General features: G+C 45.0%; 1 protein-coding gene across 1 annotated transcript; it reads left to right on the top strand.

Annotated features, from left to right (window-relative positions):
• The first annotated feature begins 13,840 nt into the window (after positions 1-13,840).
• On the top strand, positions 13,841-41,695 carry LOC120967894 (retrovirus-related Pol polyprotein from transposon TNT 1-94). Its single transcript, XM_073504273.1, has 4 exons — positions 13,841-14,054; positions 14,139-14,255; positions 21,370-22,874; positions 41,255-41,695. Exons 1-4 carry the CDS (start codon positions 13,850-13,852, stop codon positions 41,693-41,695), a joined length of 2,268 nt encoding a protein of 755 aa, XP_073360374.1. The 5' UTR covers positions 13,841-13,849.
• The last annotated feature ends 24,498 nt before the right edge of the window (positions 41,696-66,193 follow it).

The raw sequence follows: 66,193 nt of genomic DNA, 5'->3' as shown, positions 1-66,193 counted from the left end.
GAGCCAGCTACTTCAGCAGAGAATCTCTAGCGGAGTCGCTTAATGGCCAACCTGCAAAATTGATTTATGATTCGTCCTTGTTAGAGAAGTCATTATGGTATACGACTTGGAGTCCAAGTCAGTTTTGTACCCTATCACAAGTCGGTTTATATCCTCTTATATACTCTTGTATGCCGCACCAAATCATCAATAATCAACAGTTTTATTTAGCTTTCATGGTATCAGATACCGGTCCCAGGGTTTAGGGTATGGCTCCGCCAACGCCACCGCCGCCGCCGCCGCCCGGCTACTTCGAGCGCCGGGTCGCACTCATCGCCAAGGCTGCCAACGTCGCGGCCGCTTCTCTCTCGGCCCTTACCATAGCTCCACAAAACCACCCTGCACCCATCCTCACCGCACCAATATCTCTTGCTGACACAATCTCCGACGTCAGCCCCTACATCCCCATAGTTCTTGATCTCGCCGCCCACAACTACTACCATTGGAGACATCTCTTCGATCTCCACCTCGGCCGCTGCAACCTGCGCTCGCATGTCGCCGCCAACTGTCTTCCCCGCCCCGACGATCCGCAATGGTTGAAAGACGATCTCGCGATCGTCCAGTGGTTCTACACCCGCATCACCACCGAGATCTTCAACATGCTCGATCACGACGGCGCCACCGCTGCCAACATCTGGCACTCCCTCCGCCAGCTCTTCCAAAGCAACACCGACGCTCGGAAAAACGCTCTCCACACCGAGCTTCGCAATATGGTGCAAGGAGACGCCCCGGTGAACCTGTTCTGCCAGCGCGTTAAGACCATTGGTGATGAGCTCCGCGAACTCGGCGATACAGTTAGCGACTCACAGCTAATCAATATCGTCGTCGTCGGCCTCAGCGAAGACTTTGACAAGCAAGCCTCGTTCATACCGATGATACGGCCCCCTCCTACCTTCGCTGAAGTTCGTTCCTTGCTACAACTCGCGGCGGAAACACAAGCTCGCAAGGACTCTCGCCCCAAGGTCTTTCATGCTGCGGCTCGTCCTCCTCTGTCGTCTACACCAGCGCCGCCTTCCAGGCCGGCTCCTGCCGCCGGGTCGTCCGCATCGTCATCTGTTCAACCGCCCAGGCCGGCGTCCTAGTCCGAACTACCGCGGCAAAAACCCTATCTACAGGCCGCCGTCGACATCACCAGCACCGAGTCCTGCACCACCCACCAGTGCTCCATCTGCGGTTGCATGGCGGCCTCCTCATGATCCTTGGACGGGGCTTGTTCAAGCATGGCCCATGCCCTGGTCCGCTCCGTCCACCCTCGGTGCTCCGCCGGCATACTCAGGTGCCTGGCAACCCGGCCTTCGGCCGCCTACTGGTGCTCCCGGGGTTCTCAACCCCCGACAGCCGGCCAATGCCTATCACGCCGCCCCGACGTATGCTCCTTATGGTCATTACAGCACTGATGGCGGTGCCTCTACACACCTCAGCCGGCCCTGCTCCCGACGCCACCCCCACCACAGCCGGCCAATGCCTACTACACTCCCCAGCCGGCCCTACTGCCTTCACCATCGTATCCGCCGGCACTGCTTCCGACGCCACCCTCACCTGCGACGCCGAGCTGGGATCAAGCTGCCTTTCTCCAGGCCATGAATAACTTTATTGCACAAGGAAACTCAGGTACGGATTGGATCTTTGATTCAGGGGCCTCTAGTCATATGTCTGCATCTAGTAATTGGTTATCTTCTTGCACTAAATCTCCTTTCCCTTCCATTATCCTTGGAGATGGATCATCTATTCCTATGTATTGTGTTGGTCAGGCTCAACTTCCCTCTTCCACCAAACCTCTTTTACTTCGCGATGTTCTAGTTGCACCTGCCCTCATTAAAAATCTTATCTCTGTTCGCCAATTTACTTGCGACAATCTAGTTTTGGCTGAATTTGACCCTTTTGGTTTATCTGTGAAGGATTACCTGACCAAGGCCGAGATCGCTCGCTTCAATAGCTCCGGTGATCTTTATTCTCTTAATGGAGTTCCTGCCGCCACCCCTCCAACATCCATGCTGGCCTCCGTCGATCTCTGGCATCGTCGCTTGGGCCATCACAACCCCGCCGTCTTAGCTTCTATGCTTAGTGAATTTACCATACCATGTAATAGGGACTCTCATAATTCTGTGTTTTGCGAGTCTTGTCAATTAGGCAAACATGTGCGTCTTCCCTTTAGTTCCTCTAGTTCTTGTAGCACTTATCCCTTTGAATTAATACATTGTGATTTATGGACCTCTCCCATTGCAAGTGTTTCGGGTTTTAAATACTACCTTGTTATCCTAGATGATTTCACCCACTTTGTCTGGACTTTTCCTCTACGCAACAAATCCGAGGTCCATTCTCTTTTCCTTAATTTTCAACGCTATATGTCTGTTCACTTCTTCCTCCCAATTCGCTTTACCCAATGTGACAATGGTCGCGAGTTTGATCACATTAAAAATCATACTTTCTTCTTACAACATGGCATCCTACTTAGGTTCTCATGTCCCTACACCTCCCCTCAAAATGGTAAAGCAGAACGCTCTCTTCGCACCGTCAATGATATAGTTCGCACTCTCCTCATTCAATCATCTATGCCTCCCAAGTTTTGGGCTGAAGCCCTACACATGGCCACCTTCCTTCTAAATATTCGACCTTCTAAAACTAAACCCAACACTACTCCCTATTATTCCCTCTTTCTTTCCCACCCCGACTACTCCGCGGTTCGTGTTTTCGGCTGTCTCTGTTTTCCCAATGCCTACGCCACTTCTGCAAATAAATTGTCACCATGCTCTATCCCATGTGCTTTTCTCGGCTTCTCTGACGAGCACAAAGGCTATCGCTATCTCGACCTTCACACCGGACACGTTCATGTCTCTCGTCATGTCACGTTTGCTGAGCACATTTTTCCTTTCTCACAACGCACTACTACACCATCCAACACCCCTAGCTCCGCAAACACCCCCTCTCCCTGTCCTTTCCAACTATATACTCCCCTACCTGCCGAACACAACTTATCACCACCACCAATAACACCCACCATAGCCAATCCCAACCATACACTCACCCCACCCGAGACGTCCCCAACACCCCCGACCCCTGCTCCCTCCCCAACACCCCCGGCCCCTACTCCCACTCCACCACCCAGCCCTGCTCCCACTCCACCACCCAGCCCTACTCCTTCGTCCAACTCTTCCGCTGCGCCGGACTCACCAGTACCCACCTTACCCCCCCGTGCTATTCCTACAGTAGCCCCGATTAATGATCATCGCATGCGTACTAGGGCCAAATCAGGATTTCATCAACCCCAAGACCGCCTAAACCTTCATACCTCCGTATCTCTCACTTCTCTTCCAAAGAATTACAAAACTGCTCTACTTGATCCCAATTGGGCCGCTGCCATGCAAGAAGAATATAATGCTTTACTTCAAAACAACACTTGGCAACTTGTTCCTCGTCCTCCCAATACAAATATTGTTTCTGGCAAATGGATTTTTCGCCAAAAGTTCCACTCCGATGGGAGCCTCTCACGATATAAAGCCAGGTGGGTTTGTCGTGGCTTTTCTCAGCAACAAGGAATTGATTACGAAGAAACCTTCTCTCCTGTTGTTAAACCTAGCACCATTCGCACCGTTCTTAGTGTTGCTGTCTCCTCTTCATGGCCCATTCACCAACTTGATGTTAAAAATGCTTTCCTCCATGGTTCCCTTCAAGAAACTGTCTACTGCCAGCAACCTCTGGGTTTTGAAAATCCATCCTTTCCAACTCATGTATGTCTTCTTCAGAAATCTCTCTACGGTCTTAAACAGGCCCCACGAGCTTGGTTTCAACGCTTCTCCTCCTTCATTCAAACAATAGGCTTCACTCCATCTCTCTCCGACACCTCTCTTTTTGTGTATCATCAAACTTCTGACACTGCCTATTTACTTCTCTATGTAGATGATATCATTCTTACCGCCTCCTCTCAAAAGTTCTTAGATCATATTGTCTCTCTTCTTAGATCTGAATTTTCTATGACTGACCTAGGACTCCTTCATCATTTCTTAGGCATTGCTGTTGTTTGAGATTCCTCTAGCCTTTTTCTTTCCTAACGCCAGTATATTCTTGATCTTCTTAATCGTGCTGGTATGCTTGACTGTCAATCATCTCGCACTCCTGTCGATACTAGTTTTAAACTTTCGGCTACCGGTGAACCCTTTTCCGATCCTACTCTCTATCGTAGCCTAACAGGTGCTCTCCAATATCTCACCATTACTCGTCCTGAAATCTCTTTTGCTGTTCAACAAGCATGTCTCTATATGCATGATCCCCGGGTTCCTCACTATAATCATGTTAAACGCATTCTTCGGTATTTAAAAGGAACTCTCAATCATAGTCTCCACCTCAATAATTCTTCTCCAAACTCGCTTACCGCATACTCTGATGCAGACTGGGCTGGTTGTCCTGACACTCGAAGGTCCACTTCCGGTTTTTGTGTTTTTCTTGGTAACAATTTGATTTCTTGGTCTTCGAAAAGACAGGTTACAGTCTCACGTTCGTCGGCCGAGGCTGAGTATCGCGCTGTGGCACATGCCGTTGCAGATACAATCTGGATTCGGCAGTTACTCTCCGAGCTACACAGGCCTATTGAGCAGGCCACTATTGTCTACTGTGACAACATATCAGCAGTCTACATGACCAGCAATCCAGTTCAACACCGACGCACAAAGCATATTGAGATTGATATTCATTTTGTTCGTGAAAAGGTTGCTCTTGGTCAGGTTCGGGTGCTTCATGTTCCCTCTACGGCTTAGTTTGCTGATATTTTCACCAAGGCACTGCCTACTAAGCCGTTTCAAGATATCTGTTTCAGTCTCAACGTCGTCGAGCCTGCCGTTGATACTGCGGGGGGATGTTAGAGTAGTCATTATGGTATACGACTTCTAGTCCAAGTCAGTTTTGTACCCCTACCCCAAGTCGGTTTGTACCCTCTTATATACTCTTGTATGCCGCACCAAATCATCAATGAGCAACAGTTTTATTCAGCTTTCAGTCCTAAATCGATTTGTGGGTAGTTTTTTGCCGACGCAAAACAGATGCCGCAAATGGACTTACAAATTTAAAAACGGAGGATAAAACATGTTCCCGCTACGTAGATAGTCCGAACTTCGCCGGATTTAACACACACAAACAAACAAAACAAACTAAACAACGGAGTGCGGCGGCGTCTCACAGTGTCACACTGAGGTAGTACTTGCATGCCGAGTGGTAGATAGTGTAGGTGAGCTCGTACTCCACGTGCACAACCTCGAAGCGTGCGGTGGTGCCCTCTTTGCCGGCCTCCATCGCTCCCCTCGCGTTGAAGCGCATGACCTCCACCTCGCGGAGAGCCTTCATCGACGGCCACACCACCTTGTGGAGCTCGGCGAAGCGAAGCCACACGCGGTCCCTGCTACTGCGGGAGAGGGAGACGTGGTTGCGTGCTTGCGCCGAGCGCCACGCCTCAACGGCGGGACGACTGAAGCTGCCAGCCGCGTTTGCAGGGCGGCGACAGGCAGCGCCCCCTATGTCCACGGCCTTCTCCTGACATGGTTGCGCTCGATTCGGCCAGATGAGCTCACCGGAACTATGGTGGAGGGGAAGAGGAAAGCGGTGGAACGGAAGAGAAACACGCCGAATCTGATGCGGAACAGGAACTCTAAATCACCCCTACCCGTACATATAGCGACTGGAGGGGGCGGTTCGCGGGCCGCCTGTATAATTTCTATGAGGCGGTACAAATTTGTCGGACATGTTCTAACCTGAAGTAAGCCAGAAACGCTATCTGGCTGGCCCGGCGGCGGGATAGCGCACATGCTCTCACTCTCTCTTAAAAAAAGTTATTCCGTCACTCCATTCCCCTCACTCGGCTCTCCCCATTGTCACCGCACATCACATCATCCATCACCCGCTCCTCCCACAGCCTCACCCAGACGCCTCCTCCTGCTTCTCGCAGCAACAAGAGGGAATTGATACGTCCATTTTGCATCATGTTTTCCTACTGTTATGTGTATTGTTTTTATGTATAATAATGCCTTTTGGAGTAATTCTAATGCCTTTTCTCTCATAATATGCAAGGTACACACAAAGAGGGAGAATACCGTCAGCTAGAATTCTGGACCTGAAAATGCTACGTCATGCTACCTATTCTGCACAACTCCAAATGAGCTGAAACTTTGCGGAGATTTTTATGGAATATATAAGAAATATTGGAGCAAATAAGTACCAGAGGGGGACCACCAGGTGGGCACAACCCACCTGGGTGCGCTAGGGAGCCCAGGCGCGCCCTGGTGGGTTGTGCCCTCCTCGGCCCACCTCCGGTGCCCCTCTTCTAGTATATAAGTCATTTTGACCTAGAAAAAAAATAAGGGAAGGACTTTCGGGATGAAGCGCCGCCGTCTCGAGGTGGAACTTGAGCAGGAGCACTTTTGCCCTCCGGCGGAGCGATTCCGCCGGGGGAACTCCCCTCCCGGAGGGGGAAATCATCGTCATCATCATCACCAACAACCCTCCCATCTTGGGCAGGGCAATCTCCATCAACATCTTCAACAGCACCATCTCCTCTCAAACCCTAGTTCATCTCTTGTGTTCAATCTTTGTACCGGAACTATAGATTAGTGCTTGTGGCTGACTAGTAGTGTTGATTACATCTTGTAGTTGATTACTATATGCTTTATTTGGTGGAAGATTATATGTTCAGATCCATTATGCTATTTAATACCCCTCTGATCTTGAGCATGATTACCATTTGTGAGTAGTTACTTTTGTTCTTGAGGTCATGGGAGAAATCTTGTTTCCAGTAATCATGTGAACTTAATATGTGTTCGATATTTTGATGGTATGTATGTTGTGATTCCCTTAGTGGTGTCATGTGAACGTCGACTACATGACACTTCACCATATCTGGGCCTAAGGGAATGCATTCTGGAGTAGTTATTAGATGATGGACTGCGAGAGTAACAGAAGCTTAAACCCTACTTTATGCGTTATTCCGTAAGGGACTGATGTAGATCCAAAAGTTTAATGCTACGGTTAGAATTTATTCTTAATACTTTTCTCATAATTGCGGATGCTTGCGAGGGGGTTAATCATAAGTACAAGGTTTGTTCAAGTAAGAACAACACCTAAGCACCGGTCCACCCACATATCAAATTACCAAAGTAGCGAACACAAATCAAACCAACATGATGAAAGTGACTAGATGAAATTCCTGTGTACCCTCAAGAACGCTTTGCTTATCATAAGAGACTGTTTTGGCCTGTCCTTTGCCTCAAAAGGATTGGGCTACCTTGCTGCATTTTTGTTACCGTTACCGTTACTTGCTCGTTACAAATTATCTTGCTATCAAACTACTCGTTACTTATAATTTCAGTGCTTGCAGAGAATACCTTGCTGAAAATCACTTGTCATTTTCTTCTGCTCCTCGTTGGGTTCGACACTCTTACTTATCGAAAGGACTAAGATTGATCCCATATACTTGTGTGTCATCAAGGCTCTTTTCTGGCGCCGTTGCCGGGGAGTGAAGCGCTCTTGGTAAGTGGAAATTGATAAGGAAAAATTATTACTACATGCTGAAATTTATTGTCACTTGTTACTATGGAGAACAATCCTTTGAGGGGTTTGTTCGGGGTATCTTCACCTCGACCGGAAACACAATTAGTTACCCCTTGTCGGTTCTATATCTGGCGTATCTCATAGTAGGGGTCCTAAGCTAGACGTCTTGGAGCGATGGTAACATGGACACGGGATTTTACCCAGCTTCGGGCTCTCTCGAAGAGATAATACCCTACATGCTGCTTTTGATTGTATTCATATGGGGTGTAGTACAGAGTACATATGTCTATCACGAGGTTGTAGCAATGAATATGAGATTGTCTATTGACTAGTCCGACCTCGGTTTATATAACACACCGGAGGCCTAGGGTTTTTGGAGAGTCCTTGGCTTGAGCGCCAAGTCTTGTGGAGTCTTCCTTGTATGCGGCATGGGCTGCCTAAAGTGGCCCTTATTAAACTGCCATGGGGGTCCTCGGCCCAACCCACAGGTCGGGAGACGACGTGATGAGTACCCCCTAGTACAGGACACCGCCAATAGCCCCCTGAACCGGTCTTCAAGTTGGGGACACTCCTCGATTCTTCCGAACTGTTCTTCATCTTCGGTCGTTGGTCGTGAAAACTGGTTCAGCAAATCTTCTCATCTTCGATCTTGAGGATCGCCGAAGTGAATCCGAAGTGTTTACACGTCGGGTATCCGAGGAGCCCCTTTAAGTTTTCGGCCTTTATCAATGCCTTATTATTTTTTATGCCACACCTCAGGTTTGAAGTTGTTTCCGTGCGGCAGTGTCCTCTTGCGTCCGAGCTCCAATGCCGGACTGCATCTGAGGTATCCTCTTGCAGCCGAACTCAATGTCGGACTGCATCCGAGCTCCAAAGCCGGACTATATCCAAGCTCCAATGCCGGACTGTATCCGAGGTGTCAAAGATCACATTGGTTCAAAAAATTCGAAGGAGTCCTGCCGAGCTTAATGCCAGAAATGCCCTCTATGGAGCCAACCATTTGTATCCGAGCTTTATGCCGGACAGCATCCGAGGTGGTGTACCACCTTGGTCTTGGGCTGATTGTTTGCGGATTTTATTTTATTTGCTGACGAGATATATAGCCAGTAGCCATCAAGGTGCGTGTCGGCCTAAAATCCGAGATGCACATTAGAGGAGATAGTGATCGACGGACGGGCCCTTGAGAGAGGGTTTTGAGAAGTCGCCGTAATATATTAGCTTGATGCTGGATAAGTCCCAGTTGGCACTTATTGTTGTCTGAAGACGCTTTTGCCCATAGTTCGGTCAAGCCGAACACTGAGCACTTTGAATTTTCTACACTGAATAGGCAATGCAGTAGCCCCCGAGAGACTGGTCGGGTGGCAACACCAGATCAGGGGATCGATGTGCCCCTTTAATATTAGTAAATGATAAGCCCGAAACCCAGTAGCCCCCGAGCCTTAATGCGGGCATGGGTGGCCAAATTAAGGATCGATATCCAGAGTAAAATCACAAATTAGGTGTAATGATTGTAGGTATCCAAGTACTGTACATCATTAATGCTCGGATTCGTATTGTACAAAACTTTGTTGACCGACCATCGGCTTCAATCTCCTCGGCCAGTAGCTGGGGAGTGTTTGACCCACTTTGTAAAGCCTTTATATTGGCAAAAGATTTACAGAAAACAAGGCAATCTGGCCATACGGTTTTATAAACAAAGGTACACGGAGAGATAGGTTATAAAACATCTTCTGGGAAAATAGTTCCATTATAGGTTTCTTTTCCCAGGCTGTCATGTTGGTCATGATCATGAAACCTCAACCCCGATCGGTGTGGGAGGAAAATATTGAGGATTTAGTTGGGGGAAGTTCCCAAACTCTGTGGTCCACAAAAGGAACCGAAATTTTCACATCCATCGTTGCCGACCAATTATATCCTTTAAGATGGCTAGCTTTCGACTTCACCCAGTCTGAGGTACTAACCTGGATGACCCGGTAGTAACAATCACAAAGGTGCTCCATTTACCATCTAACCGAACAATCGGGAACATAGGGGTAAGCACAGGAGCCAGGCAACCCAGCTTGGCCAAAATCTTAAGTCAAATTGATGAATATTTATGGCTTTATAACGATAATTACCGAAGGCAACGCTTGTATAATAAATACAAACGCTGATGATATATGTTTATTTTGACTCCGTTGCGACCGTTTATCATTTGAAAGTTGCCCATCATCGGCCTCAACCCCTTTGTAGATGCTACGCAGGGTGTTTCCGCAGTAACAAGACAACCCTTAGCCGACGTCTCGGTGCCCGGAGGCGGTTGTGTTAGCGGAAACAAGGAAATCAGTTATGCGGGCTTTATAATTTTCACTTAGTCATAGGAGCTTAAAATTGGGAGGCCAATTACTAGCCCCCGGTTAGTGTTCGGTGACAGTCGAGGTCAAGCCGTAAACACTTCGGCCAATGTTATGAACGGGCTGTCACTTAACACGGGATGACCTTTATCGATCTTATAGTTTAATAAAGTCATCGGTTCGCTGACCAGTTTACGCCTATTGTGATAGTCAGTTTTCGGCTTTATCCGCTGAGGCGCTTAACCATGCTAGCTGGAAGCACAATCGTAGTGGTTCTCCCTTTGCGCACCTAGCCGAACAAAGCAGGACGTAGGAGGCAAGCACAGGAGCCGGTCAACCCAACTATTGACCGAAGACACAATTCGAAACCGATGCATATGTAGCAATATCCGAGAATGTTTTTGCTGAATCTCTAAAGGTGTCCGACGTTGCACTGCGAGACTTATGCTGGAAACACACAAATAGTTTAAAAGTGCCATAGGCTTGGAAAACCAAAAAACTTCATTAAAAACTTGACGTCCGAACTAGATCAAGTGTTCGGTGCCAATCCGAAAATTGGTCTTAGAAAAAATGCTTCTGTCGTGCTTTAACATGACACATCCTATCTCAAGACTTCAAGCGGGTCAGCCTACGGCTTCAACCTCCTATCCCGAAGGCGGGGTACTTCTCGTTAGGCCAGTTTAGCAAACTAAACTCTAGCAGCTTTGAGAAAGAAATTAGGCTCCTCGACTATTGACCACACACTCGTGTTGAAAAAAGGAGTGATAAAAAAGACTTTGCAACGACTAAGAAAAAGAACACTTACTATAAAACAGCTCACATAAATTTAAGAGCCCCCAGTTAACCTGGGCAAAGAAAGACAGTTTCTAATGGACCTCGTTTTTAACAAACATATTTTAACATAAATATAATGCTTGGTCGAACCGAACAAGAATTAGAGAAAAAACTGAGCATGAAAGCGACTTAGCTGGTTAATGTGCTCGGTGTCGATGTGCGGCCAGAGCTTACGGCGGGACGAAGTCCCAGCCCCCAAGCCGGCCGTGACGTACCCGAGCGAAGAGCTCGGCTTGACGAAGTGATAGCACGACAGTGCCGAAGTGCCGAGGCGAAGCCCCCGGTCCAGCCGAGGAGACAGGGTAGTTCGGCAGTGTGACAATGAAGCCCCCACGTTAGTCGACGTGTCGAAACAGGTCGGCATGGTGAACGTCAGTTTGATGACGCGATGATGGCGACACAGGGTATCACAACATGGTGACGGTGGAATTTGGTTGATGGAGGCGAGAGGACGACTCCGTACGCCGAGGTTACTGCGTGACGCAACAAAAATTAATTATCTGCACACATAAAAAGTGCAAGGCAGAAGTAATAATAATAAAGTAAATAATTCGTTGCATAATTAATAATTTAAGCAAAGCGAATAATAATAGAAATATGGCTCATGCGCGGAACATCCGCCGAGGTAGAGCTCTTTCGGTGATACCGAAGTCCTCGAGGCAACCGAATATGTCGGTATGGCAATTCGACCAACAAGGTGATCACGCGAGACAATTTATGCCGATTGGGACGACGACGTCGGCTTGCCGAATTGACCGCGTGACGCAGTCGAAGTAGTTTACTTCATGACGTGACGGCGTTGTGGCGCGGCAATGTCCACACAAGTGCCGACCTAGATGAGGGTGAGAGGCTGACCCGACCGACGCCACGTACAAGTGTCGACAAAATATTTCTACAAAAATAATGCAGTGCGAAACAACTAAAAATATTCTGCGTGCAATAATTTTCGGAGCTAACCGAATAGTTAGGAAAAAATAGCCGAAGTGACCCGTACTGTACTGGAAACAAGAATCAAATGATCTTTGCATGATGATTTACTAGTACGTGAAGTAGTAGCACTAGTAGTTTGACTAGTAAGCTTGCACGTGCAACCCACGTCTACACCGTCATCAGACAATTATTAAAATAATAAGATTATATATGCAATGGGTGTCTAGACTAATGCAAATATAAACATATTAGAAGCTCCTTAATGGTTGACACAAAGTTAAAATCAATATCTCATGTTTTTTGAATATCATTAGAAAACAATATCATTAGAAAACAAACATTTAGCAATCTTGTTCGGCTTTGTTGGAAATCATAAATCATAAGGTGCTAATAAATGGAGCAAAGAATCAATCTTGCAATAACATGCATCATGTATCTTCTCCGGCTTCTCCAATTGCACGTGTCCAATTATACACATTAATAATTCAAAGTGTTTCAATATCTAGAAGTAGGATGGCTCATTTTGGCAAAAAACAGGCGCCTAATTAGAAATCATCCATCACTGAGTTATTTATCCGATTAATTGCGCATTTGTGCAATTTTGGGCTTGTTGGCACATAAGCATTACTCAAAGTCTTGATGTAGGGAACTCAGATAAGATGAAAATTAGGAGCTAAGCGGCAACATAGTAAAAGATATTTAATGATTCACAGGTGCCTAATGGTTGTACGTTGATGTTCTTAGATTAATTTTCTATGTTGACCATGAATAGGATCACTATATAGTGCTTGAGTTACCATATATTTTGTGAACTCCACAATATACGACCACATGTGTACGGTCGTGTAAGACAATAAATACTCACAACAAAAAGTGCCTAACATGCCAAGCACTATCTTTATCGAACGCATATTATGATTTTCTTCATACCAACAGGGAAAGAAATTAGGTAAGAAAAGCAAATTAAGTTTAAGTAGCATAAGTTTTTAGCAATTTCTTTGACCTGTGTAATAGCTTGGTTGCTATTTCATGCCATGCACATGCACATCATGTATATTTGTATGCGTCATGAATCAGTCGTCGCACAAAAATAAACAATGTTGTCATTCTTTCTTCAGAGGCGCAATAACAACAAATCCTTCAAATAAAAAAATGTAGATTTATTCACTATACTACCAACCTGGTTCTAACTTTGCACCAAACAACATGGACTAAGGTTATGTAAAAAGACACCACAAGCTGCAAGATCAAAGTCTGAAATCTATAGGGAAAACTTGGGGTTCAAAGCACAAGTTTCTATGATTATTTGACCTATAAAAAGATAATTTGCAACATTTAGACTCTAGATATAAGCTTCAACTTCTGACTTAAGAGCACTTAATAAGAAACTAAAAAGCCTAAGAGGCCGAACAATTGGCTGTGTGCATCGTAATGATGCAAAAGGACAAATATTTTATTCACGTAACATGAGGGTTCTGACATAATAAAAGAAGCATAATCATGCAGCTTAAACGTTTTCTTCGAATGATGTTGGTGTTGTGAAACATGAACAAATTCATCTATTTACTCTATGCACGTCAGAACCGCATTAGTCTAGCAGGGCGAAAATAAATAATCTGCATTTTCCATACAAAACTGTAGTTCCCTGTGTTCAAAAGGTTAAGAGTTCGAACAACTCATTGTATTAATGTGCAGAAAAAAGGGAATGGTGTCTGCAGATTTAGTAGACAACATTACCGTTCTTTGTATGCCAATGTGCCACACTGACGGGAAGGAGCGAGGGATGGACGGCCCCAGGCACCAGGAGGCGTACACAACATGCTTTCCGGCGTGATCCTGTCCTGGTAGCTGCGGAGCCATGCATCTGAAGAGAGGTTGGACAACGTTAGCTAGCTTGGCCACATCCGCTGGGCTCCTGAAAGCAGCGGCTTCGCATGGATCTGCTTGAAGGGAGAGGCATGGGCAGTTAGAGGTACGTCCTTGGATCCATCAGAAAGAGATTCACCAAGAGACGACACCCAGATGTCGCCAGCAGCAACGCACCTCTGTTGCCTCCGTCACCGCCCACCTCGCCCTCAAATTGCATTCTAAACATGGGCAGCGGTAAACAAAAACATAAGAAATCGAGGGATGGAAAGCTGTTTAGGGAGACATGAGAAGGTGGGAGGACGTACCACGAGTCCATGTCAGTTGACACGTTCGAGAGCATGGGGAGGGGTTGGGATGGGATCCGGGAGGAGGAGTCTCCACATGCCCTCGGCTACCGCCTGGTCCGCCGCGCCAACGAGCGGCGCCGAGGAGGAGTAGGAGGACGACGTGGGCACCGAGGCGAGCCGCTCCGCCCCGTCACCGCCCCCGCCCCAGCTGGAGAAATCCATGGCCGCGGCGGTCGAGATCGAAGACGACTCCTCTGCGTTGTTTCGGTGTCTTATAGCCGGCAGTTTCTTTACATTTTTGCGTGCGTGATTGCAGGACCTCCGAGGCGGCTCCGGGTGCTGGATGGATTGCGTGATTGTAGGGGATGCGGATCTGGTAGTTACCATATTTCTTCGCTGGTGGAGGTGGAGTATAGTCAGTCATTGAAAATTGGTAAGTGTACACCATAGAGCTATTAAATCAATGATGGCTGTTAGATTAAGATCTGTGGGACTAATCATACGGTGTTGACAAGGTAGTCAGAGTCGGGATTCGGAGTTAGATCGATTTTCCTCAGACAGAATCGAGTCGTAAGATTGAGTCGTGGAATCGAGGATTCTACTAGGAGTCGTAAGATTGAGTCGTGGAATCGAGGATTCTACTAGATTTACTCAAATAAGATATTTTGTATGCACGCAAGAAATTTATATGGGTTATATAGAGTTTCGACACTAAATGTGGAGCAAAGAATGTACACATCAATGCTAGTTGTATTCCACTTCTTTTTATGGCTAACCTACCATCTAGCTCGCATGTATGGAGCATATATGAGAGGAAAATATATAGAACATTTAAACCTTCAATGCACGAAATTTACTTAGGTTCTTTTTAGAGTGCGTGAATAGTCGATCACTTGTCTATCTGACCTGCAGTGCTAAACCTTGAAGGGTCTTGCTCTCCTTCTTCGACCAATTATGAAGCATCCTCCTTTTCACGTCAATTCCATTTGTCGACAAGTCTGATCCTCAATTTCGATCTAGGTTTTCTGAGACCTAGATCAAATGTGTCGGTGGCTGAGCGTTTGGGCTTGGGAGGGGAATAAAGGTCCATGAGATAGATGAAAAGGGGTTTGGATGATGGCATACTATTCTGCTACAACTAGACAAACGGGTTAGATAAATTAGTAGAATCGGACATAGTCCATAGCATAGTCGGGATTGTACAGTTTTGTACGGGATTCTATGATTAGGATCGCGACTCAACATGGATTCTACCTGACCCGGATTCATAGTGGGATTTGGATCGACATGCTTCCGTAGGGTCGTGAAATCGTAGGATTCTAGCAGTCGAGTCGGGATTCTGACTACCTTGGGTGTTGATCGGTTCATGCGGTGTCGTGGGCTTAATTGTTGGGTGCACGTAAGAAAGTTCTTGTTTGATTATTTAATAGTAGTGTAGATTACTAGAATCCGCCGGGTAGATATAGGTGCCGTGCTACACAAAGTACTCGATCAGGTTAGTACTGATTCTCCAGAAAAAGTAATAGAGGATTAGCTGCCGACTAGTGTTGAATAAAAAAGAATATAAAGAGGGAAAGAGACAAATCTTCCCTGATGTCCGCCGCCACCGAGCTGAGTTCCGATCCGATGTAGTGTCGATGCAGATCAACATTCTTCGGATGATAATGTTCGCACGGTCCGATGACAATGTGATGATGCCGGTCCAAACCCACATGGCGTCAGCTCAAGGCGCGTGGAACGACGACGTTCAATGTGACGCAGTGACGAACTCTCGCGGACGACATCAGTGTGGCCCCGCATTACCCGACCTGCGTACAGATGAAAACTGGCCAGACCAGAGGTAGTTGTAGCAATCCCAAGAAAAACATATGGAGTTATTCACAGATTTGCTTTTGTTAGACGGACGCAGGCCGAGCTAGCAATAGTAGTAGCATGTGAGAAGTGCATGACAGAGAGAGATGATTAGCAAAAAGCATATACTGTCAATCCCAAGAAAAACATGTGGAGTTATTCACAGATTTGCTTTTGTTAGACGGACGCAGGCCGAGTTAGCAATAGTAGTAGCATGTGAGAAGTGCATGAGAGAGAGATGATTAGCAAAAAGCATATACTGTCTTAATTAAATAATAAAGAAAAAAGAGAAGGATTGGGCTCCCTTGTGTGCCTCCAGCGATCAGAATTTGCCCGCATGTGCTGCCAAGCATCAGTCACCGCTAGCTCCTTCGGCTGGGACGACGATGTCAACTTGCCGAGGTAACGATGATAGGCTGGCCAGACCGACGCCACGTACGAGCGCCGGTCGAGCATCTCTGTGAAAATAATGCAGTCCAAGCCAACAAAAAATATTCGGCGTAATAATTTTATGTGCTAAACGAATAATCTAGAAAGATAAAACATGTTTCAAGGTGACGGCCGTAGCAGACCGAGGTAAGAAGAACTGATCTGTATTGGACTAATTTTGATCTTTACAGGAGAGGTCACCAAAAACGTGCAGTAGTAGTACTAGCTGAATTATACTAGTATTGTCCAACTAGATTTGGAAGATCGTGCTGCAAGACTAAATCAATTGCAACAGTAGTTACTAGCACTTTTGATCTACGTACTTCTCACCAAAAGGTAGCAAAAGACCAACGAACGACTAGAAGATGAATTGAAAAACAAAAGGAAGTGAATCTCCCTGATGATGCCAGCAACCGACGGGATTGATACAGCTTCTGCTAGTAAAGCGAGGGCTAAGGCGCACAATCCATTGATTAAACCCGGAGAACCGTCATGTACTCTGATTAAATAATAGTACTAGTTAAAGAGATTCACTTTCCTAACGGCTCACGTGAAGAGGAGGACATAACTCAAACAGACATTTTCCCTTGATCCATGTGCGGCCAGAAGAATTAACGCATGCATGGTTGGCCTTGGTCTGATTTCTTGATGTAGCAGAGGCGTAGGGCGGCCCTATATCATCAGCCAGAGGCACGCGCACCTCGTGATACCTCAGATACCCTATTGTGTTCGGATCATGCGAAAAAAATCGCTGCCGCCGGACACAACGGCAGCCGCAAAAACTCCTTCATCTCCATCTAGCACTTGCGGACAAATAGCCGAGGCAACAACAATTTGCAGAAAAAAGATAATTCACAAGAAACAGATATAACTAAAAAAATATTACCTGATCATCCATCGATCCGCGGTGATCACCCAACAGGCTCTCAATGAAATCACCAATGTCGGTTCTATATCCGGCGTATCTCGTGATAGGGGTCCTAAGCTAGGCGTCTTGGAGTAATGGTAACATGGACACGGAATTTTACCCAGCTTCGGGCTCTCTCAAAGAGATAATACCCTACATGCTGCTTTTGATTGTATTCATATGGGGTGTAGTACAGAGTACATATGTCTACCACGAGGTTGTAGTAATGAATATGAGATTGTCTATTGACTAGCCTGGCCTCGGTTCATATAACACACCAGAGGCCTAGGGTTTTAGGAGAGTCGTTGGCTTGAACGCCAAGTCTTGTGAAGTCTTCCTTATATGCGGCATGGGCTGCCTAAAGTGGCCCCTTATCGAACTGCCATGGGGGTCCTCGGCCCGACCCACAGGTCGGGAGAGGACATGATGAGTACCCCCTAGTCCAGGACACCGTCACCCCTCAACCTACTGCACCTATTTAAAATATTGGTTATGAAATTCCTTCGGGTATGATAGAACAACTGCTAGCTAATCCTTATGCAGGAGACGGAACCGAACATCACTACAAAAAAAATACACTTCCGTGATAATACGTGTTTGTCACAGTAGGTCACGTTTTCTGTCCTGCATGTACATCCATGGCGATTTTACGATAGAATCAAGACAGTCATACTTGTGCTGTCGTAGAAGTGTTCCATGACATTACCAAAAATATCATCATGGAAGTGTCCACTTCCATGACGATAAATCGCGCGTCATACAAGTGCTTTCGTCAAGGGTGACCGGCACGTGGCATCCACCGTAACGGGTCGCCCTTAAGCTATCGGGTTTCGGTTTGGATCCGATAACCCGTTAATGGCCCCGACCAATGGGGATTTTCCACGTGTAAAATTATCATTGGCTATAGCAACCACATGTCAGCACCCGAAAAGGACAGATGTCAACCGCCCAATGGACAGGAGGAGCCTATGATACGTCGACACGTGGCAAGGCCCAACAGCGGCCCATTTAGGTTAAAAAGGTTGGCCCAGTCAAAATTAGCGAGCTGGCCCATTAACGGCCTGCTTGCAGACGACCCATTTGCAGTTAAGGCCTGTACGACTATTGTCAAATCGGCCCGTCAACGTCCCGTTCTAAACTTGTCATCATCGCAGCCCATGGTCACTTCTGGCCCATTAACAGTCCGCTAAGTATTTGGGCCGAATTACCGCCTAGTGTGTTTCCGGCCTGTTAAAGGTCCTGCTTCATTTGGGCCCATTTTTTGGCCATTGAAACTTTTGGCCCATAAACGATCGTGAAGGATTTGGGTCATATTAGGCCATGTCTGACATTCGGCCCGTTAGAGGCCCACTGTAGATTTGGGCCACTTCCAGCCTGTTGTGATTTTCGGCCTGTTAACGTCGGACGAAATTCATGGGCCATATGTGGCCCAATGTCACATCGGGCCTATTAACGGCCCATATAAAATTGATACTAATCAAGCCCGACCAAACTTCCATCTTGTTAAAGGCACATGTAGTAGGTCGGCGCATTTATGGCCCGTCTGAATTTCGGCTTGTGAACGATCCGCATTGTAAATGGGCCCTCATGAGTTGAGATACATTTCGGCCTGCTAATGACCAGTGGGTTATTTGGCATAGTCAGGGCCCAATCTCACTTTCGGCCTATTAAAGGCCCATGTTATTTATGGGCTCGAGATATTTACACATGTTAACGGCCTATTGTTACTGAGGGCCCAAATTATGTTTAGGCCTGTTAAAGGCCCACTAGGGGCACAGGCCTACCAAAAATATGAAAGCTTATGCTGATTTAGGCCCAGATATTTTTAGTGGGCTACATGCAGATTACGGCCCATAATTGTTTTTAGCCCAATTGGAATGGGCTTAACGAATGTTGGCACATTGGGCTCCTATGAAGCTTTCAGCTGAATACATTACTAAGATAAACCTACACTATACAAAAATTGCGTCATAATTTCTACAGCCTTTGGCAGCACGATAAATGTTGTATCACAACAAAATAAATTCCAGCCATACAACAAAAGGCCTGTTGGCATAAAGTTTACAGTCCTTGCAGATAAAAGCACCATCAGATGTATAGAAGCACAGATCATTTGACCTGAGTGCTAATGTTTCAGGCTGTAGAATCTGATGGAGCAGCATGATCATCCCTGAAAGCACAAGTGCTCCCTGGGTGATTTTGGTAATTAATGTCAACATATCTCTTGTTGAACTAATGCTTCTATCTAGTATGTTTCACATGAGTTCAACAATGGAGTGACATGGACTAGAGGATGTGGAACCCCTTCAAGATGCTGAGGACAAAGGATTGGCTCAAGCTCAAAGCTCAGGACTCTACACTTCTATTTTAGTGGTCCAAGATCACATTGAGTCCATAGGAAAGCCAATACTATTAAGAGGGGATGAGGTGTTGCTTAATGGGTTGCTTGCTCAAAGTGCTTAGTGATATGCTCCAAAGCCCTCAACCACTTTCTCATATCCATATATGTCCCAAACCTAAAAGTCAAACTCGGACCCACCGATTCTTTCTATCCGGCGCCACCAAGTTCAGTTGACATAGCCATTGTCAGAAACCCTAATCAATTCGGTCTCACCGATGGGGTCTCGGTCTCACCGAGATGGGCTTGCAAACTCTCTGTTGCCCGTTGCAACAATTTTGGTCCCACCGAGATATGCAATCGGCCCCACCGAGTTTGCTTGGCCAACACTCTGTTTCGCTTATTACCCAAATCGGTCCCACCGAGTTTGAGTAATCGGTCAAACCGAGATTTGGATTTACCCTAACCCTAGCACATTGGTCCCACCGAGTTGATGCAGTCGGTCCCACCGAAATGCCTAACGGTCACATTATGAACTAAATCGGTCTGACCGAGTTCTCTGAATCGGTCCCACCGAGTTTGGTGATTTGTGTGTAACGGTTAGATTTTGTGTGGAGGCTATATATACCCCTCCACCCACTCTTCATTCGTGGAGAGAGCCATCAGAATATGCCTACACTTCCAACACATATTTTCTGAGAGAGAACCACCTACACTTGTGTTGAGGTCAAGATATTCCATTCCAACCACATGAATCTTGATCTCTAGCCTTCCCCAAGTTGCTTTCCAGTCAAATCTTCTTTCCACCAAATCCAATCCTATGAGAGAGAGTGGGGGAGACTATCATTTGAAGCACAAGAGCAAGGAGTTCATCATCAACACACCATTTGTTACTTCTTGGAGAGTGGTGTCTCCTAGATTGGCTAGGTGTCGCTTGGGAGCCTCCGTCAAGATTGTGGAGTTGAACCAAGGAGTTTGTAAGGGCAAGGAGATCGCCTACTTCATGAAGATCTACCCTAGTGAGGCAAGTCCTTCGTGGGCGACGGCCATGGTGGGATAGACAAGGTTGCTTCTTCGTGGACCCTTCGTGGGTGAAGCCCTCCGTGGACTCGCGCAACCGTTACCCTTCGTGGGTTGAAGTCTCCATGAATGTGGATGTACGATAGCGCCACCTATCGGAACCACGGATAAAAAATCTCCGTGTCTCCAAATTGCGTTTGCACACTCCAATCCCTTCTCTTTACATTGTTGCAACTTGCATGCTTTACTTTCCGCTGCTCATATACTCTTTGTATGCTTTCATGCTTGATTGATATGTATTGTGAATGTTTAAACTTGTGCTAAAAATCCACATCAACTTAAGAAAATTAAAAACCGCAACTTTTCTTGATTAGAGTCTATTCACCCCCCCTCTAGACACCTCTTCTCGATCCTTTCAATTGGTATCAGAGCTTTGGTCTCCATTGTCTTGGTTTAAACACCTTTGGAGGAAGATGGATGTGTCTACTTTGGGGAGTCTTAGACATAGAGTGCCTATTCTCGATGGAGAGTTTTTCTATGAGTGGAAAAATGAAATGCTTGAGATTTTCAATGAATATCATTTGAACAAGTACATTACTAGCCCTTGTGCACCTCATATTGATCCTTTGCATCGTACACCCGAAGAGGATCTTGACATGATTCGCAATCTTAGAACCATCAATCTTATCATTAGAGGATTGACCAAAAATTTGATTGTTAATTTACCTACTCTTGATTGTGCCTATACTATCTGGAGATTTCTTGAGGGACGATTTCCAGATTATTCCTTGAAAAATTTGGACGAAATCCTTCATAAATCTATCGCCTTGAGTAAGATGAATTCTAGTGATCCTAGCTTTGGTGATTTTCTCTTTGAGCTTACCAATCTCATGCGTGCCAAAGGAGATGTTGGAATCATTAGCAATATCATTTCCGAAGCTATTAGAATTCATAAAGATAACCATAAGAATGATCATTTATCTAATGAATTACCCTCTCTAGGAGTTGATCAATCACAAGATGATGTTGAACATGGATACTATGATGAGGATGATGATGATAGTGACTATGATCTTGATGATGCAATGAGACACTTTGGTCTTATGGCAAATCTTCGTGGCTACATGGCTGGAGGAAAGGAATGGGTCCTTGATAGTGGATGTACTGATCATATGACTGGAGATAAAGATATGTTCCGTGAGCTTGCTGAAAACGACGGCCCTCGAAAGTATGTCACCTTTGGTGATAACTCAAAGGGTAAGGTAGTTGGCCTCGGTAAGGTGGCCATCTCACATGATAGCTCCATACAAAATGTCATGCTCGTTGAATCTCTTGGGTACAATTTACTTTCAGTATCTAGACTTGCTGATTTCGGTTTCAATGTCCTATTTACTGAGGTAGATTGCCAAGTGTTTCGTAGAGACAATCGTAAAATGGTCTTTACCGGTATACGTAGAGGTGATCTTTACATTGTTGACTTCACTAAAAAGGCTCAACCTAGAACTTGCTTAATTGCTAAATCTTCTAAAGGCTGGTTGTGGCATAGAAGACTAGGTCATGTGGGCATGCGAAATCTTGATAAGCTTATTAAAGGTGATCATATCCTTGGAGTAAAAGATGTCATATTTGACAAGGATAGACTTTGTAGTGCTTGTCAGGCAGGGAAACAGGTTGGAGGAAGTCATCGCGCGAAGAACATCATGACCACGAGAAGACCACTCGAGCTACTTCACATGGATCTCTTTGGTCCAAATGCCTACAAGAGTCTCGGTGGTAACTCATTTGGTCTAGTCATAGTTGATGATTTTTCAAGATTTACGTGGGTGTTCTTTCTTGATGACAAATTGCAGGTCCAAAAGATCTTCAAAAACTTCGCTAGGAAGGCCCAAAATCAATTTGACGTGAAGATCAAAAAGGTTCGGAGCGACAATGGAACGGAGTTCAAGAACGCAAATGTGGATACCTTTCTTGATGAAGAGGGGATTTCACACGAGTTCTCGGCTACGTACACACCTCAACAAAATGGAGTTGTTGAGAGAAAGAACCGGACTCTTATTGAGATGGCAAGAACGATGCTTGATGAGTACAAGACTCCAAAACACTTTTGGGCGGAAGCGGTTGTGACAGCTTGTCATGCAACAAATCGATTGTATCTTCACAAGCTACTCGGCAAGACGACATACGAGCTCCTCACCGGTAACAAACCCCAAGTTGGATACTTTCGAGTATTTGGCTCAGAGTGCTACATTCTTGATAAGCATCGTCATTCTAAATTTGCTCCTAAATCTCATGAAGGTTTCCTACTTGGTTATGGCTCAAACTCTCACACTTATCGTGTCTACAACAATTTCACCCGAAAGGTTGAAGAGACGGTAGATGTGAAGTTTGATGAATCTAACGGCTCGCAAGTAGAGTGTAACACCCCGGATGTAACTTTCCATATTTTTAACTCCAACTCTTGCCATTTTCGGCTATGTGTTATGATATTCCCTTCGTGGTCGGGTTTTGTATTTCGTTTTGCATTTTGTTCATGTCATGCATTTCTTATCATGTCATCATGTGCATCTCATTTGCATACGTGTTCGCCTCATGCATCCGAGCATTTTCCCCGTTGTCCGTTTTGCAATCCGGCACTCCCACATGCACCGGCGCACCCCTTTTGTTTCTTTTCGTGAGCGGGTGTTGAACGTTCTCGGAATGGACCGAGTCTTGTCAAGTGGTCTTGGTACACCACCGGTAGACCACCTGTCAAGTTTCGTTCCATTTGGAGGTCGTTTGATACTCCAACGGTTAACCGGGTAACGCAAAGTCCTTTTGTGTGTTGCAGCAAACCCCCCTCCAAACAGCCCAAAACCCATCTAAGTCACCTCCATGCTCTAGGTCGTTCGATCACGATCGTCTGGACGAAAACCGCACTCCATTTGGAGCCTCCTAGCTCCCTCTACCTATAAATACACCCCCCTCCGAAATCCGGGCGAAACCCTAGCAAAATCGCCTCTGCGCCGCCGGACACGTCCGCTGCCGGCCGGACGCATCCCCGCCGCCGCGCCCGGCCAACCAGGGGCTGCCACGTGGCACCCCGGCCTCCACCGCGCCGCCGGCCCGAAGAGCCCGCGTCGGGCCCTTCCGGCCCGTCTTTCCCGCGCCGCCGCCCAGGCGCCAGCCCCGCGCCCCGCCGCTGTCCTCCTCCGGCGCCGCCGCGTCGCCGCCTCCTCTTCCCCGCCGGTCGCCGCCTCCTCTCCCTCGCCGACCGCGGCCGGCCGCGCCGCCGCACGCCGCCCCGCCGGCGTCCCCGTCCTCCACTCCGGCGAGCTCGGCCGCGCCCCGATCCAGATCCACCGCTGGCGGTTGACTCTTCCCCCCCCCTCGATTTTCTCCAAGTCTGGAAATATTTGCATAATATGCCTCTGTTCATCGCATCATAACTCTCTGCATATAGCTCCGTTTCGCGCGTGTAATATATCGAAATGTTCGTCTCTAGATGCTCTTCATTTTGTTCCATTATGACATGTTCATTTGAGTCCATCTTGATGCCCAAATCTCTGGTGCAAGAGTGCTATATGCTGTTAACAGCTGTTACTTATCAGAACATGAGGTTTTGTTATTTTTGTTGCATTTAATGTGTGCATCTTATGGGCATGATCTCTACAAGTGTTTTGTTGTATGCCATACCATCTTTATAGATGTGTATGCCATGTATTTTTGTGATCTATGTGGTGACTAGCACAAGCATGCAAACTAGGCTTCGTGATGTTTCTGTTTTCAGAGACTTAGTAATTTCTTAGTAATTTTACCAAGTCTGTGACTGCTGTTATTTTGTTGCTATGTATCCATGTGTCTACAGAGAGTCCATGCTCCTTTTGGTGATATTCAGTAAGGATGTTTTGTAGATATAGTTGTGCTCTATCCATTCATGCCCTTTTTTGCAATTATGGAGTGCCATAGCATGTCTGAATCTTGCTCTACTTTTGCTACAAAATATTTCTGGCAGAATGTTAACATGATATTCAATTTTGCCAAGCTTGTTGTAGTTTTTCCATACATGATATGTATTTTCTATTGTCATGGATAGCTTCATAAATATGCCATCTTGCTATAGGTATGATTGTTTTGTCATGTATTGCTTTGTGGTGAGTGCGTCAAGCTCACAAATATGCCCTCATAATGTCTGTTTCTGTCATGCTCTGTTTTCTGCTAAGTCTGAAACCTGTTAACGAAACTTGCTATGTTTACATGGTTGCCATCATATCTTCTGGTCCTTTTTGGCTTATGGTCAGTAAGGGAGTTTTGTCATATGCATTTATTAGATTCATTCCATGCCTTGTTTTGCTATGTTAAGTTCCTGTAGCATGTTGATTTCTTGCTCTGAACTTTGCTACCTGATGCTGTTTCAGCCATGTCCAGTAATTTCACTAAGTCTGTGAACCTGTTATCTTTTGCATTTTTGCCATGCTTGTTTGAACCTGTTATGTTGTGATCTAGCCGTAGCTCAGTGTTCATCTTTTGTCAAGCATCTCCTTTAGATTACTTCCATATGATTTGTTGCTATGTTGGAGTGCTGTATCATAGTTACTTGATGCATTTTAAGTGCTATCATGCTGTTAATCGCAGAATCGTGTCATTCTTGTTTTGCTTGCCATTTGCAAACCGTACATCCGTTTCCGGTGATCTTTATATCGATTTCGACCGAAATCATCTTATATTTCCAGTGGCATGCTTGGCTTGCCAAGTTACTGCCTTGTTCATCATTTTTCTTCCGGAGCACGCATATGCATCGCATATCATATCTCGCATATCATACATGTTTTGCATCATGTTGCTTGTGCATTTCCCGTGGTTGATTGTGGTTCCGTTTGCTTGTGTTCTTGTTGTGGGTAGAGCCGGGAGACGAGTTCGTGAACGAGGATCCTGTTGAGTACGCTTACGAGGATCAAGCTTTCGACAACTTTGAGAACCTTGCAGGCAAGATGACCATACCCTCGAAATCACTTCTATCTTTGCTTTGCTAGTTGTTCGTTCTATTACCATGCTGCGCTACCTACCACTTGCTATATCATGCCTCCCATATTGCCATGTCAAGCCTCTAACCATCCTTTCCTAGCAAACCGTTGTTTGGCTAAGTTACCGCTTTTGCTCAGCCCTTCTTATAGCGTTGCTAGTTGCAGGTGAAGTTGAAGTTGGTTCCATGTTGGAACATGGATATTTTGGAGTATCACAATATCTCTTATTTAATTAATGCATCTATATATCTGGTAAAGGGTGGAAGGCTCGGCCTTATGCCTGGTGTTTTGTTCCACTCTTGCCGCCCTAGTTTCCGTCATACCGGTATTATGTTCCTTGAGTTTGCGTTCCTTACGCGGTTGCGTGATTTATGGGACCCCCTTGACAGTTCGCCTTGAATAAAACTCCTCCAGCAAGGCCCAACTTTGGTTTTACCATTTGCCGCCTAAGCCTTTTCCCTTGGGTTTTCGCGAGCCCGAGGGTCATCTTTATTTAAACCCCCGGACCAGTGCTCCTTCGAGTGCTGGCCCAAACTGGGCGATGTCCGGCGCCCCCTGGGCAACCAGAGTCTATGCCAACCCGACGTCTTGCCCATCCGGTGTGCCCTGAGAACGAGATATGTGCAGCTCCTATCAGGATTTGTCGGCACATTCGGGCGGCTTTGCTGGTCTTGTTTTACCATTGTCGAAATGTATTGTAAACCGGGATTCCGAGACTGATCGGGTCTTCTCGGGAGAAGGTTTATCCTTCGTTGACCGTGAGAGCTTATAATGGGCTAAGTTGGGACACCCCTGCAGGGTATTATCTTTCGAAAGCCGTGCCCACGGTTATGAGGCAGATGGGAATTTGTCAATGTCCGGTTGTAGAGAACTTGTCACTTGACTTAATTAAAATACATCAACCGTGTGTGTAGCCGTGATGGTCTCTTCTCGGCGGAGTCCGGGAAGTGAACACGGTTTGAGTTATGCATGAACGTAAGTAGTTTCAGGATCACTTCTTGATCATTTCTAGCTTCGCGACCGTTGCGTTGCTTCTCTTCTCGCTCTCATTTGCGTATGTTAGCCACCATATATGCTTACTGCCTGCTGCAGCTCCACCTCATTACACCATCCTTTCCTATAAGCTTAAATAGTCTTGATCTCGCGGGTGTGAGATTGCCGAGTCCTCGTGACTCACAGATTCTACCAAAACAGTTGCAGGTGCCGACGATGCCAGTGCAGATGACGCAACCGAGCTCAAGTGGGAGTTCGATGAGGAACGTGGTCGTTACTATGTTTCTTTTCCTGATGATCAGTAGTGGAGCCCAGTTGGGACGATCGGGGATCTAGCATTTGGGGTTATCTTATTTTCATTTGGATTTTGACCGTAGTCGGTCTATGTGTGGATTTTGGATGATGTATGGATTATATTTATGTATTGTGTGAAGTGGCGATTGTAAGCCAACTCTCGTTATCCCATTCTTGTTCATTACATGGGATTGTGTGAAGATGACCCTTCTTGCGACAAAACCACAATGCGGTTATGCCTCTAAGTCGTGCCTCGACACGTGGGAGATATAGGCGCATCGTGGGCGTTACATAGAGCAATTGCCAATTGATGTAGGAGACAAACACCCTTCAGAAGCAATCCAAGACTTGTCTATTGGCAAGATTCGTCCAACGTAGGTGAAGGAGAGTACCTCGTCCGTCCAAGTGGAAGCTTCTACCTCACGACAAGGTGAACCAAGAATTGATACGGAAGCATCCACAAGTGGGACACACCAAGACGAAGAAAACGAGGAAGTACACCAAGATGAACATCAACAACCTCCTTCTCCACCCCGACAAGAGAATGACAACGTCAACAATGAAGAAGGCCAAGAAGAAGAACAAGATGAAGAAGATGTTCCACCCCGAGCCAAGCCAAAGCTCCCACGAGTTCGAGCAAGAATCGCCAAAGATCATCCCGTCGAGCAAATCTACAATGATATCCAAACCGGGAGAATCACTCGCTCTAAAACTCGTTTGGCTAATTTTTGTGAACATTACTCATTCATCTCTAGCATTGAACCTATGAAGGTTGAAGAAGCATTGGAAGATCCGGATTGGATAGACGCTATGCATGAAGAGCTACACAACTTTGAGAGAAATCAAGTATGGACATTGGTCGAGAAGCCCGACAACAACCACAACATCATTGGTACCAAATGGGTGTTTCGCAACAAGCAAGATGAAGATGGTCAAGTCGTCCGCAACAAAGCACGCCTAGTCGCCCAAGGCTACACTCAAGTCGAAGGTATGGACTATGGTGAGACATATGCTCCCGTTGCTAGACTTGTCCATTCGCATCTTACTTCCTTATGCTAATCACCATGATATCACCTTGTACCAAATGGACATTAAAAGTGCTTTTCTAAATGGTGAAATTGAGGAGGAAGTTTATGTTAAGCAACCTCCCGGCTTTGTCAATCCTAAGAAACTGTCGGGGATATACCCCGCGGTATGACCCGGCCGGAAGCATGACCTGGCCGGACTTGGCGCTTCACCGTGACCCGCCGGAGGACTGGCAACTCACGGGTCTGGCGGCTCACTGACAGACGACTCACGGATGACCCCGACGGTGGGTCAGACAGAAGAGTAGGCCCAAGGCCCAGAAGGCCGGCTCATGTTATGGTGGGCCGGCTTAAGGAGAAAGGGATGACGAATATTTCCTTTACAAGAAGCAAGACCCGGACTTGTAATTAACTTGTAAGAGAAGATAGACTAGTCCTAGTCCTACTAGGACTCCACATGTAACCTGCCCCTCTAACTTATATAAGGAGGGGCAGGGCTCCACAAAGAGGGGGGAGGCAGCAAGAAATAATCCCTAGGGCCAAACACCGAGAGCCGGAGCCGGCGACTCTCCCGTAATCATAATGAGACCTAGCCTCAAACAGCACGTAGGGTTGTTACCGAATGATGTTTCCCGGGGCCCGAAGCTGTCTAAACCCTTGTCTTGTGCGTTGATCCGCCCTGCGTCTCTCATCCCAATCAACCCCTCTCAAGCTACTACATAGATGCGCTGGCCTCACGACTAAGTCCTCACGCTAAGGACATCTGCCGTGACAATTCCATGACAGTTGGCGCCCACCGTGGGGCTTGCGCACGGTGGTGATGAGTTCTTGAAGGGATGTTTTACTCAGGATCGAGAGGCTCACGATCGGCCGGATGAAGAAAGTCGGTCAGAAGAATCTACATCGACTCCGTGTTCAGTCATCGGAGATTAAATCAATCCCCATCTCAAAATCAAGGACAGTTGGCGCCCACCGTGGGGCTACGGGCGCGTGGATTCAGATGTCGATGGGTCCAATCTTCATCAGAAACAGCTGTCGTCACTGCATCAAACCAGTGTCTTGTGCGCTTGGGCAGCTTTATCCACATAGGCGCGGGATTCGACATCAACTTCAAAATCGAGATCAGAATTCTAGTGGTGGCGTACATCAGGAGCAAAAGAAAATTTTCTGGCGGCGACCGGGCGATCCTCAGGACCAAAGCCGGTTGCCATAGATCTCCAGATGCCTGTCAGTTTGCCACCACCATGACTCCCCGTGGTACAGATGACTGCATCAATAAAAAAAATAAAGGCCATGGCGGCGCAGTAAAGGGCATCAAGGAAACCGAGAGCAGCAGCAAGCCTGATGAAGGCCGCTCCTAGTGCTGCCACGCCCCCTACAGGAACAAGAGGCCGCAGTCTCCTGAGATCATTGGACATCGGCTGATATTCACCAAGAGTCCATGACCGAGGCGGACTCTGCAGCACCAGGCAATTTATTCAGTGCAGGAAAGATCGAGCCTGAAACAGTTTAAAATCCCGTTGTCCGAAGAAGACCACAAGAAGGACGGGTACTACATCGACAATAATCATCATGGCCAGTCTGCTGCACACATCGCCTGAACAAACATCACAAAAATACAAAACCAATGTTCAGCGGCGGTGATAGCAACGCAGTCCATATGCACCAAGTAGTACTACACTTGATGTGCATCAAGTCCATCAGCGCAGGCCCCAAGAAATCAGGAAAACAATTAGTGCCACTTATACTACGACAGAAGGCACAAGTCCCAAAGTGGCATGGCTTCACGTGGGTTCAAGAGCAATATAGATCGTCAGTACGCATCAGACTGTATAATTTCTACTGCGGTTTACAGCTTCCGATGAATTCTCAGATCCGTCACTTCCACGAGCTCCAAACTTGTCGCACAGATCTCTCGACAAAATTCATCGCACGGGCCCCTACTATGGATCCTCACGTGAACCTCGACGCACGGCGAGCCGACGACGCCTACGATCCGGCCTGCACCATCAAAACTGAGACCTATTCCTGACGTACATGCGCGCAGTTCGAGCGGACCAGTCTACATCAAAGACACTGGAGCCGGAAGCCGCATCAGCGTCTGTCCACACGGCAGCGCCCGATAGATATGCGCACAGCGCGTCGTCCCGCGGTTTGGCCTACTGCAACATGTCGGTTCGATTCGATTTTGAAGAAAAGTCTGCAACGGCGCACACGGCAACTCCTGTCGGTTCGATTTTCTCCTCTGCAACGGCCAACGGGATCGTCTAAAAAAACGCACGTGGCTGGTACAAGCGGCAACGGAGAACAGAAATCAGATTGGTTTGGATCTGATTCAGATTGAGAAAGAGAAGAAAAAAGTACAACAGCGACATCCACGCACGAGGATCTGTGTGATCCAACATGCAGGCAAGATGCTGCCTGCCGTGACCTTCCATCCATGACGTCACCAGATGACAAAAACTGCACACGGATCGACGCAAATTGCTCGTGTTAGTATTCATGCATGCAGGAGTTCCTCTGGTTTGACCGGTTTTAAGCATTGCTATCCATGTGAGGGCTATTGTCCCGGAGTACTAGTTGTTCCACAGCCGGCCCCGATGCTGGAAAGGATATGGATCTGGTTTTAAAAAAAAGGAAACAAACCACGACCCGGAAGTTTGAGCGTGAAACTCGTTTTTACTGGTTTCCATCGGGCCGGTGGCCCCTGAGCCGCAACCGCTCTCCACGTTCGAGTCCGGGTCTACCTCCACCTGCGAGCCAGCCTGCCGCGTCAAAACACCGGGTCATCTCTGTTGGTTCCCTCTGGGCTGCCCCCGTGACGAGCCGACCTGTGGACCAGCGAGCCTCGTGCCATTTTCTGCTGCGGCCCCGCGACATGTCACCGACTGTTTCAGCCGCTGCAATATGCCTCCACAAGCCGCCGCGACCTCTACTGAGTCGCCAGGCAGGCCTCTGCTCCTATTTCGGTCACAAAACATCAGGTGATATCCATCTAAACCTATTTTTTTAGCACATATTGTTTTTGTCAAAAAACAATCACTTTGGTATATACACTTTTATGTGCAGGACAATGATTCATCATAAAGATGGTGTAATGCCGTATCCATGGAGTGTGCGATAGCATCATCATGCAACGGCATCTGCGACCGCTTACTGTTCAACAGGTGGGCGCAAGCCGCCGCCCCTGCGGTCCAGTCTACATCAACGCGCCAGCCGACTCAACCATGCACGCCGCTTTACAATGCCATGGACGACTTGCCCGTCCGCTTTCGCGGCCGACTCACCCGTCCGCACCGGCTTACAATGCTGCGGCCGACTCACCCGTCCGCACCGGCTTACAATGCCGCGGCCGACTCTCCCGCCCGCACCGGTTTACAGTGCTGCGGTTGACTCACCTGTGATTAACTTCATGGCGGATTACTTCCGGCCTAGACACATCAGGTGTTATTTCTCCTATGCATTTTCTTAGTATACTTTAATTACTATGAGCACAACTACTCTGCTCTACGGTATTTTTGTATGCAGGAGAATTATCCGTTACAAAGTGGTGTTATGCCACGGAGGCACGTTCGGCGGTACCGCGCGGCTTCACGGACTGGTGTGTCAAGGTCCGGATTACATCAACGCGCCGGCCGACTCGCTCGTCCGCGTCGCATTTCAGCACCACAAACGACCCGCCCGCCCTCGCGACCGGTTCACGCGTCCGCATCAGCTTACAACGAGGAGGACACTTTGCTCGTCCGCACCGGCTTACAATGCCGCAGCCGATTCATCTGTCTGCTCCTGTGGCCGATTCACCCCCCGCGGTTGACTCGCCCGTCCGCACCGGCTTACAGTGCCGTGGCCAGCTCATCTGTTGCCCGGGCGAATCAGGTGATATTCATCCAAGTTTGTTCTTAACACATAGTATTTTTGTCAAAGAGCAGTTTATCTTTGCCTTGGTCTGCACTATTGTTGATGCAGGACATGTGTTCACTACGTCAAAACAAACATGGTTGACTCGCTCACGCCGGTTTACAGCGCCGCAGCCGGTTCATCTGTTTGAGCTGTCTCTGACGCCTCGAGTCGTCTTTTCCATCTGTCTATTACGGCCGGGTCTACATCGACACACCAGGACTGCACCTGTCTGCATGAGCGGATTATTGAATATGAGCAAGTCACTGCTTGGGAAGCCCGGTTTTTCTTCCAACAGCTTGGAGGAAAATTGTCATGTGTTATCAGCCGCCGTCGGCATTGGACGGCTCAATGGGCATGCGCACAAGTCGCCGCCACTACAGTTTGGTTAACTTCAAAACATCCAGTTGGAAGGAACCATTGGCCGAGTTGCTGACACGGCTCATACGGGATCATTTATAACCCGCCGCAGTCACCTCAACCCAACAGTCAACACCAATGATATACCCCTTATGCTATGGTCCATATGGAGAATCTCAAAGCCAACTCCTCGAGTCGTCTTGAGACTCGGGGGCTACAATGATATGACTCGGCATCATTGGTCGGTTTCAATGCATTCAAGAATTCCGGGTCGTTGGAGGGAATGATAACCCGGTTCCAGAGGCTACTACCATATTGATGAAAATTTAAAGGCCGCCAGAAAATTGCCGGTTCAAAATAAAGATTCCGGTTTAAAATCCGATTCAAGAGGTATCTCTCTCCCGCAAAGTTTTGAAGCCCTCAAATCCGGTTCAAACATCCGGCTCAAGGTAAATTTATATCTTACAAAGCTTTAAAGCTGTCAATATCCGGTTTACAAATTTCCGGTTCAAAAAGAAGTTATCTCTTGCAAAGCTTGAGTTCTCAGGAAAAATTAAAGGGACCAAAGAGAGTCGGTTACAAGGCACAACTCAAATATAGGTACCCTGCTTTAATGGCCATTGGGAGCTGATCGTATTCGAATTGAGTTTAATCCTTTTGGTGTGTGACCCTGATCGTATTCGAATCAGAGTCGTTAAATATTCTCATGATCACTAGGGGGCTTCCTGTTCAAACATAGGTCGTATTCGAACCAAAGAGAACATAGCTGTCGATACCCTTTTGATCGGCACACTGCCGAGCTCATTGGGGAGTTTCTTGGTCATATTTGAACCATAGCTCAACCCCCTTTGGGAACCGACATGGATCGTATTCGAATCAGCGTCGTTAAACAACTCTCAAGGTCATTTGGGGGCTTCCTGTTCAAACATAGGTCGTATTCGAACCAAAGAGAACATAACTGTCGGTACCCTCTTGATCGGCAACGCCAAAGCCACTGGGGGCTATATGATCGTATTCGAATCTTAGCTTAACCCCTTTGGGACAGTTTTCTGATCGTATTCGAATCAGAAGCCTCAAGATTTTTTGAAGTTTCTTTTTGCAAATAATTTTTGGGATTTTATTTGAAGCTCTTTTGAACACATCTAAAGTGTATATGAGTGGTTTCTATTTAAACCCGGCTTGATTTTCGATGATAAGTCACCGGCTTATGACAATCATCATCTATGTGGAATCATTGGCTTCTAAGGATTGGGTTATCACACTTACTGCACAGGTATCATAAGCCGGCGATACAGTTCAATATCACAGGTATGATATTGTTTATACATAATTATGTTTAAACTAGCCCTGGCTATGGACTTTAAGCCGCCGGTATGTTTTGAATTGCGCCATTGGAATCATATGCGTATCAAAGATTAGGTTATCACCCTTACTGCACAGGTCACATAAACCGGCAGTGAAAATTCAATATCCCAGATTGAAATTGGTGTCTCAAAAGGGTTATCAATTCTTGATTTTCTCAAAGGCTATAAGCCGCCGGGTTGTACAAATTCCGGCTTACAATGGAGGCGTATTAAATCGCCATCGGCCAAGAGCCGCCGAGTATATCAGCTGATGAGGTATTCAAAGTCGCTTTGGCGCAATGGCTATTATTTTATCAATGGATATGATTTATTCTACAATGGAAAGAATAGTCCCGAGTCGCTGCAGGCTTACGACCCGGCACTTGGGGGCTACATTATTCAAATTGATATTACATCAAATATGCAAGTCCCATGTCACTGCCAGCATGCACCATGGCACTTGGGGGCTAATGCAAAGTCATTTTTTGCTCAACTTATTGAAGACCCGACTCATCACATTGTAATGAGCCGGCCCTTGGAGGCTACCAATTGCTCTTGTCAAAAATTCAAGGTACACAAGCCTCGGTCCATTACATTGAAAGATCCACTACTCAGTTGGTAGAGTACAAAGTTCTTAACCTTATGGACGTGGGTTCAAGCCCCATGGTGGAGATTACGTCATATGATGTTATTATCAATGAATTATTTACAAAGTCCCTGCTCAGTATTGCATAATGACCCGGCCCTTGGGGGCTACACTGGTTGAAATTTTATGAGCATAAGGCAATTACAAGTCCCAGGTTGCTGCAAGCATGACAACCCGGCACTTGGGGGCTACAAGTGATATATATAAGGGGGAAAATCTTCAAAATTCTCAGTTTGGAGAAGATCAAGTTGACCTGGTGTTTGCAACAATCATGATCCGGTGTCACCAAATAATTATGACCCGGCGTCAGTAACAGTTATGACCCGGTGCTATCAATATTTACAAACCGGCAATTTTGGTTATGATAAACCGGCAATTTTTACCTCTTCAAGCCAGCTGAAAGTCAGATGAGTATTTCAAGACCAATATCTTTTAAAGCCGGTGCTTTGGAAACCGGTTCAAGTGGATTGTTTCTTACAATATTTCTCTACAAGAGACCAATGCCAACAAATTGACTCTGAAGCTGGCCTATTGACCCGGATTTCTCAAAAGAAGTATCTGGAGTTTTTGCATTCACAAAGTTTGAACATATCTACTAAAGGAGATTTGCTATGAGTTCATGGGCATGTATCAAGAAAGAAATGATAAGGATTTAAAGATGATCAGGTGCCGGCTTACAAGAATATTTAACCCGGAGCACAACCTGTCAAATTTGTTCTTGTGTTTATATTGCAGATTAGTTTAACATGGATAAATCCAAATTAAACTGGGGGCTAATGTCGGGGATATACCCCGCGGTATGACCCGGCCGGAAGCATGACCCGGCCGGACTTGGCGCTTCACCGTGACCCGCCGGAGGACTGGCAACTCACGGGTCTGGCGGCTCACTGTCAGACGACTCACGAGCCTGACGACTCACGGATGACCCCAACGGTGGGTCAGACAGAAGAGTAGGCCCAAGGCCCAGAAGGCCGGCTCATGTTATGGTGGGCCGGCTTAAGGAGAAAGGGATGACGAATATTTCCTTTACAAGAAGCAAGACCCGGACTTGTAATTAACTTGTAAGAGAAGATAGACTAATCCTGGTCCTACTAGGACTCCACATGTAACCCGCCCCTCTAACTTATATAAGGAGGGGCAGGGCTCCCCAAAGAGGGGGGAGGCAGCAAGAAATAATCCCTAGGGCCAAACACCGAGAGCCGGAGCCGGCGACTCTCCCGTAATCATAATGAGACCTAGCCTCAAACAGCACGTAGGGTTGTTACCAAATGATGTTTCCCGGGGCCCAAAGCTGTCTAAACCCTTGTCTTGTGCGTTGATCCGCCCTGCGTCTCTCATCCCAATCAACCCCTCTCAAGCTACTACATAGATGCGCTGGCCTCACGACTAAGTCCTCACGCTAAGGACATTTGCCGTGACAATTCCACGACAGAAACCTAATCATGTTCACAAACTTCACAAATCCCTTTATGGTCTTAAACAAGCTCCTAGAGCGTGGTATAAATGCTTGACCAAGTTCCTTATTGAAAAAGGCTTTGAAATTGGTAAAATTGATTTTGCTCTTTTTACTAAAAGGGTTAATGGAGAACTATTTGTGTGCCAAATTTATGTTGATGATATTATATTTGGTTCAACTAACCCTCATTTTAGTGAGAAGTTTGGAAAGCTAATGTCGGAGAAGTTTGAGATGTCTATGATGAGTGAACTCAAATTCTTTCTTCGTTTGCAAATCAAGCAAACTAAGGAAGGTACCTTTGTTTCTCAAACAAAGTACACCAAGGACTTATTCAAGAAGTTCAATATGCAAGAATGCAAAGGTATGTCTACACCCATGCCTACTAGTGGACATCTTGACTTGACTAAGGATGGTGAACCGGTTGATCAAAAGGTTTACCGCTCTATGATTAGTTCATTGTTATATCTATGTGCCTCCCGTCCTGACATTATGCTAAGTGTGTGCATGTGTGCACGATATCAAGCACCCCTAAAGAGTGTCATCTTAAGGCTGTGAAAAGGATAGTGAGATACTTAATATACACACCAAATTTTGGCATTTGGTATCCTAAGAGGTCTTCTTTCGATCTTGTTGATTACTCCGATTCGGACTATGCCGCGGACAAGGTTGATAGAAAGTCCACTTCGGGTACTTGTCAATTTATTGGTAGATCTCTTGTGTCTTGGTCCTCCAAGAAACAAAACTCGGTATCCTTATCCACCGCCGAAGCGGAATACATTGCCGCTGGATCATGTTGTGCCCAATTACTTTGGATGACCCAAACTCTTAAAGATTATGGGATATATGTGAAACATGTTCCATTGCTTTGTGACAATGAAAGTGCTATTAAGATTGCTCACAATCCCGTGCAACATTCTCGAACTAAGCATATTGAAGTTCGTCATCATTTCATTCGAGATCATGTTGCCAAAGGGGACATTGATCTTAAGCATGTTCGTACCGATAAGCAATTAGCGGATATATTTACCAAACCGCTTGATGAGAAAGTCTTTTGCCGTTTGAGAGGTGAATTGAACATCATTGATGCTTCAAACTTGGAGTAGGAACTCCATTTGGATACATGCAAGGCATGAACCTTTGACTAATCCTTGATACTTCTTTCATGATGCTATCTATATGTCTTGGATATTTTTGCACCCTTGCATGCTATCTAAACCTTGTAGGTCCTTGGATGAATCTAAATCCATGAGATTGCAACTCACTCACATCTTGAGCAATCTCTACATCATCAAGTCTCTACACAATGGTGGTTGAAGACAAGGAAACACAAAACTTTTCAAACATATCCTTTGACAAATTCTACATTAAGATTTATGATTGTCATTTTGGATACACAAGTGCTCTTCCTTGCAAAGCTAACCCATGTAGGAAGATGAAGTCAAATTCCAAGTGGTGCTCCCAACTCTTGATGAGCTACATCAACCTTGAGCATCCCACACAAGTTCAACTACATGATCAAGATCAACACCAGCACCCAAGGTACGTTATTCCATCTTAGAGAAGCTTTACTCCAAATCATGGGGCAAAGCAACTCAACAAGATGTGAATACATCAAGATGCTTAAACGAAAAATGGTAACCCCATTTTGAGCTTAAACGATGAGTATGACCAAAGATCAAGTGACCTCACTTGACTCTTATGTCAATATACTCTAACATAGGTGACTTTGTCACCGCCCAATTCTAGATGAAGTTCTCTTGTGTTTCCTCTTGCATTGGTCTCATGCATATGTGTTTCCCCTTTCAAAAAAACTTCATCTAGATCTTTTTATTTCTTCTTGTTCTGCATTTTATGCATCCAATTCATTGCAAATCTTTTAGCTAATTCCTTGAAAATCCTTGTGAGATCTTAAGTGCCTAGTGAGCTGAGGTGACAAGTGTTTTCTCTGTGATGGACTCGTTCACACCGGTTTGTTTCTTTCGGTCCAACCGAATTCTCTCGGTGCCACCGAAGCACACAACTCGGTGCTACCGATTTCACTACAGGAAAGACAGCTTGCCACTTGTTCCTGCATACTTTTTACTCCAGCTCCACTCAATGACTCTTGTCCTCTACCAGCATCACATTCGACTTGCTTTGTGACTCAAGGACCAAACCCTTTTGTAATAAAAATCCAGAAGAGCTTCTTGGAAATTGATGTCAAAGGGGGAGAGAGAGATCACATCAAAGCTTAAAGAGAGATCACATCAAAGGGGGAGAGAATACTCAGGGGGAGAGTGTAAGAAACCCCAGATGCCTGGTGTTCAAGAGGAGAGAAGTCATATGTCTTTAAGAGGGGAAAGACATGTTCATATTTGATTGTTTGCATTAGCTCTATTTCTTTTCTTTGCTCTGATTTTTCTGTTCCCTATCTTCTCCCAATATACCATGCAAGATTCAGGGGGAGCAAGACATCTAAGGGAAGGAAATCTCTGATTTTATTACACATCTTTACTTTTGGGGACATGTCTATATCAACAGAGTACTCAGTACTCATTCTCTACATGTCATCCCAGTCTTGGTACTCTTGTGATTTCTTTTGTTTGCTTTGGCTAGTAGATGTATTTGTGTTATCTAACCTTGTTTACCCAGGTTCATTTCTTCCTAAGCCAACTCAAGATCACAAGGTAAGTATATGCATCACAGTCATGTGCATGAGGATTTCTTGCTGATGTACATATTGTTTGCAAGAAGGACTCATGAGCATGAAGGCACATTTCTCATATTCACATCATTTGCTCTGATGCATATAACCAAGATACATGTAACACATTGCTTACTCTGTCATGCTTATGCATTCACATGATCCTATGTTCCATATTTACATGAGTGCATACATATAGGGGGAGCCTATGCATGTTACATGTCTTTCCAAAGCTTTACTTGTTGTCCTCTATATCTTTATCTAAAGCTTTGATGTATGTTGTCATCAATTACCAAAAAGGGGGAGATTGAAAGCACAAGTGCTCCCTGGGTGATTTTGGTAATTAATGTCAACATATCTCTTGTTGAACTAATGCTTCTATCTAGTATGTTTCAGATGAGTTCAACAATGGAGTGGCATGGACTAGATATGACGCCCTCGATTCAATCGTACACTAATCATACACGCAAATGTGTACGATCAAGATCGAGGACTCACGGGAAGATATCACAACACAACTCTAGACACAAATAAAATAATACAAGCTTTATATTACAAGCCATGGGCCTCGAGGGCTCGAATACACAAGAGTCAGCGGAAGTAATAATATCTGAGTACAGACATGAGTTAGACAAGTTTGCCTTAAGAAGGCTAGCACAAAAGTAGCAACGATCGAAAAGGCAAGGCCTCCTGCCTGGGAGCCTCCTAACTACTCCTGGTCGTCAGCGGTCTCCACGTAGTAGTAGGCATCGGCGGTGGCATCTGGCTCCTGGGCTCCGACATCTGGTTGCATCAACCGGAAAGAAGAAGAAAGGGGGGAAAGGGGGAGCAAAGCAACCGTGAGTACTCATCCAAAGTACTCGCAAGCAAGGATCTACACTACATATGCAACATTATCAAAGGAAGGTTGTATATGTGGACTGGGCTGCAGAAAAGCCAGAATAGAGGGGAGAACCTAGTCCTATCAAAGACTAGCATCTTCTGGAAACCACCATCTTGCAGCAACAGGAGGGAGTAGAGTAGCATGAAGTAAAGTAGTAGTAGTGTTATCAACCTCGGCCAGAGATCCTTTCTCGACTCCCTGCGAGAAAGCAATCCCAGAGCCATACTATCCAGTTATCATCACAATCCAATACTCATCACAAGTATCCAGTTCTAGTTGTATTGATCGGGATACAACTCCAAGTGTCAGTTACCGTAGGACAGGCTATCGATAGATGTTTTCTTCCCTGCAGGGGTGCACCAACTTACCCACCACGCTTGATTAACTCCCGCCGGACACACTTTCCTGGGTCATGCCCGGCCTCGGCCAAACAATACGCCGCAACCCGGCCTAGGTTTAATAGAGAGGTCAAGCACGCCGGACTAAACCTATGCCCCCAGGGGTCATGGGCCATCGCCCCGGGAACTCCTGCACGTTGCGTGGGCGGGCGGTGAGCAGACCTAGCTACCTCCTTAAAAAAAGCGGGAGCTTACCAGTCCAACCCGGCGCGCGCCGCTCAGTCGCATGACGTCTATTAAGCTTCGGCTGATGCATACGATGCAGAACGCCCATACTATGCCCACGTGATGGTTAGTGCTATCAGGCCAGAGGCCCCTCGGATCAAATATCCAAATCGTAGTGGATTAGGAACGCGCGGTAACAAGCAGAGACTCACGAAAGATGTGACCCCGTTGCCTCGTCTCGAGGACTTGCGGCAAGGGCTAGGAATGCTCGGCCACGCCTCGTAATTATCTCGTGGGCACCCTCCAGGTCAACCCGTCTCCACATCACTCGCAATTAAGCTCGCGCGGGTACCCCTCAGGGCCGACCCGTCTTTAGTAACATGGTTTAGTGTAAAGTCATAGTAACCATAGTAACCGTGTGTCTAAACATAAAGGGGAAAACCCGAGGAATCACCCCCGGTGAATTCCACTCGATGTAATCATCAAGGTGAACGTAAGAGGAACCACCCCCGAGGTTCACACTTGAGGGGTTGCACGACAGAGTCGTATCGGAAGTGGTTAAGGAGGAATCACCCTTGATGACCACGGCCGAATAGCTACACTACAGGGTTAACATCAGAAGTGTTGTAGAGGTCTCACCCTCGGCACTCGATAGTAACCCAGTAGTGTCGAGCAACTAAGGGGAAAGTGATGTGCGGTGCCGGGGCCTGGTCTTCGATCCCGTTGATCGGGTCTTCAATGATGAAGCAGGGGCAACAAGGACAAGGTGGGGGTCACTGATGGATCACTAACCAACCTATACTAAGCAGTTAAGGATAAGAAGGTAAGGTACAACGGCAGATACAAAAGCAGGCTATGCATCAGAATAGGAGCAAACAATAACAATAGCAAAATCTAATGCAAGCATGAGAGAATGGAATGGGCGATATCGGGATGATCAAAGGGGGGGCTTGCCTAGTTGCTCTGGCAAGGAGGGGTCGTCGGTGACGTAGTCGATCATAGGGTCATCAGCATCGTCACGGGGTCTACCGAAGAGAAGAGGGGGGAGAAACAGTAAATACATAGCAAGCAAGTGCATAACAGGACAACAGGCAGAGCTAGACGTGTTCTAACGCGGTGCTACACGATACCGGCGAAGGGGGAAGTCAACCGGGAATGTTTTCCCGGTTCTGGACCTGTGTTAGACAGATGACCGAAGGGGGAAAGTTCCATGTTCAGATAGTTAGAGGCATATGACAGGTAAACGGATCACGTGTTCGGATTCGTCTCGTCGTTCTGAGCAACTTTCATGTACAAAGTTTTTCGATCCGAGCTACGGTTTATTTTCTATGAATTTCTAAAGATTTAATGATTTTCTGAAATTTCTGGATTAATATTAATTTTGAAACATTAAACTCCTAAATTACTTTTCTCACCAAGGGCTACCCTAGCCAGAACGTATTACAGGTGGGGCTACGTACAGTCAGCAACAATGTCAGATGTTGACTGAGTCAATAGTGAAAAGTGAGATGGGCCCGCATGTCATTGTCAGCGGGTTAACCAAATCTTATCTGTTGGAATAGTGAAGTGGACCCACACGTCATTGACACAAAACTTAATTTAGACTAATACTAAGACTACAGGGACATGGCCCATGGGCCAGTGACTAGTTAGTGGCACATTTAGCACTAAAAGTAATTAGGCAGAGGGGGTTAGTGAAAAGGGAGATTAGCCACTAATTAAACGGGTCGGCCCCACCTGGCAGGGGCACACCCGTGCTCCAGCGGCTGGGCTCGCGGCGGCACAGAGGCGCGCGGCGGCCATGGCAGTAGGCCGTGCGGGCGGGAGGGCCGGCGGCCGGAGGGGGCGGCAGGGGCCAGAGGCGCGGGGCTGCGGCGGCCGGAGGCTGGCGGGGCAAGCTGCAGGCGGCGGAGGGGGTGGTCGGAACGCGTGGGCGCAACGAGCGGTACGGGCGGCGGGCGGTGCGAACGGGCGTAAAGCAGCGACGGCGAGCGCGTGCCCTGGCGGCGGCGGGGCACGGCAGTCCGGACGCGGCGAAGGCAGGCGAGGGGACAGGGCGGCGCCGGCAGCGGCGGGCGGCAGGGTCAGCGAGCGGAGACCGCGGTCGTGCTCCAGCAGCACGGCGGCAGTAGACGAGCGGGGCGGCACGGCGAGGCAAGCGGGGCGAGCTGTGCGGCGGCACTGACGAGCAGCAGCACCAGGGGCGCATGGTAGCGGGCGCGTGCGCAGTAGCAGCAGTCGAGGCCAAGGCCCACAGGCGGGCACGCGCGGAGGCGCGGTCGTACGCGGACCGAGGGGAGGTGCGGCGAGAACGGCGACTACGGCGACGATTCGTCGTGGAAATTAGAGGGATGGGGGGAACGGCGGCTCACAGCGCACTCGACGACGGCGTAGCAGGCTTGGGGTTGCGCTCGTGGTGGCGATTCGTCGACGACAAGGTAGAAGCGACGGCCGACGATGGGGATCGACGATTGCGATGGCGTGAGGGCGTCCCTACTCGCGCGACTTGCCGTAGACGAAGAGGGTGAAGGAGCACGTCTCCTAGACCTGCTGGATAGGCGAGGGGAGGCCGGTGTCCGCGCCAACGTCGACGGTGCAGCCATGGGAGCTCTCAGATGCGGCTCGATTTGGTGGAGAACGGCGCCAGAGGGGAAAAATGGAGGGAGCTAGGGTTCATGGCAGAGAGAGGGGCGTCGAGGGAGGGCTCTTATCCAACTCTTCAACCGCGGGATGGGCGGCAGCGCGACATCCGCGTGCTGGACGGCGCACGGGCGTCCACGGGAGCGAGGTGAGCAGGAGCTAGGAGGAGGCGTGAATGGGCTGGGCCAACTGTGTACTGGGGCCATTAGGGCCTGGTGCACAGTAGTTAGCTGGGCTCCTTTTGTTTTTGTTTTATTTTCTGCTATTCTTTAGTTCATCTCTGTTTTACATTATTTTGAGGTAGTATTAAATGAATTTATTTATAGGTGCAACTTTGCACGTAATTATTAGGTAGGATTCTGAAGCCACACACAAGGTCTCAATTTATTTGGAGAAGTTTCACCATTTATTTAAATTGTAAATGATAAATTAAATGCTACTGGTCCAAGTCCAAATAGGTTAATGGCATTTCAGATACTCAACTAAGGTTGGGTCTTATATGATAATTAGTTAGTGAATATTTTCAACCCAACAAACATTTTTGTTTTACTGCTCAAAGAAATAATTTATTCGACTTATTCTAAATTTGAAAAAGGCTTTGATTTTTGGACAAGTGGCAAGCTGCATAGTAATCACGATGACATAGCCACCATTAGGGGGAGATTACTGTAGCATGATTCTCGGGGTGTTACACTAGAGGATGTGGAAACCCCTTCAAGATGCTGAGGACAACGGATTGGCTCAAGCTCAAAGCTCAGGACTCTACATTTCTATTTTAGTGGTCCAAGATCACATTGAGTCCATAGGAAAGCCAATACTATTAAGAGGGGATGAGGTGTTGCTTAATGGCTTGCTTGCTCAAAGTGCTTAGTGATATGCTCCAAAGCCCTCAACCACTTTCTCATATCCATATATGTCCCAAACCTAAAAGTCAAACTCGGACCCACCGATTCTTTCTATCCGGCGCCACCGAGTTCAGTTGACATAGCCACTGCCAAAAACCCTAATCAATTCGGTCTCACCGATGGGATCTCGGTCTCACCGAGATGGGCTTGCAAACTCTCTGTTGCCCGTTCCAATAATTTCGGTCCCACTGAGATATGCAATCGGCCCCACCGAGTTTGCTTGGCCAACACTCTGTTTCGCTTATTACCCAAATCGGTCCCACCGAGTTTGAGTAATCGGTCAGACCGAGATTTGGATTTACCCTAACCCTAGCACATCGGTCCCACCGAGTTGATCCAGTCGGTCCCATCGAAATGCCTAATGGTCACATTATGAACTAAATCGGTCTGACCGAGTTCTCTGAATCGGTCCCACCGAGTTTGGTGATCTGTGTGTAACGGTTAGATTTTGTGTGGAGGCTATATATATCCCTCCACCCACTCTTCATTCGTGGAGAGAGCGATCAGAACATGCCTACACTTCCAACACATATTTTCTGAGAGAGACTCACCTACACTTGTGTTGAGGTGAAGATATTCCATTCCAACCACATGAATCTTGATCTCTAGCTTTCCCCAAGTTGCTTTCCACTCAAATCTTCTTTCCACCAAATCCAATCCTATGAGAGAGAGTTGAATGTTGGGGAGACTATCATTTGAAGCAAAAGAGCAAGGAGTTCATCATCAACACACCATTTGTTACTTCTTGGAGAGTGGTGTCTCCTAGATTGGCTAGGTGTCACTTGGGAGCCTCCGTCAAGATTGTGGAGTTGAACCAAGGAGTTTGTAAGGGCAAAGAGATTGCCTACTTCGTGAAGGTCTACCCTAGTGAGGCAAGTCCTTCGTGGGAGACGGCCATGGTGGGATAGACAAGGCTGCTTCTTCATGGACCCTTCGTGGGTGGAGCCCTCCGTGGACTCACGCAACCGTTACCCTTCGTGGGTTGAAGTCTCCATCAACGTGGGTGTATGATAGCACCACCTATCGGAACCACGGATAAAAAATCTCCGTGTCTCCAAATTGCGTTTGCACACTCCAATCCCTTCTCTTTACATTGTTGCAACTTGCATGCTTTACTTTCCGCTGCTCCTATACTCTTTGTATGCTTGAATGCTTGATTGATATGTATTGTGAATGTTTAAACTTGTGCTAAAACTCCACATCAACTTAAGAGAAATTAAAAACTGCAACTTTTCTTGATTAGAGTCTATTCACCCCCCCTCTAGACACCTCTTCTCGATCCTTTCAATCCCCTTTTTTCCGCCATTGCTCTTGAACAATGAAGCAAATGTCTGATAGTCTAGTTTCAAAACCATTCATATCTAGATGACATTTGGCAACCACTATTCTTGTTTCCGAAACGACGTCCATTAGGGATTGGACTTGTGTCTGGAGCACAGATATATCACTCTGTCTAGCCGGAAGATTTTGTTCAGTAGGCGATTTGGACGAGGTTACCTTGACAACCAACCCAGAATTACGCAGGAAGGTGCTTTTTGCACTGTTAGTGTAGAGATATTGACGCACTGCAGCAAGAGGTGACATTATGCATGTGGTAGCCTCGTCACCTTGAGGTGGTTGTGGCTGTTCAATCATTTGTTCCATAGCTTGCTGAAAGTTTGAACTTGTAGATTAGTGACCAGATAAGTTACTAGTGAGACAAAAACAAACAAAGTAGGCTTCACGTTTATACATAACCTATTTTGGTGAACTACTGTAATACATTAGCATGTATTGTAGTGCCAACTACATAATAAAATCACTTTCAGAACATAGCATGCCTACTGTATTGTCTATTTCCTCACATTCGTTGACATGTAAGGATAAAGAGACATGGTTTAAAGTAGGATGAACATAGTATGACATCATTCATATCATGGGCAAACATATATAAAACAAACAGGCTATTATATCATTGTGTGGGCACGTGAACATCACAACTAGATTACAGATCAAGACCAAAAGAATATCCTTCATCTCTTTTAAACCGTGTAAGGTGAAATGATACGTTAAGACAATTGTGTATAAAGTGAACAGAGTAACTGACATTGGTTGCAAACCAAGCAGTTAAATGAACACGTCACAGTAAAAATCAGTTCAAAGGCAGGAGGAGTAAGGACTTACAACAGCGGCTTGAACTAGTGTGTTCATGTCCTTCATCTTGTTGGTGTGGCAATCCTTAAAGATTTGCACTGCATTCGGTTCAGGTTCTTTTTGGTCCGCATGGGCTATCCTCTGTATTTGGTACAAGTCAATATAGATACAATAATATGGCACAGAAAAAAGAAGGAAGTAGCAGCTATTTACAAGAGCCTCGCATTGTGCAATATAGCTACGAGATCCTATTGTCTATTGGAATTTCACTTTATAACAGTTGGTCTTGTTCTTCATATAGTTAGCCTAGAAGAAGATACACTTGTAAGGCACATACGTAAATACAAGTTCAATATGTGATCTGATCAGATACATATACCCTACCTGATACTTCGGATCAGACCAGTGTTTAACAAGGGTTGTCCCGTCTTCATCTGTAATATATTCCACTAGAGATGTTTGGGCGTTTTCATTATTAGCCTTGCCTTCAAAGTGAGTTTTTCTAAGGTGATACCGATACTGTCGCAGAGCAGACTGAAAAACATGAGTGCATGCTTGTTTAGTTGCATCATCTTTGGGATCCAACTTGAACCTCATCTATTGAAAAAAGAATGTGAGTCTTATTAGGAGGAAGCTAGAAAGTATGGGACATAGCAAGACAATATTACAAATTGCGATGAATAACATTACTTACGGATAAATGGTCAAGGAAGGTGTTAAACTCGGTATCATCTTTCTCATTCCTGTACTGGATCCACGTTGGGAGGATACGTGCATGACACCTAACGGCAACGGATGCCTCTGATACTAAATTGGTTGACTCTGTAGCATCAAGTGGCCTTTTTAAATCTGCCTCAAAATGGATCTCCATTCTTCCTCCTTTAGATTTTGTTAATCAGTCAAGCATTATCCCTGATGTCTGTTTCCGCTTGCGCCGTGGTGCTAGTTCAACAATGAATATGGAAAGTGTTAGTGCAGGTCAAACTGTGAGAGTACATATAAAGGAGCATGCAACTGCAACTTGACTCGGTCAGTTACCGTCTTGGTGTTGATGCTCATGAGGTTCATCTGATCTTGCCAAGTCCTATTGTGTCAGCAGTGCTTCAGAAGTAGTGTTCGGTGTGAAGGCAGCTTGGGAACTGGCCAGTTGCGGAGCAAACAAACGAGTAAGTCATTGAGATGCCGGTACAGTTGAAGCAGATGCTGCAGCTGGTGGAGCAGGTGATACTGTGTTTGAGATTTACCCGGTGGACTTGGACCTTCTACTGCACTATAAGTACCATGTAACATACCAAAATTCTAAATTTTGGAATGTTATAATAAATAAATAGTTTTGATTGTTTGTTTGATTGTTGTGTGATTGATTGACTGAAAGTGAGTGAAATTTGAAACTTTTGAAAGTTAAATGAGAGGGAATAAAAGGACTTTCCCAAACTTTCATTTTGCTTTTATGATCTCCATGAATTCGAATTTATTTCATCACAAAACCCTAGAGAGAAGATGACATGACCTCTTCCATTTAAATAAATGAAAAGGGTTGTTGAAAATATTTGAATTTCATTTGAAAATATTTCAAAGTCAGAAACTTTAAGCAACTCCATGATTTTCATGAGAAAAGATAAAATGACTTCTTCAAAACATATGAAATATGAGTTGGAAGTTTAAAAGGATTAAATTTAAAGTCCTTTTGAAATTATTTTCAATTTGGAGTTATTTGGATTTTATTCAAATTATTTTTCTCCAAAAATAAAATATATGGAAAATAGGGTAACATGATTCCCTACATCAGAAAATTGGAGAGAGCTAAATTTGAAATTATTTTGGTATTTTTTTAAATGATTTTTATTGGGTTTTATTATAGCAGTAGCACTGTTTGAATTATTTGAATTTTTTAGGATTTTATTTGCCGTTAGAAAAATCTTCATGCTGTAGGAAATCTTTTTCTGAAAATTTTGATATATAATATGTCTATATAAATTTTTATTTTATTTCCGTTATTCAGTTTTCCTTTCTGTTTCTATTTTAAAAAAACTGTACGTGCGGCCCATAATTATTTGTCGCCCACGTGCGCTTTATAGTGGCATCGGGCGCCCCATCATTTTATTTTTTATTCTCTCCTAGATGGGCCAGGCCCAGCCAGCCTTTTTTTCACTTTGATCGATTTTTTAAAAAAAAACTACAGCGCGCGGCCGGGCCGAACTTTTAGCCCATGCGCATGATCTTTTTCAAATTTGATCTGCGTACGTATAGGTTTAGTCCCACATTGCCTAGCCTTTGACCCCTAAACCTCCTTTCCACCTATAAATATAGACTCATAGAGCCTCCAAAAATCATCTGATTCGGGTTAAATCAATATTTTGGTTTGACTAGATTCACTAAAGAAAAATATATTTCTCCTCTCCGGCGGGACTTCTGGAAGTTGTCTTTTCTCTCCGAAGTCATTTTTTCTCTACCTTATAAAGGTATCTTTCTTCATATATACTTCCGTAGCTTATTATTTCTATACTAGTACGGTAGAATAATTAGATGAGTAAAATGCACTGGCGGTACTTGAACTTGAGAAGAAAGCACGCTTTGGTCACTGTACTTCAAAATACGACCAATACGGTCACTCAATACGCCTACATGTGATTATAGGGTCACTGTTCACCGTACGCCACTCGTCGCCGATCCATTTGACCACTTGTTGACCAATCCGAGGCGACAACTGGCGTTTGCGGGGTTTTTTTATGTAAATTAGCCCGGCGCATCTAATTTCATCCACCACCCTGAAATATCAGTGCTGAATCCCTAGTTCCCCACTCCCTCCCCCTGTTGCTTTCCGCCGAGGCCGACGCCCTCCCCCTGCTGCTTGCCACCGCTGCCGCCCCCCTCTTCCCTGCTGCTTGCCGCCGCCCTCTTCCAGCAGCTAGCCGCCGTCGCCGCCGCCCTCTTCACCACTCCGCCATGTCGACAAGCTCGGTTAGGTCATCGCTCGGCGGCCGTTCGGTGGTGGTGCCGCTCATAATATGCCCTTTTTGCCCTGCTCGTGTTAAGTTCTATGTGTCGAACATGGAGAAGCACGAGGGCTGGGTCTTCTACAGGTGTCTTGTTAGTGTAAGTGATTTTTGCCGTTGCCGTTTGCTAATTTTGGTGGATTTTTGTGGAAGTTGTGATGGTGATTTCTGGCGTCTGTTCTTTTCTTTTGATCTTCAGGACCATTTCTGGCATTGGGAGTTGGAGTACGTTGGCTACTTGCTGGATAATCACTTTCTCGTTGGCAATGAAGCCGTAGATGCATTAGGAGCTGCAGAGGATAAGAGGGAAGAGCTGATGCGAGCAAGGAATCAAAGATATGCAGGTGGAGGTGCAGTTGATCTTCCAGGCTTTGAAGATGGAAGAAGATATGCAGGTGGAGGTGCAGCTCAAATGAGCAATCAGCAAGCAGAGGCACTCATAGGGTTAGCCAATCAAATATTGGTGATGATGAAGGCACTGGTGGCAGCACTCATTGTAGTTGCAGTGCTGCTAGCCATTTCTATGCTGAAGAAGTGATGGAGTTGATGCAGTGTTTCCAGTAGCATGCTGCCTAGTTTGTTAGGAGATGAACTGGTAGTTGATGCCTAGTTTGTTATGTGATGCTTTTGCATTGTAAGTTTGAAGTTGATGTAGTTTCCAGTTTGCAGCTGTAGTTGATGTAGTTATCCAGCATTCTAAGTGATGCTTTTGCCACCATGTAAGCAAGTGTCTATCTTTTACTGCAAATGGAAGTTAATTTGGCAAGTGTCTATCTTTTACTGCAAATGCAAGTTGATTCTGTGTACATCTTGCTGTCATATGAAGTTAATGTGGTGCAAGTTATCATCTTGCTGTCATATGAAGTTAATGTTTGAAGCTGTTGATACTGTCATATGAAGATATGAAGTTAATATTGTCATATATGAACATATGCATAACCAGTAACATGCATAACCAGTAATGTTGTCATATGAAGATAGGAAGCAGCATCAAAGTTATGGTTTGCCAACAATATCAGAACATAACATATCTGGGAAGTACCAACAATTCAGAACATAACCAGTATTCAGTTACAAAATGATCTGGGAAGTACCAAAAATTCAGAACAAAATGATCAACAATTGATCCATACTCATGTGTACACATCAGTATGGATCAATTATAACATTTCTCATGCCTTGGAGTTTAAGAAGTACATCATCTGAAGATGTCAAACATTGGAGTGCCTCTGGTATTACTGGGAAGCACAAGATCATCATCTGAATCAGGCTCTAGACCTGCAGGCCTCTTGCCAAGAGCAATACCTATTAGCCTCATTTCCTCCTTCCTAGCCTCAGCAGCAGCTACCCTGTCTGCTCTTTTTCTTGCTGCTGCAGCTTCTTTCTCTGCTCTCTTCTTGGCTGCAGCTTCCTCCTTTTCAGCCTTCTTCTGAGCTTGCTGCCTTGCTTTATTCTCAGCAGCCACATCTTTCTTGGTCTCCATAATGATCTGCCTTGTCTCTTCCTTAGCCTTCTTTGCTATGGCAGCTTCTTCTTTTCTCTTCTCTCTCTTCTCAGCTTGTGATTGCCTCTTCCTCTCTGCTTCCAATGCTTTCTTCTCCTCTTGCTGATGTCTCTTCCTGGCAGCTTCCTCTGCTTTCTTTTGCTGTTCCTCCCTTCTTGCTGCAAGAAGTGCTTCCTTCTTATCTTCCAGTTCTTTGTCTCTCTGCCTCTTGAGGAGAAGCAATTTTTTGGCCAAGTCACCTTGCTGGATTGTGCTTGAGCTCCCATTGTTGCTGGATTGTGCTGGAGCTCCCATGGTTTGATTGAGCATGGCCCTTGCAGCACATATGAAAGTTGATTCTGGTATAGGCCCTGATGCAACCACTCTTGGCAGAGGCCTCTGGATGGCAAAAGTACATATGAAAGTTCAGAATAACATGTTTATCTATGAACTTAACATCAATTACATGAAAGAAGCACATTAACTTACATTTTGAACCATATGATCAACCATAAGATCTTCTATGACATGATTTTCTGGAGAGTTGTGCTCCTGTTGAAGTGCAAGTAATTTTGAATCATATCTTTGCAATGTGTATGATTAGGCAACAGTGCTAGAAAACCTACAGTAGAAATGATGAAAGACATACCTGAGTAATGACTTGCTCATCATCTCCTACATTTGGAGCACCTTCTGCATTACTAGCTTCCACATTTGGATCAACTTCTGCATTTGGAGCACCTTCTGCATGTGGTTGTGGTGGAGCTTGCACATTTGGAGGGGGCAGACCAGCCTTGAGGTACTTACAGCCTTTGATGTTGCGGTCTGGCTCTCCACAATAGTTGCAATGCATGTTCACACCCATGCCTTGACATTTTTTGGCCACCATTGCTGCAAGAAACTTCATGTGGGGCCTTTCTTCTGCTCTTGCATGGTCTGCCTACCTGCTTGGTGTACAATGGTGGCTTAATTGGGGGTCCATTCATCCTCTCCCATTATGTCTTATCTCTGCAGGGGTAGATGATGTTCTTGTATGCTTTCTTGAACATCCCAACAGAATAGCATTGGTTAACTAGTAGGAGGGGATCAACTCTCTCATGTCTAGCACATGCTATAACATGTACACATGGTGTGCCACCCTTCTGCCACCTCTTGCAGCTACACTCATTACTGTGCCAGTCAACAATGTAGTCAGTCCCTCTATCACCAACCTGAAAGACTCCATCACCAGCCCCATCAACATAGCATGTGTTTGCCCATTCAGTTAGCTTATCAACCTTTTTCTTGATCTTAGGGCATATGTCTCCTTTCATGTTATCTCCTTCTATCTGCTTGGTGTAGTGCCTCTGCATCAATTGTTGTTTAATTCTTTCAAGCATTGATAATATTGGTAGCTCCCTAGCATCTAATATGTACCTATCCATGTAAATGACACATCACTAAATATTTGAATAGAGTAACAGCTAGCATATGAGAACATGAGAGAAGTTGGTTCTTACTTGTTAAATACTTCACAATTGTTGTTGAGCAAGATATCACACTTGGGTAGATCACTTTGAAATGCCCTAACCCAAGTGTTAGGTTCAAGCTCATGCAACCATTTGTAGGCATCCAAGTTAATTTCCTTCATCTCAATCATGTACTGCTCATACTTCATAGTAGTGTTGCTTCTTGCTATCTTCCAAAGTTGATTCTTTAGTACATCACCTTTGAATTGCTGCTGGAAGTTTTGCCACATGTGCCTCACACAGAACCTATGTTCTGACTGTGGAAACAGCTCATCTACAACATTTATTAGGCCCTGCAAAATAAGTAACAACTCCTTCATATGGTGCCGAACTAAATGAAAGAAGGTCATCTACAGCAAGTTATGAAGATCAACATCATTTACCTTTTGTTTATCAGACATAATAGTCCATGGGGTGGTGTTGATGATGCCTAGATCATTCTTAAGCCTCTCAAGGAACCAACACCAGTTGGGCTTGTCCTCCACTTCAACCACAACAACAACAATAGGGAAAATACAATCATTTGAGTCAATTCCCACAGCAGTTAGTAGCTGTCCTCTATACCTAGTCTTAATATGACATCCATCAAGGAATATCATTGGCCTACACCCCCGAAGAAAACCTCTTTTGCAAGCATCAAGGCACATATATGCTTTGCAGAACCTTGCTTGATCATCAAGTTGGACAAAAAAGGAGCTGCCTGGGTTACTTCTCCTAAGTTCATTTCCATAGTCCCATAGCAAATTGTATTGGGCCTCTTCATCAGCATATATAATCTTCATTGCTATCCTTCTAGCTCTTTGCAACTTGATCCTAGATGGTGTCATATGCCATTCCTTCTGAACTACTCTTGAAAAGTTCCTCAGATTCATATCTTGGTCAACTCTAAAGCTCTCAAGGTACTTGTGTGCTAAGAAAGGAGCAGTGAAAGCCTTGATCTTCCACTTCTTGGTACATGTGTGTTCATGTACATATTTCTTGACCATGAAACACTTTCTCCTACTACCATAAGGGGCCCAAAGGTACCAAGTACAATCCTCATCACAAGTTGCCTTCACCCTTTTCTTGTCATTTACAGGGAGCTTCACATCAACTCTGTTCTTGCAACTGTATTCCTTGATTGCTTTCCTGAGTAACTCAACAGTCTGGAAGACTTGCCAAACATGAAATTTGGGGCAGTGTAGGTCCTCAGCTCTAAATGCCTTGAACTTCATGTAAATTTCTTCATCATCTGAGTCAGGGGCCCACAAGTCATCTCCTTCTGACTCATACAACTCATCTCAGGATCATGTGATTCTTTCTCATTTCCTTTAACATGCACTTTGTTTTTTTGTTCCTTCTGCTTCTCTTTCAACTTTCTGTCTTCAGGCTCATCCATATCCACATTATCAACATACAGATCATCATCACCATCACTAATATCATAATCACTGTCCACTATGGCCCCAGGATCAAAGTCAGAGTCATCTGAATCACTCTCATTTGTTTCCATTTCATAACTAGCTGCTCCAGATGAGTTACACTGTCTGCTTTTCCTTTTGAAGTATCTTCCTCTAACACCTTCACCTTGACCTTCAACATCATCATCATCACCATTTCTTGCTGTCTGAATCACAACTGGCTCCTCCACACTAACATCTTCACTCACATAAGATGCTTTCCTTTTTGCAAACACATAGTTGCTTACACCATCATCTTCTGCATGCTCTGGAGGATACACTACCTGTATAGGAATTGGGTGTGGCACATTTGCATCTTCAGGCTCAACATCAATATCTGCAATTTCTGGCTCATTTGGTTTACTCTTGGAAGGACTAAACACTTGAGGTAGCTGCCTTATTGGGAAATTGACCACATCATCTTCTGTCAGGTTAGCATTCAAACTGTCCTCATGGTCAAGGTACAAACTAAATGAGTAATGCCCAATTGACACAAATGTGAGCATCTGATCTGTGTCACTATCTCCTCTGATTTCTCTCAACCCATTCCTATTGATTGACATAATGGGAATGCAGTAATATACCTTCAGCCTGCCTGTCATCTCCCATCCTATCTCTTCAACTAGGTTTTCAACCATGATTGGAGACCAAGTATCTGCATCTACTTCATCGTACCACAGTTGATGACCATTGACATATGAACGATTGCTACCTTGCCCAAGGAAATAACCACCATGGTTAAACTGAGCTGAAAACTTCCTGCTGCGCTTGTCTGCATACATGAAAACAGAGCACAACAGAGTTTCAGAATTTCTGTTCCACATAAACTGCAAGAAATAGATGCAAGATACCAACTTTCAGTATGTAATTCACCTATACAACCAACATCTTCAACATGCACCAAAATATAGCACCTTTCAGCACCAAATAACCTACAAACAACCACCTTCTCCAAACCCAAAACCCTATAGGCAGAAACCCCCAAATCATGGTCGAAAACCCTAGGCAAATCTCCAAAATACAGATGGGCATATCTGACTAACAAACACACCATCCACAATGCCCACCTCCAAATTTCGACCCTGTAGCTTACAGCGCAAGAACCATGGCGGGGCGATGTGAGGGCTTACTATAGTTGGGCGGCGGAGCACGATCGGGGCGACGAACAGGCGACATCGCGATGAAACAGCTCCAGCGATGAGATGCGCCGTGCCTGCGCGGCGGCTCTTGCCCTTGTGCAGTGACTCCGGTGGTGGTGGTGCGGTGCGTTGCCGCCGACGATCACCCTTCCCTCCTCCCCTTTCGTTAGGATCGAAGCCGAATGGACAAGAAGCTGGAGGAATTACAGAGCCAGCCAAGGGTTTCCTTGTAAAAAGCCCAGGAGAACCCCCACAAACGCCAGCTGTCGCCTCGGATTGGTCAACAAGTGGTCAAATGGAGCGGCGACGAGTGGCGTACGGTGAACAGTGACCGTATAATCATGTGTAGGCGTATTGAGTGACCGTATTGGTCGTATTTTGAAGTACAGTGACCAAATCATGCTTTCTTCGCAAGTTCAAGTACCGCCAGTGCATTTTACTCTAATTAGATTATCAATTAGTATCTGTATTTATACATTAGACATAGAATTCTCTCAGCCGTAGTTATTTTTCTCCCGTAAAACAGCTTGGCCCTGATTTTTCAAATAGCCGTAAATTTTTACTCGTTCATCCAAATTAGATGAAACCAGCGCCTATAGTTTTGTCTTGTTTTCACCTATCCAGTGAACCTGTCACATCAACTTTTTGAAATTTTCAAATTTCGAAATTTGTTCAGATTCATATTCAAACTTCTTTTGATCATAACTCGAGTATTATAACTCCGATTTAATTGATTCTTTTTGCTAATCGAAGCTCTTGACCTAAACTTTCTGATAAGGCCAAATTCGCTTAATTTTGGTACTGTTAGAATTTTTTTTCTGTTGCAAGAGTTGTTTGCTTGTTTTCGAAGTTTTCCGAGATCTTTTCTTCGATTCTTTTGCATGAGTGCTTATGTATGCAATTGCTTGCTTACGATAGATTGACCGGAGTATGACGAGTAGAACTATCAGGAGTTATGCGTGCGAATCATCTTCATCAACAATACAAGGCAAGTTCACACTTTGATCATACTCTTCATACCCAGTTTTTATGCATTAGTTTCAACCCTCAAACATTGCATGAGTAGGATTGATAACATGTGGGTATTGGGAAGTAGTTGATGAGGTAGGAACCTATTGTCCTGCATTCAAACCTTGGGAGTTACTTCTATGTTATGCTCATATTGCTCTGCTATGCTCGTAGACGTGGATTGGTTGAGTGTATTCATGACAGACGTGAGAGTTATCATTAATGGTTAACTTAAGGTGGCTACTTTAATACACATCTGGGTGGATTGGTTGGGGCACCCTGGGGATATACCAGTGGTTTTCCCGGACACCTGGGGATATACCAACGTTGTCCTAGGAGACCCCGGGGTACCCGTGTGATCATCCTATGGTTCGCCACCCAAGCTCAAAGGGATCATAAGATTATTCATGCTAGAAACTTCCGTGTGCAGCCACAAGATATTATGGGCTCTAGCATAGTTGAGTATGTTGCATGACCTCTTTCAGTGGTAGGCTAGCAGATGTAGGGGATGTAGGTTGGTACTGTCTACCCAGAGTAAAGAGTTAATGCTTCTGAAAGACTGTGTCTCGATCATCTGTTTCTCAAACACCATGTAGTGCGAGAAATCCAACGGAGGAGATGGAGTCTTGTGGGGAAAAGTGCGCAAACCTCTGCAGAGTGTACAAACTAATCATGATTAGCCGTGTCCCCGGTTATGGACATCTTGAGTATCTGGTTATTGAATTATCATGTTGATCTCATCACTCTACTTAATTAATAATTTGTTGGGTTGTTCACTTTTAATTGGGATTGAGTTGGGGATATACCTTCTCAATATTTTCAAACAACTATATAGTTAAATAAAATTATTCCTTTGCAGTAGGGAAAAATTGGCTTTTCGCAAAAACATGTTAACCGTAGAGCTTCCACCAACCAAATATGCATGTAGTGATAGTTATTATTCATCATTATCCTATGGTGTGAATTTGCCAGTACATTCAATGTACCAACCCTTTGTGGCTGCAACGTCTCATGTTGAAGGAATCTTACGACGAGTAAGTGATACGTTAGGGTTACGATTTCTACACTCAACTTTGCCGTTGGTGTTGATGGGAATCCACAACCTTGTTGTTACTTACGCTATTTGGATTGAGGTAATGGTATTTATGTTACTTTATACATGTGATTTACCTCTGTTATAAATCCTCGAGTACTGTGTGTGTCAGCATACCGATCCAGGGATGACACTTAAGCATAGAGACTTGACCGTCTGAGGTCGGGTCGCTACAAGATGGTATCAGAGCACATGTTGACTGTAGGACGTTTCCCCTAGAAACTGGCCAGCCCATAGGAAAGATTTTCTCTAAAACTTCATTTTCAAAAAAAATCTTTTACCTCTTCTCTCTTCTGAGATTATTCAAATATCCCCTTTTAGTGAGACCATACCCCTTTCCCCTTTTGACCATGCGAAGATTCGACTGATGAGACCACTCCAAGAAGAACAAGATATCGGACAACTAAGACCACTTTGAAATGAAGAGAATTTTACCGTGCATTATAATAATGGAAACTACAACGGTTGAAGACTCCGAAGACTAGGAGAATTTGAAGGCTCTGAAGAATTTCCAGATTTGTATGAACTAGGAAAGCTACCCTTATGGAACTTGGCAGACTATGGAAGCTGTCAATAACCGAGATCAAGGTGTATTGGAGAAAGACCGGAACATGAAGCAATAGAACTCAAAGTTTTGTCAAGGAAACCCTAAGGCAGGAGATATCAACTATGGAACTATAGCTCATGGAAATGACAAGAGAAGAAACACGGCTATCCATGATGTTATCACCCGCTTATGCTATTGTCACCGTGCTGAGTTAAGCATGCATTTCTTCGGAAGGATTGGATGGTAGAAGGCTGATGGAGCACCTATCAGCAAGAGATGAAGTTCTAATCTTAGCTGGTGTATCACCAGGATCTGGAGTATGACCTCAAGAAGTTTAAGATGGATCTTCAGGAAGCCGTATTTGACAAGGAAAGTACTTCGTGAAGAACTCAGGACTCAGAAGCTGAAAGTAGCCAAGCTGGAGGAGTAAAACCTCGAGATACCGGAGATTCGTCGGGAACCGAAGGACAGTAGGACCATGGTTCATGCCAAGGATGTTGAAACCCAGAAGTGTGGAACGCAACTCCAGAAATATTAAGGTACGTCATGAGAGACCTTGCGTCAACAGAAATGATCTGGCAAAAGAACTTGAGAAGGACAAGCACGGTCGGAAGAAGCCATCGGAGACATGAACAAGACTTGAAGAGTTGGTGACTTTGAAGATTTATTGACCTTTAGAAGACCAAACCCCTGTTATATACTTACGTTAGATGCGACGTTTGTGAGCTGTCATTTGTTTGTTGTTTTTTCGACAGCCACAAATAAAATATGTCTTTTCAAAACTATTGTTTGCATTATGTGTATCCCTCTCTATCTCTCTTATCCCACCCCAAAACCCATGGACCCAATAGAGGATGAATGGAGATGAACTCACCTTTCCGGGACCGAAGTCAATTGGAGACGGACCGATGGATTTAGAACATGGAAGATCACATGAAGAATAATACTATAGCCGGAAAGTATATGACCCAACATGCTCTTCGGTACTTTGAAAGAGGTGCTGCTACTTGGTGGAGGATGTACCTAACCCTCAATGGATGGCAAGGAGTAACCACTTGGGAAGAATTTAAGTTGACTCTGCTAAAGTCTCAGCTTGTGTCCCAGAAGTTGAAGCCTTATGGAAATTGTATGAAGAAACCTTGTGCATGCAAGCTTTGTGGAGAAATAGGACACAACCATAAAGAACACAAGGATGAATGCCCTAATTGTGAAGGAAGTCACCCAGCTAAAGAAGGCCCAACTAGGCAGACCACTTGTTTCTTGTGTGAAGGGACCACCCGCTACCCTGCTCAGTGTCACATTTACCCCATGGTACAAAGAACCGTACAGCCAAAGAAAGAAGCAATGAAAGGAGCCCTCATGGAAATTTTAGAAGAACTTGTGATGAAGAAAGAGGTGGAGGACACACCTGAAGAAGACCCAATTAAACCCTGCACTAAGTCATGCTATTCATGTGGAGAAGGACACATCTTCCAAAATTGTCTGAATGGGGATCTAGTAGAATTCCCGACAGAGGAAGTAGAGTATGACCCATAGGAAATAGAAGCCTTGATTGGAACAGAAAAGTCCAGGAAGAGAAATAGATTGGAATCCAGGAAGGACCTGGGTCATATCACCTGTTTCAGGTGCAAGGAGTCAGGGCACTACTTCAGCAGTTGCCCAAAAAGGAAGCCGAGGACCCAAGGAGGCTATGTAGTCATAAGGAAACCACGAGACTTGTCGGAAGTAATATGGTTTCGTTGTAATGAAGCAGGGCATTTTGCCAGAGATTGTCCCAAGGAGAAGGAGACTTGTGATAATTAGTTGTGTCTGTGAGAAGTATAGTAGTAGTAGTGGGAACAACTCTTTTATATTGAGGTGTTGAGTTGAGGCATGTAATGGAAGTGCAGGAGATTGTAATAACCCGAGAGTAAATGAAGCTAGCATCGTTGGTACTGATTTGGATTTTAGGAGTTGTTACTCTATGAAGAAATATTTTGACCATTTTCGAGGATATGAGAAATATGGTCTATGGATGAGTTTGTGCATTTCAAGGGTGGTAGTACCCTATGAGGACACTTGACCTCTGGAAGGATTATGATATTCCACGGAGTGGACTTTGGACAAAATAAGTACGAGTTTTACCTCGATATGTGGGATAACCCAAGGGTATGAAGGGATGAAGTACTATTGGATATAAATGAGGTATGATGTTGGTATTATGGAGCAATGGTGACTCTATGATGAGTCTGAGTAATCACATCTTAGTTTGGTACCAATAGAAGGAAGGAGACAGTACAATTGGATGGATTTAAGAATGCTAGGAAGCTAGATGTTGAGATAATGATTAGTTTACCCCGATGATGAGTTCAAGGTTTACAAGTGATGAGATGGGCCATAACCCACAGGCCCCAGGACCTGCCAATAAGCAAGCACACTCTTGCTGAAGGAAAAACCCTGGAAGAAGTTACGTTTATCAACAGACGATCTTATAGGAGTAACGCAAAAATCTGAGAGTTGTGAAGGAACGATAGATGTTTTGTTTGGCTTGCAGAATCCATGGATGATCCGAACTTAGTTCATCGACAAGAGAAATTCTGCAATGCTTGTGAGGATGAACGAGTGTTTAGAATGCGAGATTCGCTAAACCGTATACAAGGTAATGATTTGGGTGCGGGATGGATTGATCACCATACCGACTTACTCTTATTATTCGCCTTGCTATACGGGATGGTAAATCTGAGTGACATACCCATAATAGAGAGACGACGATCAAAGTCTTGTTTGAACCTTAGAATGGTACGACAATTTTTTTCCCTTGTATAGGGCAGCTGTTGCCAATCGTAGGATATACGGTGAGGTTCAACCCAGACCCATTTCCTGCAGGAGAAACCATAAATTGTTGACCACCATGAGATATCGATAGTTGTTTAGTATTGGCGCCAGACTCGTCAGCTAAGAACACCCAGTCATGGAATAACCTTACCAAGATGAAATGGACACAGGAATTGAGGAAAAGGTTATGCCACTACCAGAAGAGCCCAGAGTAGGAATTTTCCCGAGAATCTGAGAAGGCCGACACTGTCAAGAATAAGGACGGAGTATATGAGTATTGATGGAACTGTAACAATGCTTCTAAGGGTGGTAGCACCCCAGACCCCCTATGACGATCAATGGATTTTGAGAAGACCCCGAACCTAACCTATTTCTTGCTAGCCTCTCCGAATCTCGAGGACGAGATTCATTTTAAGGGTGGCAGGTTTGTAACATCCCAGAATTCTAAATTTTGGAATATTATAATAAATAAATAGTTTTGATTGTTTGTTTGATTGTTGTGTGATTGATTGACTGAAAGTGGGTGAAATTTGAAACTTTTGAAAGTTAAATGAGAGGGAATAAAAGGACTTTCCCAAACTTTCATTTTGCTTTTATGATATCCATGAATTCAAATTCATTTCATCACAAAACCCTAGAGATAAGATGACATGACCTCTTCCATTTAAATAAATGAAAAGGGTTGTTGAAAATATTTGAATTTCATTTGAAAATATTTCAAATTCAGAAACTTTAAGCAACTCAATGATTTTCATGAGAGAAGATAAAAGGACTTCTTCAAAACATATGAAATATGAGTTGGAAGTTTAAAAGGATTAAATTTAAAGCCCTTTTGAAATTATTTTCAATTTGGAGTTATTTGGATTTTATTCAAATTATTTTTCTCCAAGAATAAAATATATGGAAAATAGGGTAACATGATTCCCTACATCAGAAAATTTGAGAGAACTAAATTTGAATTTATTTTGGTATTTTTAAAATGATTTTTATTGGGTTTTATTATAGAAGTAGCACTGTTTGAATTATTTGAATTTTTGAGGATTTTATTTGACGTTAGAAAAATGTTCATGCTGTAGGAAATCTTGTTATGAAAATTTTGATATATAATATGCCTATATAAATTGTTATTTTATTTTTGTTATTCAGTTTTCCTTTTTGTTTCTATTTAAAAAAAATGTACGTGCGGCCCACAATTATTTGTCGCCCACGTGCGCTGGATAGTGGCATCGGGCGCCCCATCATTTTATTTTTTCTTCTCTCCTACATGGGCCAGGCCCAGCCAGCCTTTTTTTTCACTTTGACCGAATTTGTTTTTTTAAACTACAGCGCCCGGCCGGGCCGAACTTTTAGCGCATGCGCATGATCTTTTCCAAATTTCATCCATACGTATAGGTTAGTCCCACATTGCCTAGCCTTTGACCCTTAAACCTCTTATTTCCACATATAAATATAGACCCATAGAGCCTCAAAAAATCATCCGATTCGGATTAAATCAATATTTTGGTTTGACTAGATTCACTAAGGTATCTTTCTTCATATATACTTCCGTAGCTTATTATTTCTAAACTAGTACGGTAGAATAATTAGATTATCAATTAGTCTTTGTATTTATACATTAGACATAGAATTCTCTCAGCCGTAGTTATTTTTCTCCCGTAAAACAGCTTGGCCCTGATTTTTCAAATAGCATAACTTTTTACTCGTTCATCCGATAAAACCAGCGCCTATAGTTTCGTCTTGTTTTCACCTATCCAGTGAACCTGTCACATCAACTTTTTGAAATTTTCAAATTTTGAAATTTGTTCAGATTCATATTCAAACTTCTTTTGATCGTAACTCGAGTTTTATAACTCTGATTTAATTGATCTTTTTGCTAATCGAAGCTCTTGACTTAAACTTTCTGATAAGGCCAAATCTAACATTCTTAAGAAGTTGCTCCCCACTACAAGGCATTCTCTTAACATGCAGATAGTCCACCTCAGCATTGCCATGTCATCACCTTTTTCTTTTGAGGAATTGTCATTTGATCACTTCAGTTACAGATAAGAACCAACGCGAACATTCTCTGATTGACTCTCTCTCTCACCAGTTCCTCTTCGGCCTCTTCCTACCCCCCAATAATCCCCCAATTAACTCCTCTACCCATTGATTTCCATCACCATAATCTCCCCAATTAAATTCTCTCCCCATTGATTTCCGTCACCTATTCCTATTCATCTTCTCCATCAAATAAGTTCATGAGTAACAGAAAATTCCATCTTCACCACAGCGATTGGAAGCGCATCGACCATCGTATGGCCTAGATAGCTGCTGCCCCTAGCCGTCCACCCCACGAGGGTCATCTGCCGCTGCCCATCCCCCACCCGCCTCCCCGTCTGGATCATGCAGGTCGCTGCCATCGACCAGCACGCCTGAAGGAAATATGCCCTAGAGGCAATAATAAAGTTATTATTTATTTCCTTATATCATGATAAATGTTTATTATTCATGCTAGAGTTGTATTAACCGGAAACATAATACATGTGTGAATACATAGACAAACAGAGTGTCACTAGTATGCCTCTACTTGACTAGCTCGTTAATTAAAGATGGTTATGTTTCCTAACCATAGACATGAGTTGTCATTTGATTAACGGGATCACATCATTAGGAGAACGATGTGATTGACTTGACCCATTCCATTAGCTTAGCACTTGATCGTTTAGTATGTTGCTATTGCTTTCTTCATGACTTATACATGTTCCTATGACTATGAGATTATGCAACTCCCGTTTACCGGAGGAACACTTTGTGTGCTACCAAACGTCACAATGTAACTGGGTGATTATAAAGGTGCTCTACAGGTGTCTCCGAAGGTACTTGTTGGGTTGGCGTATTTCGAGATTAGGATTTGTCACTCCGATTGTCGGAGAGGTATCTCTGGGCCCACTCAGTAATGCACATCACTATAAGCCTTGCAAGCATTGTAACTAATGAGTTAGTTGCGGGATGATGTATTACGGAACGAGTAAAGAGACTTGCCGGTAACAAGATTGAACTAGGTATTGAGATACCGACGATCGAATCTCGGGCAAGTAACATACCGATGACAAAGGGAACAATGTATGTTGTTATGCGGTTTAACCGATAAAGATCTTCATAGAATATGTGGGAGCCAATATGAGCATCCAGGTTCCGCTATTGGTTATTGACCGGAGACGTGTCTCGGTCATGTCTACATTGTTCTCGAACCCGTAGGGTCCGCACGCTTAAAGTTCGATGACGGTTATATTATGAGTTTATGTGATTTGATGTACAGAAGGTAGTTGAGAGTCCCGGATGAGATCAGGGACATGACGAGGAGTCTCGAAATGGTGGAGACGTAAAGATCGATATATTGGACGACTATATTCGGACATTGGAAAGGTTCCGAGTGATTCGGGTATTTTTCGGAGTACCAAAGAGTTACGGGAATTCGCCGGGGAGTATATGGGCCTTATTGGGCTTTATGGGAAAGAGAGAGGAGAGGTTGCGCCCCCCCAAGGCCTAGTCCGAATTGGACTAGGGGGAGGGGCTGCGCCCGCTCCTTCCTTCTCTTCTCTTTCCCCTTTCCTTGACTCCTACTCCTACTACTTGGAAGGGGGGGGGGGAATCCTACTCCCGGTGGGAGGACTCCTCCAAGGGCTCGCCATAGAGAGGGCCGACCCTCCCCCTCCTCCACTCCTTTATATACGGGGGCAGGGGGCACCCCAAGGACACAACAATTGATCGTTTGATCTTTTAGCCGTGTGCGGTGCCCCCCTCCACCATAGTCCACCTCGATAATACTGTGGCGGTGCTTAGGCGAAGCCCTGCGTCGGTAGAACATTATCATCGTCACCATGCCGTCGTGTTGACGAAACTCTCCCTCAACACTCGGCTGGATCGGAGTTCGAGGGACGTCATCGGGCTGAACGTGTGCTGAACTCGGAGGTGCCGTGCGTTCGGTACTTGATCGGTCGGGTCGTGAAGACGTACAACTACATCAACGGCGTTGTGCTAACGCTTCCGCTTTCGGTCTACGAGGGTACGTGGACACACTCTCCCCTCTCGTTGCTATGCATCACCATGATCCTGTGTGTGCGTAGGAATTTTTTTGAAATTACTACGTTATCCAACAACGCCGTCGCCAGCCACTTGACCATCGGTGCTACCCTCGACCAAGCTGTTGCGCGCGCCACTTGCCCCAATCTTACCGTGTGCCACCGCTAGCAATATTCCCGAGCTCCTGCCGTCAATGCAGCTACATGTCACGTGACACGCCGACAGCCTCACCAATCCTCAGTCGCGAATCCAGCTCCTCCTACACCGATCAGTGCCCGCTGATTCGATCTCCCCCTGCTGGCCAGTCTCCTTCAGCGCCACCGGGCTTGGCTCCCACCCTCCTCACTCACACCCATGGAGCAGCGCTTGCCCAACGCGACCAGCTTCACATGTGTCAGTGGCCCCACCCTTCCCCACCGACCAGACTACTTCTTCCTCCTTGATCTAAAGACGGCGAGCTGGAGCCTGGAGGAGCCCACTACTGTGTCCCGTTTCTTCTCTGGTAAAGCTCTTATTTTCTTCTAAATAATGCATTTGTCAAGTTCTTGCGCTGCCAAAATCTCGGATTGCATAGAGCTGTAGCCATGGCGGTGATATTGTCTGACTATGAAGATCAGAGGCGGAGCCATATTTGGAGCATACTCTGGGCTGGCAATTGTAAATTTTCTTTGTGACGTTAATCAACACATGTTCTCTTATCTATATACATCTTTTACTGGTCCTATAAGTGATACTGCAGAGTTACCATGTTACATGACTTTCACAGAAACATGAATACGGGAGTACATTTGTTTTGGGACAGGGTGAATTTATTAGGAGGAGACATACCAGTAAGTACTATCTTACCTTAATCCCTGATTATATCACTCAAATTAGTCTTGCCGTGCTATTTATTTGCTCTCTTAATGTATGTTACTCTCATACAAGTTATAGTGCTCGGAGAAATTTGGAGTTCTCACCGCCTGCTGGTACGCAATCTTCCTACTTACTGTGAAGCTATCCTATATAATTTTATGATTATTATTTTCCCATGCCTTATGTAATTATGTTTGTAGAGAATGAATCTTTGCATTATTTGTCATCCATTGATACATCTTTATTGGTTGTTCTTCTGGATTATTGTTAAATTGTGCTATCTAATTTCCTACATCAGGATAGTGAAACATGGATGGTTATGGTACATGGAAGGCTGGAGTTTCATTATTCATCTTCCCATGCGCAACATCAAAACAAAACCAAAATATAACATCATATTGTAGACAAATTATTGAGCACTGCAGGTTGTTTCACTGGCTCTATGGGATATCGTGCACACTTCATGTTTAATACCTCCCTTCCAGTTGTGAAAAACCTATTGCCTCACTATCGTGTCTCGCTTTTGTAGGAGATCTTGCAGCTTCCACTCATCGGCGATCTTAATGGAGTGGCTATGAACCAAAATATGAAGAGTATTCTCCCATTTTAGCTTCTTTGAGGAATCAGCAAGGCCAAGTACAACACAACTTCTAATTGTTGCCTTGCTATGAAGGAAAACGTAAAATCATATGAGTATGGAATTTCTAGACAGGGTGCACCTACAGATATAAGTCTTTCAAAAAAGTTATCATGCCAATATAAATAAATAAAATTTAGTTTTGTTTCTGTACAATATTGCTTCCTTAGCAATTAAAAGAACTATATCAATGTATGCTATTCATGATGCCTCTTTGGATGTTTGAAACATATATCTCAACTAAATTCTCATGTGTGATCCATGTGTACTATCATATGCCCATACTTTATTTTTCCAGTTTTTAAGATTTGGCCACACAAATTTGAAATTCTTTGTAGGTGAACAAATGTCTCATTTGGAGCAACTGTATGCTAACCAAGTGTACCAGAATTACTTCAATGCTCCCTAAATCCAACATAGTTACTTGGGAGATGAATCGGTGCACATTACTGATAATTCTCTTTATGTTTGTGTAGAAATATATTTGTCCAGTATTTCAAATGTAAATATCAACATTCCATTGGATCTCCAAAATCAAAATTTAAAATGTAAATGTACAGTATATGTATTTCTTTGAATCTGCTCATGGAAAGCAAAAAGTCCCGCAGCAACGCACGGGGTATCATCTAGTTCACTTAATTTTGGTACTGTTAGAAATTGTTTTCTGTTGCAAGAGTTGTTTGCTTGTTTTCGAAGTTTTCCGAGATCTTTTCTTTGATTATTTTGCATGAGTGCTTATGTATGCAATTGCTTGCTTACGATAGATTGACCGGAGTGTGACGAGTAGAACTATCAGGAGTTATGAGTGCGAATCATCTTCATCAACAGTACAAGGCAAGTTCACACTTTGATCATACTCTTCATACCCAGTTTTTATGCATTAGTTTCAACCCTCAAACATTGCATGAGTAGGATTTATAACATGTGGGTATTGGGAACTAGTTGATGAGGTAAGAACCTATTGTCCTGCATTCAAACCTTGGGAGTTACTTCTATGTTATGCTCATACTGCTCTGCTATGCTCGTAGACGTGGATTGGTTGAGTGTATTCATGATAGATGTGAGAGTAATCATTAATGGTTAACTTAAGGTGGCTACTTTAATACACATCTGGGTGGATTGGTTGGGGCACCCTGGGGATATACCAGTGGTTTGCCCGGACACCTGGGGATATACCAGCGTTGTCCTAGGAGATCCCGGGGTACCCGTGTGATCATCCTATGGTTCGCCACCCAGGCTCAAAGGGATCATAAGATTATTCATGCTAGAAACTTCCGTGTGCAGCCACAAGATATTATGGGCTCTAGCATAGTTGAGTATGTTGCATGACCTCTTTCAGTGGTAGGCTAGAAGATGTAGGGGATGTAGGTTGGTACTATCTACCCAGAGTAAAGAGTTAATGCTTCTGAAAGACTGTGTCTCGG

Source organism: Aegilops tauschii, chromosome 7 (genome assembly GCF_002575655.3).
Source record: "Aegilops tauschii subsp. strangulata cultivar AL8/78 chromosome 7, Aet v6.0, whole genome shotgun sequence".
Lineage (NCBI taxonomy): Eukaryota > Viridiplantae > Streptophyta > Magnoliopsida > Poales > Poaceae > Aegilops > Aegilops tauschii.
This window is presented reverse-complemented; position numbering and strand designations above follow the sequence as displayed.

Coding starts and splice junctions, on each gene's coding strand:
- LOC120967894 (XM_073504273.1), top strand. CDS start 13,850: ATGTCAGTTGACACGTTCGAGAGCATGGGGAGGGGTTGGGATGGGATC. Junction 14,256..21,369: donor TAGTCAGTCATTGAAAATTG/GTAAGTGTACAC, acceptor TACCCTCTCTAG/GAGTTGATCAATCACAAGAT. Junction 22,875..41,254: donor TCCCTTCGTGGTCGGGTTTT/GTATTTCGTTTT, acceptor CCCACCTGGCAG/GGGCACACCCGTGCTCCAGC.